We start from the raw sequence: 71,912 nt of genomic DNA on the forward strand, positions 1-71,912 counted from the left end.
ACCACACTTTCCTTGGATTTATTTTAACATCGACAAATGGAACAGCGGCATGGTCCTAATCGACTTGTCACATACACCACAGCACATATGGTCGGACATTAATACATCGACATAGGTCAACAGCTAACATAGGTCAACAGTTACTATACTGACCATAGTGGAGGTGCCTGCACCCCCACCCCGCAAACAGCCTATGCTCCACGATAGCTGTATACATGTAGGATACCCTGCCACTACTCCCTACTATGGTAGCACTACAACCCCCATCACACCCCCACGCTAGCCTGCCCTAGCGGGTGGCCGTATGACTGTCCCTAGTCACCCCAATCTACATGTAGACGCACACTAAATTTTTGTAGTGGTTTTCCGTACTATATTGTTTCTGTCTAATTCCGGACACCACCTGTCTACTTGTAAGCCAGCTACACCATTCTTCAGAGCGGTTTGCCGGACATAATTTTTTTACGTGGCACTACAAGTACCAGAATGACCTAGCACTGCACTATGCTATGCTAGTGCTGCAACCCCAATCAGCCACCTAAACCTCATGTTCAGCAACCTTGGGAACCTTCCTTAACCCCTGGGGTGCACTATGAAATCTGCATTCCCAATGCACCAGCTGTCTGCATGTAGACGTGCACCTCATCTTTATAGCGGGTTGCCGTACTATATTGTTTCTGTTTAACCCTGGACACCACCTGTCTACATGTATGCCAGCTACACCATTCTTCACCCCCATCCATGATGGTCAACACCCCTGCTGCACACTGCCTCCTACGCACCCCCATAGCGGTCTAAATCTGGAGTCTGCCCTAGTCACCTTGACACCTGTTGATATGTAGATGCGCACCCCATCCTTACAGCGGGTGGCTGTATGCCTGTCCCTAGTCAACCTACGTGCCACTACAAGTACCAGGTTGCCCTGGCACTACTCCCTACTATGGTAGCACTACAACCCCCATCACACCCCCATCCATGATTATGGTTAACACCCCTGCTGCACATTGCCTCCTGCGCACCACCATAGCGGTCTAATCCCGGACACCGCACGCCTGCCCTAGTCAACCCGCCACCTGTCGATATGTAGACACCCACCCCATCTTTATAGTGGGTTGCCACACTCTATTGTTTCCACCATACAAAAAAAGGGGGGTTGTTTGATCACAATGGAAGTGTTTACAGTAACTAGGGTAACCTCAATATTAATAATTTCAGCAGACTTTGTCTCTATTAAGTTGAGGTGTGCTACCGCAAGACATTAGATAGGTTCAATTATAGGGGAAACAAAAGAATGTCTGTTGTGTGGTGCACAAGAGATGAACATATAAAATATAATCTTTATTAGTACATCATTTTAAAATGTTTTAGCGAAAATAAATTAATAAAAACTAAACATACAATATGTAAGGACTGATTAGACAATATAAAAAGGAAATTACATTCCTGTTGTTGCAGGGGTTAGCAAATAATCTTTTGGTGTGTACGGTGTTTTAATTGTGAGATAATTGATGCAATCGCAATTTTAGCAAACAGTGATTCTGTGAACTGACACAGTATTCGTTCGCAACTTTTTCTCAAGGCAATGTGCCCAGACAGCATGGGAACCATGTCCCTATATGTGACAAATTATATCAAACAATTTCAAATGATTTCTATATTTGCAGGAATTCGGATGCGGGCAGCAGCCGCTCCTTTTCACCCCGCTAATTAGTTAGTCACACAAGGCTCGGCTTCTAGATTCAACTTCTAAATTGGCCCTGGGGAGTATTGATACTCATATTCTAGGTGCCCAGAGAGATCCTAGTGTTGCTAAGTTTTATGCAGCACCACGGTCAGTGGGGGTTATTCTACTTCAGTTGTGCAGAGAGAATTCGATTTGGGTGGGGTTTTACTTCAAAGTGAGATCTATATTGCAGTGTAAAAATAAAACAGACAGTATTTACCCTGCACAGAAACAAAATAACTCACCCAAATCTAATTCTCTCTGCACATTTTACATCTGCCCGCCTGCAGTGCACATAGTTTTGTCCATCTAAGAAGGATTTTGTCAGAGAGTGAACTAGAATAAGGCCCAGTGTCCGAGTGGCTAACTGATGCAGCGTGTAACGCCACTAGAAAGTACGCGGCAGACTGCTGCTGCCAGCAACACTCGTACACACACTTTTAAGTAAATCAAGGTAGTGAAATATAAATCACTAGGTGATTCATCGCGTCCTACGGGCGCTCTTCACACCGTTGTAATTTGTGAACGTTTGTATTGTGAGATTTAGACATCAAATGCTAGTTAAAAGCTCATCAACACGACGGCTTATGCCCCATACACATGGTTTGATGTGGTCTATTTTTCTATTCGATTTTGCTTATATAAGCAAAATCGAATGCATTTGATTTCAATTTGATCCTGATGCGTGGCCCTGGCACTAAAGACTGTATGTGCAAGAAAATGATTGCTTGGCATTCAAATTCAGTAACTGAGATAGTACACAAACCTTGTTTTAGGCACAAATAAAATATATGTGTGTGTATTTCATGTGTTTGTACAACATAAATGCAAGATACATAATTGAAATATATATATTTTTTTCTGAAATCCGAAACAATCCGTTGTCCAAAATTCTTCTGGACCCGAGCATTTTGGATAAGGGATACTCAACCTGTATGCGATCAACCAGAAGGATTTAAGGCCCCCCATACATTAGTCTGACTTGTCCTAAGGACAAGTCGGACCTGATTGTCCTGGCAGTTCCCCAGGAGGGGTCACACGCAATTAGGCACTTCATGTGCCAAGTTTGGGGGTGCAGATTTCATAATGTGCCCCAGGGGTTAAGGAAGGTTCCCAAGGTTGCTCAACATGAGGTCTAGGTGGCTGCTGGGGGTTGCAGCGCTAGCATAGCATAGCGCAGTGCCAGGTCATTCTGGTACTTGTAGTGCCACGTTAAAAAAAAATTACATCCGGCACACCGCTCTGAAGAACGGTGTAGCTGGCTTACATGTAGACCAGTGTTTTTCAACCAGTGTGCCGTGGCACACTAGTGTGCCTTGAGCTGTTCTCAAGTGTGCCCCCACATCTAGAAATGCCCAAACCCATTTACAGCCGTCACCAGTTCAAATGTTATTTACTGGTCTCTTCTTTTCATGTAAAGGGCCAATGTATTTTATTTTTGTTACCTGTGGGGACCAGTGTGATTGTTTTTAATGTGGGGGCCAATAGGTTTTTTTTTCCCTGTGGTGGCCAATGTGTTTTGCCCTGTGGGGATCTCATGGTGTGCCTTGGCAATTTTAAAGTCTTATTTAGTGTGCCGCAAGGTAAAAAAGGTTGAAAATCACAGATGTAGACTATCCTTTGATCCATACCCGCTGTGGTGGGGATCCATTCAGCATCTGACACTGGTGAGAAGACCGGCTCCAGAACTCGGACACCGCTCACAATGTTGGCGACAGAATCTCGACTGGCAGCATCTCGAACATAAGTATGCTGGGGATGGCTAGGGTCAGGCCCTGGGGGGAGAGTTAGGTTTAGTCAGTATAGGTGAGGTTAGTGTTAGGCTGCAGAGGGGGGGTTAAGGATTAGGTTGGGAGTGCACTAAAAAGGGACAGTCAGGATTAGGTAATAAGGGGGTACAGTTAGGCTGTGGGGCGGAGGGGGTTTGGCATTAAACGGAAGGGTTAACAAGCTGCGGGTGGTTAGGCACTAATGGGGAACAGTCAGGGATAAGCAGCGGGGCTTTCTGACCGCCACATACCACGTCAATCCCGTTGTGTTTTGTTGTGGGTCAGAGTAACTTGCTATCCTGTGTTGTGCACATACATTTCGGGAGTGAAACTTATATGGTCCTCCTGCACCACTGTAGCACTGTAACATGTGGTAGCATAGGTCTAAGTGCCTATGATCATAACGACAGCTACTCTCACAGATTGAAGTGTGATGAGGTGCAGTCGTATACATATACAGTACATACGCCTCTGAATGTGTAACTAAATTACTGGTTCTCAATCCAATCGCATTCCATCTGCAGTGGGCATCCAGAATGGCATTTGCATTATGTGCAACTCAGAATAAGGCCTAAATGGTTAATGCAGTATCTGCTCTAGTTGCAGTTTGTCGTTGTAGCTATAAATGGATCAATAGCAGTAATCTTGCCAGTGTGACTTGTAGCAGGACAGAGAGAGATAAGTAACCGCTCCACACATAATTATAAGCTGTATACTTCTGGTCTCCACTCTCCGCCCTGTTGTCCTTATATGATCCCACCCACACAACATGTCACTAGAGGGAAGGAAGGAAACAAAATAAATGCAGCTTCCAGACTACTAGAGGACAGAAGTCCAGGAAGAATAGAAGAAGGGAAACACCTGGGATATAAAGAGAGAAAGAAAGACTACAACCACCAAGGAAGCTAAAATGTATTTGCTCCCGGATTTCTCTAAGGAAACATGGATTCTGCTAGCCCTGTTACTGGCACTATTCACTTAGTAAGTGCACCTGGCACCTAATCCACTATTGCACGTCTGACTTATGTCTACCACTGATTTATGACTTTATACTTTTTCTATACAGATTGCAGACATTTACCTCAGTACAGTAACAGTTGTATTTTCCACTGTAGTAGCACAGTAATTACATATTCACATGTCACCTGGGATGGGAGTTTACCTAGCTGTGGATTGTGCTTGGGCTGGGAACACATAGGGAACACTGGCAGAATGCTGACACAGATACAGTATGTGATACATTCATTGTTTGCACGTAATTGCACATCATTGTGGCTGAGGTGAGCTTTTCCCTCAGTTTTCTGAAACAGAATTCTAGTGGCTTCTGTACTTGTTACGTAAAATATCTTATAAGTGGCAGAATAAGAACAGTTCCTGAATACTCATAGAGAACAGGGCTAGTGTGACTGCACAGTATAGTAAAACAAATGACTTAACTATAAATTAGGGAACATTTTCTTGGGCAAACATTTACTGGCATTTGCCAGCACAGCCACAGTTTGTGGTAGGGATGGGGAACCTTCAGCCCTCCAGCTGTTGTTGAACTTGCCATTCCAGGATTCCCTGCTACAGTTTTACTATTTGGCTAAAACTGTTGCAGGGCATGCTGGGATATGTAGTTCAACAACAGCTGGAGGGCTGAAGGTTCCCCATCCCTGGTCTATGGGGATGACCGACATCTGTTCCTTGCAAGTGAATAATGCACTGACACTCAAGTCCTGTACACAATTTTGTGTAACTCTCCATTGGATTTAGTCAAAATCCAATCGATCTATATTCAATCCCGATCGAATCAGTATTGAATAGAAAATCTATCGCACGGAGTGTACTGTAGGGGCTTTAGATGTATCAAGCTCCAAAAAAAGATTAAATGGAGAGTGATAAACAACCAGCCAATCAGCTCCTACATGTTATTTTTCAAACCAAGCCTGTAACATGACAGGTAGGAGCTGATTGGCTGCTTATTTATCACTCTCCATTTTATCACTTTTTGAAGCTTGATACATCTGGCCCTGTATCTGTAACCTGGGCAAAAGGTGTATATCCTGTACCTGTTCTTCTATGGTTACTGCCACAGCCCTATACTGTGTTTCTGCTTCCCGGCAATAGAGAGGCAATGCCAACTTGCTGCAGCTGCTGTTTTGATCCTTTAGTAAACATACAGTATTGTGTAATTTAGCAATAAGAACAGATTCTCCAGGGTGTGGTTCAATAGATCCGCAGTAAAAAGACAGTTAATAGGTCAACAGAGTCAAAAGTGTAAGGCACCGGAGCGCCCCAGGTGAGGGGGGGGGGGGTGGCGCCCCAGTGCCCACCAGGGAATCTCAGCCAATCAGTGTGCGGCAAGTGTTTTCAAACCCAGCAACGCTTCGGCGCCGTCGGATATCGCTAGTTATTTGCTAATCACTGCAGGGACCCTGCCGACACTGCCGCCTAATACACAGCGCCGCAGGTAGTGGTACCCCCACGGCACGGACACCCCTGCCCGCTCCTGCTAGCTCCAGTCTCTGCTCCTCCGCTCACCTCCATGCGGGGGGCGAGGGGCAAACTGCCGCCCTCCAGTGGCCGGCGCCCTAGGCAAATGCCTAGAGCTGCCTAGTGGTGGCGCCGGCCCTGTCAACAAGTACAAAAGGTCGACATGGTCTAAAGGTCAACATGGTTGACACATTTGGAAAGTTTCACCATATCTGAGGTATTACTGTTCCTAAACGTAGTGCATATACACATACATGGTAAATGATGATAAAGTTCAAAAAAAAATTGGAAAATGTAAAAACTTGCATCGGTCATATGTGTGTTGACCAGTGGCGGCTCTTTTGACCTTTTGAATCTGTCTGCCTTTCACTTGTCAACCATTTGAGCCTTTGTATGTCAATCTTTTGAGGTCGAAATATATTGACTGAGTTTTTACAGTTGCTCTACCAAATAGATACCAATCCGACTAGGTAATCCTTTCTCTACACCATGAGTCAGTGCAGCAACAGCAGCTCAAATTCAGGGTGAAACCAGGCCATGAGTGGTGTGAGTTAAGGCCCCCATACACTATGAGATTTATCTGACCTGTAGGTTACTGCTCCTGATGTTGAATACCACTCCCCTTATCATTTAACTGGATTGACCCCATTGTTTATCTATAAGTAAATGTGTCATAGTAATTGCTTTATATACAGACGCTAGAATATGTTTGCTTAACATTAAGAAGTGCCAGCTTTGTACGAGACACTCCTTAATCATGTTCAGTAGTAATAAGAGCAAGGTAATAAACACACTGACTATATAAAAAGATACATATATGGCTATTTTAGTTAGAGAAGATGAACAATTGACAACAATATAGCTTTATTTGGGAACAAGAGAGGCTTTTGCAACCCATGTATGTCTGTATGTTGCTATGTATTCTTACTGATATAGCAGATAAATGGACAGTTTGACATTGAGGGTTAAGTAGGTGCGGAATCGGTACATCTTTCAGAATGAACTTAGGTCTACAGTCATTAGGTGGACCCCACTAGGTCGACTGGCAGGAAGGTCGACATGACTTAAGGTCGACATGGGCCAAGGTCGACGTGACTTAAGGTCGAATTTGCATAAAGGTCGACATGAGGAAGGTCGACTGGTCATAAGGTCGACATGGGTTTTTCACTGTTTTTTTTATCCGAATGTCGACACAGTCGACATGGACACAGTTGGCAATGAAAATCGGACCCTCGCAACGCTCGCGATGCTTCGGGCACGTTGGCTCGCTTCACTCGCCACAGCTTTAATAATCTCCTACACGCCCTAGTGGATGGTAGGGCATGAAATACCGCCTGTCGGCACATGTCGGCTCAAAAAACAGTGAAAAACCCCATGTCGACCTTATGACCAGTCGACCTTCCTCATGTCGACCTTTATGCAAATTCGACCTTAAGTCATGTCGACCTTGGCCCATGTCGACCTTCCTGCCAGTCGACCTAGTGGGGTCGACCTAATGACTGTAGACCTAAGTTAATTCTAATAGATGACCGCATCCCGTAGGTGCAAGGTGGCTGGTGCCAGACATTTTCACTGTTAACTTGAATTTTTGTATTTTTTGCACACCCCCTGAGCAGATAAAAAGGCAGGAAAAATCAGTATTTTAGGGGGAAAATGTTGGGACTGCTTCAGAACCCTTTGGACTCTTTGCTATTAATTAGGCATTTTGAAATTTTTAATTAGCTTAACTAGGCCAATCATTAAAGATTATTATTGAGGCTTAAAAATGGTCTTTTATACCCCTTTCCCACTGCAGCTCTAGTGGGAATGCTCCATTAGCTTTACCCGTTTAACAAATACTGGTATTTGATAAACGGGTAAAAAAAGGGGTATTCATTGTACCCGTAAAAAAAAAAACGGCATCCCCCCCCCCCCCCCCCCCCCTTCAACTGCCCTAACCAGCACCAGTCAGCCTGGCCAGGGGTCCTGGGGGAGTGGGGACCCCCCCAATAAAGGGGTCCCCCTCTCCAGGACTTACCTGACCTGGTGCTGTCCCCGGTGACCCTGTAGCGGTGGTCACCGGGATGAAAAAAAAAGAATAAACTATTGTCTTATACTGTGGAACTATGAGTCCCAGCAAGCCTCCCCCACATGCTGGGACTTGGAGAACCACAAGTCCCAGCATGTGGGGCATTACAGGGCCTGCTGGCACTTGTAGTTCTACAGTTCAAGAAATAGTTAAATAAACACACTGACAACCCAGAAAAATAAAAGTTTAATACATACATTACACAAACACACTGATACTTACCTATCTTGAGCCCGTAGGTACAGATGGAGCGGGTCTTATTGTTGCTGGCGAATCGCATCTCCATCTGACTGAGACGCACGCGCGTCTCAGTATCCGGGCGGCGAGGCGGACGCAATCCTGTCCGCCTCCCGCTTCAGGGGGCTGCGGTGGGCTTCAGGGGTCTGCAGGGGGGTGCGGGGACCCGGTGTAGACACCGAGCGACCGCCGGCAGCACCGTCGGAAGGGGACGCGCGCGCACCCCGTGCGCGCGCGTCCCCTTCCGGCATACAGATGCCGCGGGGCAGGGGATGGCGGCTGGCGTCGCCATCGCCATCCCCTGGATAGATAAGTCCCGCTCCATCTGTAGGTCCCGGGATCCTGGGTCCTGGGTTCCAGGGCTGCAGAGTCCGGGGTCCGAGGCTCCAGGATCCGAAGAAATCCATATGGGGACCTGTGGAAGGAAATCCTACTTACCAGGTCCTCTGGCGAAGATCCCGTCCTCTTCTCTCCGCTGTAGTCCAAGTCGCGCATCACCCGGCTGGTACCCGCTCGGACTGAGGAGAGACGCTGATGTTTCACCTTCAGCGTCTCTCCTCCGAAAGATTCTATTGGCCGCCTAGCGGCCAATCAGGAGCCGAGAAATTCATCAGATGGTGATGAAGTGGCTTCTGATGAAGCCGCTGGCGAGGATAGAGGCGGGGAAATGCGTCATCGAGTGACTTCCTGTTTGCTTTCATTCACCACCGGATCCTGGGAGACCAAATAGCCAGAGCAGAGCGTTCTAGAGAAGGCTGCATAAACTGGAGATACCACCGGCCGGGAACCCGCTCCAGGCGTGCAAGGTGCAAATGTTTGACACAACTACGGAGCATAAGTAATACATTTTTACTCTACATATACACAGCGCTGTATTGGATATTCATGCTGGGTCTGATTAGAGCGCATTGTGTGTGTTTGAAATTTGACTCTAAAGCCATAATAAGAGTCTTGCAATAAGGCTTAGATGAGCGTGAAATTTGAAATTTGTGAGTGACTAACACACTGCTGTTTAACAATTAACTCACTCTTTGCCAGCCTAACCTTACTAAAAATTCCAACTGAAAGTGCATTTGTTGCTGGGACTAGCACAAAAGCTGCTGAGAAAGTGTGTGGTTGTATTAACCTATTACTGACTGAACCAAAGTTATTAACTACTATGTGCAATCAGAATGGATGTCTAAAGGACAAGTCGGACCTGATTTCCCCCTGCAGCTCCCCGGGAGGGGGACACACGATTAGGCACTGATGTGCCAAGTTTTGCAAATGATACATCGCATGCAAGGTATCATTTGCAACTCCCGGGGAGCTACAAGGTGGAGGGAGCAGGGGGGCAAGGGACATCCAGGTGGCGGGTGGAGGACGCTGCGAGGTGGCTGGGGGGCGCTGCTAGTAGCCCAGAGGCAGCGGATGCTGCGGGGGACACAGGCAGCAGTAACGTAGAGGCAGGCGGGGGGAGCGGGAGCTGTCAAAAAAAAAGCCCATACAATGAATGGGTGGCCTGTGATTGGCTGAGCGCTCTCTCAGCCAATTGCTGACTGGCTGAGAGAGCGCTCAGCCAATCACAGTCTGCCCATTCATTGTATGGGCTTTTTTATTTTTTCAGCGCTGACAGCTCCCGGCTCCCCCTGCCTGCCTCTACGTTACTGCCGCCTGTGTCCCCCGCAGCGTCAGCTGCCTCTGCACTACTAGTAGCGTCCCCGCCCCCCCTGCTCCCTCCACCGGACGGAGCATTGACAGCTCCCTGCTCCGGTTCCCCCACCCATCTCCCTCGCCAGCATCCGCCGCCTCTGTGTCCCCTGCCCGGCTGCACATAAGATTTAGCAAATCTTATGTGCAGCCGGTCCGACCTCCAGACTCTGACCCGATGCGCACCGGACCGCGCATTGGGTCGGACCGGGTGTCTATACCTGCGATTTGGCACGATTTCACTGCCCGGTCTGGCCTTAACTCAGCCTATGCCCCCACCCAGTTTTCTTTTATAACTATGCTGTATGCTTGAGGCAAATAGAGTTTTTAATTATTTACCAAAGCTTTAATGCACAATGTTATATTAAGCTAATGCTGTATTAATTTGTCTCACCGGCCGGTGGTAATATAAATACATTTTTAATTGTCTAAATAAATTTTTTTTTTTATTAAAATACACGTGTTATAGTCCTTCAGCGCCGTTTACTTTGTGTTCTCTAATTATTATATTGGACATTTGGTAAATGAAAGTTGCACAGTGTGTGGGCAGTATTGGACTGAGTCTATATACCTCAGAAACAAATATTAGCTATAAACACAAATACACATTTAAACTACTATGTGAAATTACTAATAATTGAACGTGTTAATATTTCATTTTATGCTTTATGTACATTAAATATAATAGTGAGAGCTTCCTGTTTACTGGTAACATTGCTATGTAAAATAATGTCACACATCTTTAACAGTTATGTGTAAATATAAAACATACAGAGCTCAATGGTTTTCTGCTCTTTCCCAGCTATGCTGTGATCCCTTACAGAGTGTTCCTAAAGCATGGAATACCCGGTCCTAAGCCGCTGCCATTTATTGGGACCTTCCTGGAAAACAGGAATGTGAGTAAACAGAACATCATCATTATGTTAAAATGTTGAACACGTCGTATTTATAACATTGTCAACATTACGAATGTCCACATTGAGACGCTATTGCAATTCTAAATATCAACATTCAGACCATGTTGATATTCATATATCGACATTCTGTAAGCTGATATCCTAAACGTCGCTTAATAAACCTTACTGTACCTTTATATTTTAAGCACCAGACTTGTCGTTATTATTACTAATGAGCAGGGCTTTCTTTTCGTATGGGCTTAATGGGCACTTGCCCAGGAGCCCCAGGTGTATAAGGGCCATATGCTGATAGCTGAGGATCCCCTTTTTCCAGGGATACCAGAATTTTGAAAATCGGCCCTGGGGAACAGGAGATATCCAAATTCAAAACAGCAGTCCACATCCAACCTGTTAATTGAAATTCCCGGTCATATTTCTCAGGTTCTCTCTGACTTTCTGAGAGTATATTCCAAAAGCTGGGACTCTCCCCTTTCTGTCGACACTAGCGGCTTGTCTCTATCATGCCCAGAACCAGAGATAGCCTTCCAGTAGCCGGTCCCTGCTCCAGCTCCAAACGTCTGGTGTACAGTATTATATTTTTGACAATGGATTGCTCTGGCTCAATCCTGATTTCTGATCCCCAAGTCCCCTGCACCTCCTGAAAGTTGGGACTGTAAGCTTTAATACTATTGAAGGCTAAGAAATCTATTTCCAGATAATGGCGATATCTGCAGTCAAACAAGCTGCACTTCCACCGGAAAATGATGAATATTAAGCCCACTCCATTGTCCAACCCTCTATTGCATATAAAACACCCCCTACCTCCCTGGAAGTCATTTACAAGAGACCCTTTATTCAGCTCAGTGCCCCCTTCCACACGTTAGTGTTCACCCTCCCACCACCTGTGCAGTAAAGGAGTAATTAGCAGAAGTTACTGCTCCAGGTCCTACATGTTAAATAGAAGATAGAGAACCCCCTGCCACCCATGGGACATCAAAGCTGCTGCTGATAGCACCCCCCACCCCTAGGAGAAGAGAATGGGTAAGGGCCCCAGTGCATTGCTTTACCCAGGGGCCCACACTGCTGTTAAGACGGCCCTGCTAATGAGTATTTGAAAAGCAACACCCTACCCTGTAGCCCACATTATAATGAAATGAAAAATAACAAATATCACAATACAACAATAAACATATAATGACACATATTTGGTCAGGGCCATTACATCCTTTTTTTTGCTTCTCCCTGACGTTTTTTCAGCATTTTTTTTTGTTACCTGTGGGGACCAGTGTGATTGGTTTTTATATGGGGGCCAATAAGTTTTTTTTTTCCTTGTGGGGGCCAATGTGTTTTGCCCTGTGGGGATCTCATGGTGTGCCTTGGCAATTTTAAAATCTTATTTAGTGTGCCACAATGTAAAAAGGTTGAAAATCACTGTGTTATTGGAATGAGTTGTCTCTGTATATTCCAAGAGAGGGGTTAACATTTAAGGGCACTACACTGAACGAACGCAGGGGGCCCGAATAAATTAGACTAACCCCCAATATATTGGGCAACATCCCATCTTCAATAAAACTCCCATCTTAGTAAATGTATACCTCTGATTCAATTAATATAGGTTAGGGTCCCATAGGACCAACTCCCTTTATATGAGGACAACATTTCTCAATCTTGCACCAGAACAATGTTTACAATGTGGTAAGGCCACACCCCTAAATGTCAAGGCCACACCCCCATATTTTGTATGTTATGTTTTCAATAATAGAGGAAGATTAAAGAAATTAATTTGTGTCTCTTCAAACTCTTTGACAATGTGCAGGAGTAAAAAGGTTTGAATATAAAAGCTGATACAAGAAACCATTTAAACAAAACAGTATATACCGGAGATAATGCTCTAAATATGTATTTACCTTAATAATGTGCCCAAAAATTTTGTTTTCTTCAGGGTATCTTTGAATTTGACATGGAATGTTTCAAAAAATATGGAAAAGTTTGGGGGTAAGCTCCTTTTTTGTTTAGTGGTTTACCAATTTAAGAGTAACTGTCAAAGGTAAAAGAGTAATGTGATGTAATGTGTTGTCTGTTTTCTTTCATCTTACCTGATGGTCACCACTCTTGATATGTTGTATGTTAATGAAGTGTAATGTTCTATCTATCTATCTATCTATCTATCTATCTATCTATCTATCTAACTAATGCAGGGGAGAAACTTATGTTTTTAATCAAATGCTCCATCCAGTGCCCTCACGGGGCAATTTCTTCTAGCCTGCATGCTAAGTGATGCAGGCTGGGGAAATCGCCCCTGTGCTTCCTGGCAGCTAGATCGCCCATACGCACATTGTAGTCAATATTGTACGTTGTAGTCAAGATCTAGTCAGACGATGACGCCACACGGGACCTCATCTCGAAATCGCTCGGGGGCATACGTACTGAGTGATCCATTCATATTTCTAAGCGATCTACTGTAGAAAGAACGCTTAGAAATAGGGCTAAAAATAACCCCGTATGTATGCCCCAAAGAGTTCTTTTGACAATAATGAAAAGAGACACATACATGACAATTACCCCATCCCACCCATTTACCATCCTTTCTTCCACTGTCTCTATTATCTTCTCTCCTACGATCATCAAATATATTAAAATTGTATTCCTTTTGTACAGTAAAATGTAATTATGACTCATAGCTGCAACATAAATGTTAAGTATGCAGAAAAAAGCTATATGTTGAGATGCAATCTCTACGTAATGGTATTTAGCAATGGTATATCATTTATTTGATTAGGTTACATAGAAAATGTAAAGGTGGATGTTTGCTGACTTCACTATGTGCGACTGAAATAAGTTGAAGAAATTTGGCGTTTGAAATACATTACATATTTATTAATGTCTATATAAAGTGAGGGACTGATATTAGGCCCATACACACTGGGCGAATTTGAGCTGAAAGCCGCTCAAAACATCCAGTTTGAGCGGCTTTCATCTCAAAGCCGCCCAGTGTGTATGCCCCGGCGGTGAGCGCTGCTGCGCGCTCCCGCATCACCGCCGGGAAAGTCGTTCATCTGCTGGTTATACCAGCAGATGAGCGGCTTTAAGGATGGCTTCCCCAGCTGTCAGCGCCGGGCAGGGGTAAAGCCACTCAGTGTGTATGCACTGAGCGGCTTTCCCCCTGGTGATGAATGCGATCATCGCTGTCCATACATGCTGGGCACAGTCAGTACAATTAAAGAATGAAAGCAAAGTTGGTGTTAATGGATTAATATGTTACATTGTAAGGTTCTAATTGTGCCCCACTTTTATATACAGATGATTCTTTGTAACTTTTAATGCATAGTCTTTAGTCTTCAAACATACTGTATTGAAACTTGCACTGTAAGAATAAAAGCATGCAGTGAATTGGTAGATTGTTGTGAAGGTGATACAGGCGATACATCATGGTTAAGTTGGTTGCTGCCGTTGGATGCCTGGAGCTGCAGAAGGACTACTGTACCCAGTGGTGTAACTAGAAATTTTGCCGCCCCCCCCCCCCCAACTAGACAAACTGTCGAGGCCCAGGACTGTGTGTACAGTAGGTGATGAATGCCCTTAAAATCAGTTCAGTGCTGTACAGATATAGGGCCAGATTCTCTAAGCTTCAAAATTGATAAAATGGAGAGTGATAAACAGACAGCCAATCAGCTCCTACCTGCCATATCACAGACTGTGTTTGAAAAATGTCAGACATGAGCTGATTGGCTGGCTGTTTATCACTCTCCATTTTATTACTTTTGATGCTTAGAGAATATGGCCTATAATGCAGTGCCATAACGAAATCTGAATGTCCTTACTGAGCAATGTGTGTAGATAAATGATTGTATTACTTAGTAACATCTTACATTTCAATTTACTGTACATGTTGTGCATTTTGCTATGTGAAATAAAAGCAGTTTATATGTTTTTGACTTACAGTAGGTCATATGTGCCCCAATAGTGGTGTTACCTGTAATATGATTTTTATTTTCTTCTTTAGGTTCTATGATGGTAGACAGCCAGTTCTTGCCATTATGGATCCAGTTATTATTAAAGCCATTCTAGTTAAAGAATGCTACAGCTTATTCACAAACAGAAGGGTAAGTGACAGGACCTCAGCCCAACCCCGCAATGTTTAGATTAGGGAGGACAATCTTGAGCCCAGGATTTAGGATTGAAATCTCTCAATCCTGGAATTCCTGGTATTGACACTCCAGGCTCTATCGTCACTCGGCTGGGTACTGCTGTCCTGCGGGCAGGAGCAGCTGAAGGGTGGTGGGGGCAATGGCTTTGCAGTGCAGCGTATGGAAGCCGGAGAGTGTTCTCAGCACTGTCTGGCATAAATAACTAAACAGCGAATCTGTAAATGAATCCAAAAATGCCTAGATTGAAGGCTTCAATCCCGGAAATTTTGGGCCAAAATCACATCCTGGGATTCAGAGACGGCCCTAGGCATAGGCAATTTAGGCAAATGCATAGGGCAGGGCTAGTATAGGAGGGACACTAGCTGGCTTCTGCAATTGTTTTTAATCCCCCCCCCCCCCCCCCCCACACACACACACACGTTCCAATGGACAACTGCAGAGCTAGGATGGGGAACCTTCTGCCCTCCAGCTGTTGTTGAACTATATATCCCAGCATTCCATGCAACAGTTTTAGCAGGCCCAAATAGCAAAACTGTAGCAGGGCATGCTGGAATGTGTAGTTCAACAACATCCCTGTCCTAGAGAGAGTGAAAGCCAGGTTTTCTTACCGCTGTGCTGGCTGACAGCACCGGGAGCTAGCTGCAGAGGCAGCATGCAGCTCCTCCCAGGTGGTGCTCCATGTGGCCGGGGGATGCAGGGAGGTTCCACAGAAGCAGAAAAGGTGAGTGTTACATGCACTTACAAGTTGCAGATCTTCCAAGCCCTGTTAAGGTGTGTACAGATGGTGTGAGGGCAGGCCGATTTTGATTAAGCCAACTTTGGCTCAGCCCATGGGCATTTTTGACCAAGGCCGATTTGGCCAAGAAGCCAAATACACTTCTTAGATAAAATTGCCTTGCCTGCACAGTCTATCTTGGCGGGCGATATGGATGCGGTGGGGCCATGCATCGCTATCATCCGCAGGGGAAAGGCCTGTACACATGCATCCTGGCTAATTTGTTAGGTCATTTTGACTGTCTAGTACAGTGCACCGTGTGCCCACAGCTTTAGCCTTTACCAAACATAATGTAGTGTAGACTGAAACTGTAAATCTGCACAGAAAGCTCTGCAAACAGTGCACAGAAATATTTCATAGGTCGACAAGAAGGTTCCTGACTCCACACTATTTACATAGTTAACATTCCCTCTCACTAAATCCTTATGCACACAGTGGAGGAGCCGGTGCTGAGCGACATGCTTAAGCATGGATCGCTCAGCACTCATTGCTGCACACCCGCAATGCAGCCGCAATGTGTGCTGAGCAATCCGTGTGGAGCAGCATTTTTCCTATGTTAATAGGAAAAACGCAGCGATCTTAGCAGGGATGGCAGCTCATGCATACGGGGCTGCGCTTCACCATCCCTGGGGGCGTACACACTGAGCGATCTGGGGCTGAATTTCCCCCCCTTGTGTATGCCCCTTAACAGCAATCTCTTTCCCTGCTGAATTGTTGCAATCACCTCACCCCACACTTTGGACAAGGCGGATTATTGACTCACGGAATAGAATTGTGTAAAGCTGGTAACTGGCAGTCAGGATGGCAGCAGCCAGAATACAGATCTCGGCATCCCAAAGGATGTAATCCCAACAGGGTCAGGTAGGTATACTTATACCACCTGCCCCCCCCCCCCCAACCCTCCCTTCTAGCAGTCTGACCCTAACCCTCTCCCCCAACCAGTCTGACCCTAAATCTCACAGCTGGTTCCTAAACCTAACCCACCTGCCCTGCAGCCTAACCCCACCATTGTAGGTGCCTAAACCTACCTAACCCCCCTCCCTTCATAATCATAATCTTACATACACCCTGCCGCAGTCTATCCCTACATTGTCCCAGTAGTGCCTAAACCTACCCCCCCCCCCCCCTCTTCTTCCCCGGATGCATGATAACTTTATATAACTTTAACATTATATTTATATTTACCAAATTGGGAGGCTAGCTGTTGGGATTCCAACATTTACATCATGATTTTGTCGAGGTTGCAGTTCTGGCAGTCGGGATGCTGTCATCCTGAACACCTGGATACTAACTGCATCCCAATAATAATTGTCCAGTGATTAGAAGGCTTACTCAAATGGCTATTTGCAGGAAACATCATTACTTTCATCCCAGGCTGCAACCTTAGCCACAGCACTGGGGTTGCACATGCAGTGAGGAGGTGTTTGACACCTCTTTCTGTATTTGCATTTTGTTTTGATGGATTTGCTGTTTTGCAAATCCATCTACTGCTAATGGGTGTGGTATGAGGATCCGACAGTGGGGATCCTGACAGTCAGTCAGGGATCCCGACTGCCAGTGTTCAGACAGGGGTGTGAACACAAAGAAGCCCCTTGCGGGATCACTGCGTGATCTACGCTCACCACGGGTTATATTCACCCTCTTTGTGGGTTGTGGACCCCCACAAGGGAGAATAGCCCCTGTGAGTCGGGATCTCCACTGTCGGTGAGTCTCCCGGCACCCCTTCTAATCAGCCCCTACTTTTTTTATGAATACTAATGTGCTGAGGTACAGTATGTGCATTATGTTCTGTTGCACATAGACATAGAGAATTAAAACTGTATTCTCCTTTGAAAGTGTTATGAGACAAAAATAGAATGTAACAATGGATTCAGTATTGAATCCCGGCGGTCGGGATCCCGGCGTTCAGAATCCCGACGCCGGAATCCCGACAGCCAAAATCCCGACAAGGGGGGACGTGGATCGCCCCCCCTTGCGGGCTCGCTGCGCTCGCCACGCAGCGGGCCCGGTGTCCACACTAATTTATTCTCCCTCCAGGGGTGTCGTGGACACCCACGGAGGGAGAATGTGTCGGGATTTCGGCGGTCGGGATTCCAGCGTCGGGATTCTGAATGCCGGGATCCCGACCGCCGGGATTTTAACTGCATCCCGTTACAATGTGTTCATATACTATGTTGCAGGAGTGTTACTGTGCTTGTTACATTGGAAAATGCTTTAAGTATTTATTTAAACAGTCTTCACAAAGTTCTAGTACAATTATACCCCTTTCACACTGCACTTTTTAAACAGTATATTGCCATTTTTTTCCATTTCAAAATGTTTAAGGCTGCAGTGGGAAAGCGCCAGAGTGTATTTACCGGTTAAAGATAACCGGTATTTCAACCCGTTTAAAAAGCAGAGTCCTACACGTTTCAGAGCCGTTTTTCATGCAGTGAGAATGGCTCTGAAACGGTATTTAGTAAAAACAACAGATTACAGACCTGTGATAGGCTGTCCCCTGCATTCTGCCTTGAAACGTGTTCAGGGGATTAAACGGGTTGACTGATGGTACTTAAATGGTATTTAAAACGGTAATCTACTGCAATTTGAAGGCTTAGACCCGTTTTAAATACCGTTTAAAAATACCAGATTTTAAAACGTTTTGGCAGTGTGAAAGCGGTTTGTATTGTGATACTGTTGTCAACATGTTTTGATTGTATTGTTATTGAAATGGCAAAACTGTTTTAAACACCATAGCTATAGTTCTTTACAGCCAGAGAGTTGAGGTGTAATAATGTGTGGCACATGTGTATTATATGTATAAAGGCATTACTAATGTATGCAATAATGTTTAGGGTTTTTTACTGTATGGCATTATATGTAAAAAGTGCACTGCTATTTAGCGCAACCTGTAGAAAGGGCACTACTGTGTGGTGTAATGTATAGAAAGAGCAATATGATGTGGAGTAATGGTAATGACAGACACTGCTGTGTGATGTAATGTGAGTATGGCACACTATGGTGTAATGCAAAGGTCCTCAAACTATTTTGCTCTGGGACCCCATAACACAATAAAAATAATGACCCCAGCAAGTTGATGCAGAAGGTTATCACGTCACATATGTAGACAGCACATGCATGGCAGCATTGTGGAGGCACAGAATGATGTGAGGAGTTTAAAATAACAGACAACTCAACAGATCTTTCAGACTCCTTGAATCCCTGACTGAGATTAGAAAAGTCATCAGCCTGATGGTCAGCAACATGGAGTCGCGACCCCGTGCTGAGAAGGTCAGGGCTCACTTTGGGGTCAGGACCCGCAGTTTGAGAACCGCTGGTGTAATGTAATGTGTATAAGGTAGCCACTCCACTTCCAAGCAACACAACTTCCCTATTTAAAATATGGGGAATGGGGGTGCCGATGCCCTTGATGTCTAGCTAAAGGTCTCTGGCTGAGGATAACTATGGGTGAGTGGTGATTGGTGTTCGATGCTTTGATCTGTGCTGCTGGTTGATGGGTGCGCTGTTGGGAGATGGGTGCTGGGGCAGAAGCGGAACTAGTTGCGGTGGACATCAAATTGGTTCGGGCCAGCTCTGCCGGGATTGGCCTTCCTAGTTATGTTATACATTCTATAAGGAAAGTGCTGCAATACTTTGTTGTGCTCCTCACTTCCGCCCTTTTTCTGGTTGGTGCGGATATGTCCGCGTGCGTTCGTTCTGCCGATGTTTTGTGTTTGCGCATGTGCAGAGGCATATCTGCGCATGTGCGAAAGGGACATACGTCCAAATTCCGCATGAATTGTTTACACTACGAACAGGGGGAGGAGAGGGGCGTGAAGGGCTGTTTGGCCTCATTAACATATGCATACGCCCCGCGTTTCATGGGCGTTCCCATGAAAACGCTGGGCGTACGTATGGTAATGCGGCCGTGACGCACGTGTAGGGGGCGGACATATGACATTGCCGGATGTCAGCTGCCCGCCCAGATCCCTGCTTTTGCACGGAGAAATGCCCGAGTGGTCTGAGCTCGCGGGAGCTGCCTGACCACTCGGTCCTGCATTCGATGGTCTGCGACCATCGAATGATGGGGGAGGTTCCCAGAGATGGAGAAGGTGTATACATGAGAAATCCACTCGTGCTCCGTGCGGTCAGCGGCTTACCGCATTCGGACGGAGTGAGCGATCCATACGGAAGGCGGGGTTTAGGACGCACGGTCCTGGCCGCATATTCGGCTCCAGCCGCAAAGACCAGAATAAGGCCCTTTATCTGCTGGATTTTAATCCATTTTAAGGGTTATTTATTATTACTATGTATAATCACTTTTAACATTTTAATAGAACAGGACATAAGCTCCTATAACAGGCAATACCTTTTGAAAGCTTTGCAATGAAGTGATCACTATCACTTTCACAGCTTTCTCTGACAATGGGGTAAATTTACTAAGATGGGTGTTATTTATCAGATGGGATGTTGCTATGGGCAGCCAACCAGAATCTACTTCTTATTTATTTAGTAACTTCTAGAAGATAATATATAGGGGGAAATTTACTAAAGGAAATTTGTAAAAAAAAAACAGGTGTATTTGTATCCAGAAATACACTTATTTTTTACATTTACTATCCCGAAAATACGACAATTCGTATTGATGTGCTATCAATACGAATATGAATTGCCGTATTTTCGTGATAGTAAATGTCAAAAATAAGTGTATTTCTGGATACAAATACACCTGTTTTTTTTTACAAATTTCCTTTAGTAAATTTCCCCCAAAGAATCTGATCCCATCTGAAATAGAACTACCATCTTACTAAATTTCCCCCCATATTTCTGGACAGCGATGCTATTAAACAAAATTATCCAGAGGAGCATAGAGGCTGCCAGAGATCCCTCTTCTGTGATAATGACTTCATTGTTACAAAGTGGCTAACACCATCTAAAAATGGAGTAAGCATTAGCTAATGATTGCACTGATACTGCCAATCCCACATGGTTTTAAGATAAAAGGGGCCTGATCAGACATATATTTAGTATTTACAAATTGCCTGTGCAGCCTAGATTCAGTCTTTGCTGATTTGTACTTTTGGCTTTTATTAGGATTTTGGCCTAAATGGACCTCTCAACTTTGCTGTGTCAATTGCTAAGGATGAGCAGTGGAAGAGGATACGAACAGTCCTGTCCCCCACATTCACCAGTGGAAAATTAAAGCAGGTAAAATATATATATATTACTATTGTAAAGCGCAACGGAATCTGCTGCGCTATATAAGAAACTGTAAATAAATAAATATCACATATATGTGGGACAGGCGTTGTAAGAAAACTGTAAAACATAAATACGTAAATTACCTAGCCAGCAAATAAACACTGGCTAGGTAATTTACGTAAGTGGCTCTGGAGCCCTGAAAATACATAATGCTTAATATCCCCACTATCCACGTCATACCCCCAATGTGGAGTTGACTTTATAAAGCATGGGGAGCACAGCGAGCCCCGCGAGGGGACGCGTCCCCTCGCAGGGCTCACTGCGCTCGCCACGCTTTGGGCTTGGTGGCTCGCCACACTTTATAACATCGACTCCACGCCGACGTGGATACTGGGGATATGATGTGGATAGTAGGGGTAGTGAGGGTGAAATGGCAGGTCTATACTTACCCTCCTCCGTCGATCCCCGCTGACTCCAGGCTGTAATCCACGGGCACTGCATCCCTGCTGAATCCTACTGTAATCCACCGTCACTCCCCGGCGGCAGAGTTCAGTCCCCCTCCTGCGGCATTTGCGGCGGATGCTGTAAGCAATTAGCGTAGTGCTGCTGGGGGAGCAGGGAAACCATGTGATGCGCCACCAGCGGCACTGCATACATCATCCGCCGTGAATGACGGAGGAGGGGCACTGAACGCTGCCATCGGGGAGTGAACGTCGCTGCTGCCAGGGAGTAATCGGGGATTGCTGCCAGGAGGAGGGTAAGTATAAACCACAACACCCACCACCCTGCTCCCAGTGCTGCCTCCTGTAGTTTCACAGCGCCGGCTACGCTAACAACGTAGCATAGCCGGTCGCCGTGAAACTACACAAGTACCAATATTGTTGTATTTTGTTTATGTAGTATTGCACAATGTTCATTCATTTCATGGAATGTGACAAAAAATTCAGCAAGAAGTGTGTTCCTCATCTGTGCGGGCACCGCTTACGCTACGACCCTGGGTCCACGCCACCCTCCTGTGTCCACGCCACCATGTATTACCTTCAGTAAAGTTGGGTCGAGCGAGCCACCGAGCCCGAAGCATAGAGAGTGAAACAAGCCCGCAAGGGTACAATGGTGCTGCTAAGCATCCTTACGTAGCGGTTAAGTAGCGGTTAATGTAAATGGCGTAGCGGTGGCCGCAAAGATGAGGATGCGCCAATTTTTTTAATATTTATTAAGTAAGTTAATCTTATATGAATATGGAATTCTAGTTTTGTTCCATATTTCAGCTAAAAGACTTAGGACCTCGTAATTTAATGCACTTATTCTTACAGATGTTCCCAATAATACAAAATTATGGACAACTTTTAGTGAAGAATCTGTTTAAGAAAGTGGGTAACAAAGAGTCTATAGACATGAAGCAGTAAGTATGCGGCCTATACACATTTTCTATTGACCTTATTCAGATTGTAGTGTAGTTACACTGGGGGCCTATTTCTGATTGGTTTGCAAAGCAGTGGTAGTTCGCTGCTTTGCGTGCCATGTAACGCCACCCACCAGGCGTTGTGAATGCCCGCCCCCGCAAAACGCTGAATGTCCCTGCAGCACTGCAAATGGATGTTTTGCATAAACATCCATACGCAGGCCAGCGTGCGGGCCTGAAATCATTCGATGGTCACCCACCAGTAAATGATTTCTGTAGCACTCGCTTACCTAAGTCAGTCTCTGGTGACTTAGATTAGCGACATCCTGCACCGAGAACATGAATGGCCCCATTTGCATGGGGACGCCCAGCATTTTTGGAAATTATGACGTTTGCATGTGAAAGCCCCTTGGCCGCCTACTCCACCCTCCCCCACCCCACTCGCCGGGTTCAGCGCCTCGGAAACTATGCAAGTCTCCAAAGGCTCTGGCAGAGAAGACCATCACATGCTTATATTCGCTTATGTGCATGCGCAGATCTTCAACATCGAACTCTCCATACAAGGGAGTTCGCAAATCAGAATCACCCCTGAATGTAAATAAACATGATCACAGCGATGCTTAAGGTGCATATACACAGCATGCATGCAGTGATGATTTCCATAGCAGGATACTATGGAACGCCATCCACTTCATCACTCATCTGCTGGTAATACCAGTAGATGAACGGCGGCGCCTGGCGATGATGCGGGAGCATGCATCAGCGCTCACTGCTCATCGCCGGCCGTACACACTGGGCGGCTTTTGAGCTGAAAGCAACTGAAATTGCAATACTGATGGCCAACTTCATATGTGTAGACCTATAGGGGATCTGAGTGCATGCTTGAACACAGACGAGACTTTGGGGCAGATTTAACAAGAGATAAATCCAAGGGTGATAAGGAGAGATAAACGTCCAGCCAATCACCTGCTAACTGCCATGTTACAGGCTGTGTTTGATAAAAGTCAGTAAAGAGCTGATTGGCTGGACGTTATCTCTCCTTATCACCCTTGCATTTATCTCTTGTTAAGGCTTAATACATCTGCCCCAATGTCTGATGAGAGGGAGGGATTGAGGAAACAGGCAGGAGGAGAGAGGTAGTGGAGGAGGTGGCAGGGGAGGTGGATGAACAGGGTGAATGAAGTGTATAGCATGGACCTCAGTAGAGAATGTGAGGGATGATTTTGGGGCATGAATTGATAGAAGTAGCTAGCGGGTAAAAGGACCCCCAAACCACCCCTATGCCATCCATCCGGTCAGGGCGAGTGTGAGAATGTGAGGCCACCATCAGAGAGAGCAGCAGGAGAAGTGATGTCAGAGGGGGGGGGGGGGGGGGGTAACCCAGGTTTCAGTAATGGCTAGGAGGTGCAGGGACTTGGAGATGAAATGGCCATGGGCGGGGACTAGTTTGTTTCAAACAGATCTGATGTTCCTTAGGGCACAGGATAGCGGGTGTGAGTTTGTGACTGAGATTATCACTATTAACGTATACACAAATGTATTAGCATTTCTATGGAATTATAAAGGTCTAAAAAATAACTTCAAATAAATCTGAATAAACATATGTCACCCGTGCGCTATTCTTATGCAATCCGAGTGCACAATCGCTCTGCACCCATAGTAGACTGTGTTTTGAACATCCTTATGGATGAATAAACAAATCGTTTCTTTAATATTCACACTAAATTATGTATATTTGGGAAACTGGGTTGTTAGTAATCATAGTACGCACTGTATCAGCAAGATTCCATTAAATTGAGCTTTTGATTGGCTGAGGGAATTTGTTTGACATCACCACTATAAACCGAAGCCAATGTTGATGGAAAGGATGTTGAAAAGGATCAGTGATTTTCTATGAGCCGTTTTGGATGTTTCAATTTATTTATTGCTATTTTTCTATTTTATCTTCTCAGCATCTTTGGCAGCTACAGCATGGACATTGTTCTGAGCACTTCGTTCAGTGTAAATGTGGATTCACTGAACAATCCTAACGATCCATTTGTGACCAATGCCAGGAACCTTTTCACCTTCTCGTTTTTCAATCCTCTGTTCTTATTGACACGTAGGTTACTGACTGAGCTACTCACACATGTTTCTCTACTGGGATCTGCATTCGGAGTTTACAATTTCACAGTAGAAGATGATTTTTTACTTGTTCACTACAATTCTGAATGTTTTTCTTGCAGTCCTGTGTCCGTTCCTTGTTCCCCTCCTGAACAGACTGAATTTGAGTTTTCTTCCTGCGGGTGTTCTCAACTTTTTCCAAGATGCCATAAAACGCATTAAGGAAAGCCGGCGGAAAGGAATTCACACAGTAAGTGACCGCTTATTGGGAAATATTTGGTTTGAAGATGGCTGGTGGTGGAACGAGACATGCAAGGTCCCCAATGCTGCAATACTTTGTCAGCCCCATCCTACAACAATTTAAAAAAATGGATACAATACAAAAGCTTAAGAGCTGAAACTAGAGACACTTATACTCAAACAAATGTATGGGACTATACAACCTATGTCCATCGCAGCAATCTTGAAATGTTGAGACCTAAATTACCATATTTACTACAGTATATAGGGGAAACACATCTGGCTATCTGCCATTGGTGTAAAATACACTTTTATCATATATTTTAATTATGAAGCAAATAAATTACCTCAGGCGCCTAAGGGGCCTACACACACAGGGGGTTATTCTGATTGACTCGGAAAGGCACAATCACTCTCTAATGGACAAAACAATGTGCACTGCAGGTGGGGCTGATGTAACGTGCAGAGAGTTAGATTTGGGTGTTTTATTGTTTCTGTGCAGGGTAAATACTGGCTGCTTTATTTTTAAACTGCAATATACATATCAGTTTGAAGTACACCCCCCACCCAAATCTTACTCTCTTTGCACATGTTACATCAGCCCCACCTGCAGTGCATATGGTTTTGTCCATTAGAGTGATTGTGCCTTTCCGAGTGAATCAGAATAATCCCCACAGCGACAATACATAGTGTGCTGAGCGATCTGTCGGGGCCTCCGCTGAGAACACTGGCCCTGCCCGGCAATTAGAGATTAATATCCAGCATGCTGGATATTAATCACCGGAGTGATGTAGGGGCATTTTCTGAGCGATGTAGTTAAATTAAGTAACATCGCTCAGGAAATGGCCTGACATCGCTACGTGTGTAGGCTTCATTAGGTTTTTCAGTCTTTAGACTGGTAAGTTGTGAAGGTTTCTTGCATCCACTGTGGCCACAGTACTTGTTGGCCTTCCGAAGTAACACCACAGTCTTTCTGTATACTGTATCTCTGCTCACCTCACCAATTTGCCACTTTAGGACCGGGTAGATTTCCTACAACTTATGGTGGATTCTCAAACCAAAGACCAAGATCCATCATCAGGGGAGGAGACTCATAACTATAAAGGTATAAAGGTTGATTCTACATTCTGTTCAGGGCAATAGTGGTATTCCAGCTATTGTACACATGTATAAAACAATCTTTAGGGAAAGTAACTAGAAACACAGCATAAGCTTTGTAACCTGCTTTCACATTTATTACCCGGCGAGGTCTGGCCCTTACTCTCACCTGAGGATCCGCCGTGAAGCTAATATTCCAAAACGATGACTGTAATAATATTAATTATTTTGTAGTCAAAGAATAAAATAAAGAGATTAAACATAGAAACGGTTTCTCCAATACATTGGCTGGGGGCACTGGTGTCTTCAACCAGCGACCATTAGGGCTAAACACGGGAGCGTGCACCCGGTGAATTATCGCCCACAGCACATATAAATCACTGGCAATATGGTCGCTCAGTGACCATATTGCCAGCGATATGTGCTTAAAATTGCCCCGTGTACACAGCTTGAGAAATATGATTACTGAGCAATATATTGCTGAGCAATTTTAAGCCAATATTTCTCAGCAATCATATTGCTCTGTGTTTATGGAGCTTAAGGACTTGTTTGTCCTTGAACCTTCTTTGACTAAAAAGAGTTTCAATGTACAACTTAGTTTTTACTTGTTTTTACCATTGTGCCCCTTGGTCTGATCCCTATATTACTACACATTACAAATGCTGGCATATTGATGTCTTTGCAATGCCATTTTTTTTAAATAAAGCATTCATGTTACTTTGAATCACATACAAATAGGGAGATATTTGCTCTGTTTCACAGCGCTGACAGACACGGAGATTATGGCTCAGGGACTTATCTTCATCATGGCTGGCTACGAGACAACCAGCACTACACTGATGTTCCTGTCTTATCATCTGGCCACTCACCCTGATGTACAAACTAAACTGCAGGAGGAAATTGATACAGTTCTCCCAAACAAGGTAAATAGAATATGAATATGTACAGGAGAAGGAGTGTCACTGTGTGGTGCACCAAGAGAATTTACAGTAAAATATAACCTTTATTGTTTAATTGGTAAAAAGCATTAGCGAGATAAAAAGACAAAATACATACAAATACAAACATTGAACATGTGAAAATAAAAGGGATATTACTATCCTCACAACGTGGGGCTCCACTATTCCACTTTAGGAGATTTTCAATTATCACTATAATAGTGTCAATTTAAATGTGTATATTTTGTTGCAGTTTATTAGTCAGTATGAGAGTGGTGGTATCTGATAAGGTTCATTGGTAACTAATCGTCCGTTCAATAGCTCAGACTGCTATGTGTCAGCTAAGTCTGAAATAGACCCACGGTCCTCTATTTCAACAGAAGAGTGTTATATTGGGGAGTGATATTACACACCAAGCAACCACTGCACCATGCTGCGTGGTGTGCTGCGTCTGATGTGGTCAGTACGCAATCACAGGCCGGGCGAACCGCCAGAGGCCAGCCGGTTTGTCAGCTTCGTGGCTGACCGAGATAGTCGGCAGTGAACGCCGCTCGGTCTGTCACCGTGTCTCTGCTAAGGATCGCGGTGCAGATGTCAGACACGGTGTCTGACATCTGCACCGCGATCCTTAGCACAGACACGGTGACAGACCGAGCACCCGCACGCGATGGTACGGCTGACCAAGTCCGGACAGGTACCACTACGTATTACAGTATTTCACAACAATTTTAAATACACATTATTAAAGTGGGGGAAGGGAAAGTGGAGTCAAAACCACGAAGTGTGCGGTCGGCGCACGCTTTGCTTTGGAGCTTCGTCAGGACCAGAAAATAGAATATGTCCTATCATGTAGGTCTCTTCTACTGTAATGGTGCCCACACACGGCGAGATGTGTGCTAGGTGCAATTTTAGCTATACAATGTAAGGCCCCCATACACTATGTGCCGATAATCGGGTGAAATCGGCCCAAAATCGCAGGTGTGTGATATCTGATACGATGCGCGGTCCTGTGCGCATCGGACCGGATCAGGGAGGTCGGACGGTCAGTACATACAATCACGTCCGACCTCCCTGTATGCATATGCATGCAGACACCGGGGGAGCAGTGGGGCGGGCAGCGGGTCCCTGAGTGCTAAGCTGGTGGCGCCGGGGAGTGCTGACCTGGCCGGGCGGTGATGATCATAGATATCCGCACAGCAGCGCTGCGGGACGGGCAGTGGCGGGTATTAGATTTAATTATCTCCCGGGGAGCTCACAGGAGAATTGGGTCTGACTTGTCCTAAGGACAAGTCGGCCTAATGTATGGGGGCCTTTAGACCTCACACTGGGTGTGATTTATACTATATGCGAATTGAACTACACTCGATTTTTGAATACACTACAATAGTCAATTAGAGGGTACATGCGATCTAGTTAAAAAATACCTGCCTGCGCATACTTTATTGTCTTGCAATATGGACTACACAGTAGTAGTACTACATGCGCATCGCATGGCAAAATAAACACGGTGCAATTTAAACTAGATGTGATGCGATTTAAACTTAAAAAGTTCAAATCGCACGCGATAAATCTCGCCATATGCCGGCACCTTAAAACTTGCGGCCTATAGTAAGGGTGTTGGCTCCTGCCTTCTCGCCTGCTGAGCTCATAACAAAGGACATAACAGGATCTTCATTTCTTGTGGGAAAATAAACTGTAAAACAAGCAATAGCTTGGCCCCATACACACTAGAACATAAAGTGAAAGATATCTTTCAGAAAGCCCGTTCAAAAAGATATATATTACTTTATCTTCTAGTGTGTACGCTTAATATCATTAACGATGCACGCCCCCAAGCATCGTTAACAACCCCTCACTCATCCAGCATGTCTGGATGAGGGAGGTCCACGTAAACAACAGTCATGCTGCCGTGGCAGTGCGGTCATCACTTACATGTACCAGTGTGTGTAAAACTGGGCATACACTTGGAGATTTATTGCGCAATCTGGTTGATTGGAACAAAAATCTGTTAATATTTGAATGACAGTTTTTTTCAGTTTTCCAGCATTTCAAAGCAAAGGGTCCACTGTCATTTGCTCCCATAAATTACCAGATTTTTGTTCCAACCAGCCAGATTGCGCAATAAATCTCCAAGTGTATGGCCATCTTAACATGTTCTATGTACCTGAAATTGTGCTCTTTGTCCACAGGCTTCTCCAACTTACGAGGCTCTGATGCAGATGGAATACCTTGATATGGTGATATCTGAAACCCTGCGCCTCTACCCTGCAGCTGGGAGAATTGAGCGGGTTTGTAAGAAAACAAATGAGATCAATGGAGTAACGATCCCAGCAGGGGTAGTGGCAGTGATCCCAGTATTTGTGCTGCACCGTGATCCGGAGATATGGTCAGATCCAGACGAATTCAGACCTGAAAGGTATCACAGTTTGAAGGACATTTATTTCAGAGTACTGACTTTAAAGATAATACTGTAGGTTAGCTGTAATTCTTCTTAAAAGTATAAATGCATAAAAGCACCATATTAATGCAAGAACTGATAGATTGATCTTAACTCTGTGTATATTACCTGTTGAGTAGGAATGCCAAGCTAAATATTATTTTTAAACCCCTAACTAACCAGTCCCACACAGGTGATAACAATCCTAAATTATGAGGGAAGTACAGGAACAGAGCATTGTGTCCCTCCTGGAGAGGGTCATGTTGGGAGGTATGACATAGTGATGTGAATATGAGCTGTGCTCTGATTTATTCTTTATGCACATGCAGGAGATCTACAGTATCTAGATCAGGGATAGCCAACTCCAGTCCTTGAGAGCTACCAACAGTTAAAATTTTCCAGGTCTCCTCACAGAATCACAAGTTAAGTAATTAGCTCCCCCTGTGGATCTTTTGTAATGTGTCAGTCAGTAAAGAGTGCACCTGATAGGTGGTCTGGAAAACATGAACTGTTGGTAGCTCTCGAGGACTGGAGTTGGCTACCCCTGACCTAGATCATGACTGCAAGTGCTTAATATCTGAGCGGGCGATGGTGACACACGGGACCGTGCATTGCAATGGGGCACACCCACAAGGCGATGTGCGCTTGATTTCTAAACGATCTAAAGAGATTGCTAAGTTGCTCGTTTATAGGCCTTAATAGAGTGCCCTGCCTAGGCTTCTGCTGGTCATTTGTGAGATGTTATCCTCATTAAGGTGCATACACACGGGGGAGATATATTGCTAGCAATATATGGCTGAGCAATATATTGCTGTTTCTCCTTTTCATCAGTGACCAGAGATGATCGCTGATGAAAGGGAACCTCTGCCGGCGGTGCCGCAGAGGTAATCAGCTGGTCGCAGACCAGAGATGATCGCTGATGAAAGGGAACCTCTGCCGGCGGTGCCGCAGAGGTAATCAGCTGGTCGCAGGAGCAAGCTCCTGCGACCAGCGATTAGAACGGGGCTGAAAACGGGAGCGCGCACCCGGCAATTTATTGCCGGGGCAAACTCCCATCACTGGCAATATGGTCGCCAGCGACCATATTCCAAGCGATTTCAGCCCCTATCGCAGCCGTGTGTACGCTGCTTAAGTGTATAAATCGTCAAGTTTCTTACATGCAGTATAAAAATAACTCGGCAGAAAATCGTGAGCAAAAAAACTGATTGAACAGATCTACAGTATGGCTTACCACACTGCATCTGTCTGATAATGTAGCAATGTTTGCAATACAAGTGTGACAGAGTGTCAAGGCTCTAGAACAGCGGTGCCCAACCTTTTTTCTCTCCCGTACCCCTTGATTAGGCTTTTCATTTATGAGTACCCCCTCTCAGTTTGAAATATCCACAGTACTTAGGAGTAGAAGTGAGCGGTATGCATGTCCTTATAATAAGGAGTAGTGTGTGGTCAGGATTCGGGTACATCTTTGTCTGGCCGCTGGCTGTGTACTGTCTCCGGGGTTCCTGCTACGTCTGTAGGATTAATGAACAAATATATGTAAGTACAGAGGTGCTGTAAGTGCAGCATATAGCATAGACTCACTGGGGCCAGGTAAGGAGCAGATTCAATTAAATGCAAGGTTCCAAATGATTGCCCACTTCCAGATAATACAGTACTGCATCCGGATACCACTCTCCGTGACTATGCAAAACACTGTTCTCGGAGTTGACAAGTTATTAGTTGAATTAGGAAAAGTTCATTGTTTTCTCTTATGCACACAGATTCAGTAAGGAGCATGGAGATGTACAAGACTCCTATACCTTCCTTCCTTTTGGAGTTGGACCACGGAACTGCATAGGGATGAGATTTGCTTTGATCAACATGAAATCAGCCATCGCACTAATACTGCAGAACTTCTCTTTCCGCACTTGTAAGGACACTCCGGTAAGAAATCACAGCAGCTCATTTTCTGCATTTACCACTGTTGTTTGTTGGTCTGGTCACAACTTCGAAAATCGGTTGTACATGGATGTCCCGGAGAGGTCACAGGATGTATTTGAAAAATGACAGGAGCTGATTGGCTGGTAGTTTCTCACTCTCCGGTTTATCACTTTTTAAACTTAGGACAGTTGGCCCAGGCGAAAATGTAAGAACACCTAAAATGGGGACGTTGTCTATAGCAACCGAACAGCTTGTCAGTTTTATAGACGGTGCTAGATAAATGATATCTAGAAGCTTATTGGTTGCTATGGGCAACTTCTCCACTTTATCGCTCTTCAAGGTTTTATCAATCTCCCCAAAAATCAGTAAATGGTAAAAGGTTATGCAGAGACATTAGTAACTTACCCCCATGTTTAGTGAGGCAAATACAGAAAAGAACACACATCTCAGACAATATCTACTTCTACACCTGAAGTATGGGTACCGCTGCCAAATTACTTTCAGTAGCAAACACAATGCTCAAGGTGATGAAACAAGAGGTACAGACGTGCAGCACTCCTTTCATGCATAGGGCCTGATTCGTAGAAGTTGTAGCTTTGTGATTATTCGCAGCACAGGACAAGGCCGCCCCGCATGCTGGGTCCCACCCAGTGATGCAATCACAAAATGTTGGAATTGCATCGCTTATATGCGATCGCTTCCCTATATATGAAGCACTTGTATAACACAGCCGCCCCAACCGAAACGGTTTGGACACGGCTGCATCGTTTCTCATAAGCGCAACGGAATATGCTGCGCTATATAAGAAACTGTTAATAAATAAATAATAAATAAGCTCCTTTAACCACCAGCATTTCCTGTACATGCCCTTCTGCCCATTAGCTCTTCACCCCCATGCCCCTGCCCATTAACAATTCCGTTTTTTTCTTACCTGCTGCCTAAAAGTCCCATTACCCATTCTAGAAAGATTTAGATAAGTTATTTAGATACAGTTATCTATTGGAGGCGCAGTGGTTAGAGTTGCTGTGTCAAGCTGCAGTACAGTAACTGGGGGTGTCGCTCCCCAAAATATACAGAGAAAAAAAAGGGAAATGACTGCGCTAGTATACTGAAAAAGAAATAAACATTGCCAGTACCTATTAAGGATAATTTAATATTGATAATTAATATATATTAAAAAGAAACACATGTAAACTCCACATTAATGAAGGCCAATAATATGGCCACTAAAAATACCTTAAAAAAGGGAAAAGGGGGAAGGTAAAAACTTGTGTTGGTGGCTGAGAAAGTAAGTCCATACGGTACCGTATTGAGTGAACCAGCTGGTTTTTGAGTTTTGTAGTGAAAAAAGGTTTGTCTCTTGTTGACCTCACTGATAGTGGTGCTGTAGTGACAAAGGCAGAGTACCCCAATGGCAGCTTTTTAGGGAGGATGTAGAGCCCCCTGCAGTGTTGTAGCCAAATGCATATTAAGGGCTACCTCTGGGCGGAAGGAAGTCCCAGGAACAGAGTCCTGCACAGGTGATCTTCAGAGGTTCAAATAGTTGTCCTGTAGTATGAAGGGTAACCGGATGGATTTTGTAAAGTCCGCCACTAACTGTACAAAAAAGGTGGTTTACCAGTGGCTGACTGTACAAACTCCATCCGGTTACCCTTCATACTACAGGACAACTATTTGAACCTCTGAAGATCACCTGTGCTGGACTGGGGTAGGGTGAAAATTTAAATAAAAAACCCCAAAGCCCTAGAGCTTCTTATAAGTTATAGATAATGCGACACTGAAAATAACTGTTGGATATTAGTATTGGTAGAGAGGGAGGGACATAATCCAGACCACTTGAAAAGGACTGTAGGAAATACATTACCACCCTGTAAGAATGCTGTGGTACTACATGCTTTAGTCACCTGTGTAAAACTAGAAACAATCAATTATCAGTGCTCTCAGAACAGGGCATAATAATAAAATAATAATTTAGACGTTCGGGAGAACTTTTCTACAGATTGAAAAATGGTTATGGTGAAGAATCTATTTAAACAAAGCTTTAAAACCCAACACACAAAATGACTGGTTTTAGTAGTTGAACCCAATTTATGTGAAATATTACTTCTTATTTTACAGATCCCACTGGAAATTGACACAACAGGTTTCCTAAAGACAACAAAACCTGTCATACTCAATCTAGTGCCTAGAGAGACCCAGAAGACAGATGAGTAGACGGGAAGTCACCAGTGGCCGGACATCATGTGACTGAAGCATCTCTGATATCTGCAGTATGGAATAGAATTAGGATTATTTTTGAATCCTTAGGGCTGTTTCACACAGTACGGTTCCTGCCGCACGGTGAAATCCCGTACGGCCAGGGAGCCGTGCCGCACTCAGCAGTTGTGAATGGACACTATTGTGTCCATTCACACGGGACGGCCACGGCCCGGCCGCACGGCTGCAGCCGGATCCCCCCACTGGAAGGGACGGCTGCCGGGCTGTGGCCATCCCTGCCATTATAAAATTCTGAGTGCGGCGCGGCTCCCTGACCGTACGGGATTTCACCGTGCGGCAGGAACCGTACTGTGTGAAACAGCCCTTAGGGAAACCACATAAATTGCAGTTGATGATATAATTTATGATCCAAAAGTAATAGTAGCAGTTGTTACTTGTTACATAAACCTGAAAACTGCTTTGTAAGTGTCAAATAATCCTATGAAAAAGCTATTTTTGGATTATAAAGAATTTGAAAAAATAAAATTTCAGTAAGTTTCAAATTAATTACTATTGATATTCCTGAGATAATAAATGTGGTTAATTCAATTGCTTTACCTGTCTGATATGTTGGGTAATAATTTTACATAATGCCAGTAAAAAGTAAGAAAAAGTGTAGTGTGTAGGCTCCTCACCCTCTATACCCCTCCCCAAGCCAGTCTTAGGAAACCATGTCCAAGGAGAGCTGAAGGAACCAAAGGAGAAGGAAAGAGACAGAGAAACACAGACACAGGGACGTTTCTAGAGGCAGACAAGCCGTGCAGCCACGGGGGGTGGTGCACGGATTGTCTGCCACTGTTAAAACTACCAGGGTGCCAGCTCCCTCTGCCGGCTGCTTCCCTTCAGAGGGGAGAAGAGCGCATCTCTCCTTCCCCTCAACTTGTCCCTGTGACTGGACTTTCAGCCAATCAGAGCTTGCGTGCTGGCTCTTGATTGGCTGCCGGCCTGCGAGCCAATCAGGGGCCAAGAGGTTTGAGTGACTGACGGCCCAGGGACAGTGGACACAGTGAGGGGAAGGAGATACCTACGATGCACTGAGCGCTCCCCTCGAAAGCGGCGGCGGAGACAGACAGCAGGGGGATATCGAACTGGGGTGAGGGCAGGAGATCCACAAGTGGAGCTAATTACATCACCTGTGATCCTGTGTGGAGACCTGGAAAACGTGCACTGTTGGGGGTACTTGAGGACCAGGGTTGGGAACCACTGACCTAGAGGGAGCGTCATGATCTGTAGGTCATGCCACCTTACCACCAGGCCATGCCCCCAAATTCTGGCCACACACCTACAGCGCCCAGAGGTCCAACAGCCAACCAAATGTTGGGAGGTATGAGAATATAAGAGGCTATTTACCAGGAAGGCTGGAGAGGGGACAGAGGGAGAAAGCAATACCATACTTAACCTTATGAACGATATATTAGCAGAGCTAAAATGTTAGGCACACAAAGAAATGTGCAATCACTCAGCATGCCGCTGGACTTCTCTGAAGCAACGGGCTGCTGGGAGCCTAGGGGGAGAACCGACCCACTGCTTGCTGGTCGGTTCTGTCAGTGGCGTGGCTGGGGTACCGCGATGCATGCTGCATACACTGATGTCTGGTATAACCTTGACACAGTGGACTCAATGCCAGAGATCCCTGTTCAAATCACAAACATTGGCAGATGGGTCCCCCATGGCAGCTTTCATGGCGTGGAAAGGCAGTGCAGCAACTGCCTGTCTTCTTCTTGCTGCTAGAAGATGCCTAGCTAATGTTCACAAAAGAAGCCAAAGACGGTGGGCCAGGGGTCAAGCAGCGCAGCAGCATTATGTGCCCCTCCCTCCCACCAGCAACAGTGCGGAGCTGGCCTACAGCTTTCACAGGAAGCAGTTTCCTCTGCCACCAGCACTTGTGTCTATCCACCCCACTGCCAGCGGCTCCTTACGCAGGGAGATGGTGTAACCTCCAGCAGTGCTCCTCACTCCTCCTCCACCGCCTACTCACCAGGAGCACCATGGATCAGCAGCAGCGTAACCCTGGGCCAGCAGTAAGATACATAATAATTGTCAGGGTTTTGGGTGTCCATAGAAGTGGCTGTCTGGTGTGTGCACTAGTGTGAGGGAGTAGTGGGATGAATGGGAACATATGCGTATGAATGCATGTATGTATGTATGAGAGTGGCGGTGTTGTATATAAGACACTGGTGTATGTATGAGATTGGTGTATGTATGAGAGTGGCGGTGTATGTATTAGAACGGTGTATGTATGTATGTATGTATGAGAGTGGCGGAGTGTGTATGAGAGCGATGTATGTTTTAATACAGGATTACGGTGTGTGCAGTAGCCTGAGGGAGGGGTGGGATGAATGGGAACAGTGAATGCATGCATATGAGAGTGGCGGTGTTGTATGTAAGACAGTGTTGTATGTATGAGATAGGTGTATGTATGAGAGTGGCAGTGTATGTACGTATGTATGAGAGCGATGTATGTTTTAATACAGGATTACGGTGTGATTACGGTGTCAGCAGTAGCCTGAGGGAGGGATGGGATGAATGGGAACAGTGTATGCATGTACGTATGTATGTATGTATGTATGACAGTGGTGGTGTTGTATGTAAGACAGCGGTCTATGTATGAAAGTGGCGGTGTATGTATTAGAATGGTGTATATATATGTATGTATGTATGAGAGTGGCGGTGTTGTATATAAGACACTGGTGTATGTATGGGATAGGTGTATGTATGAGAGTGGCGGAGTATGTATGAGAGCGATGTATGTTTTAATACAGGATTACGGTGTGTGTAGTAGCCTGAGGGAGGGGTGGGATGAATGGGAACAGTGTATGCATGCATGTATGTATGACAGTGGCATACCCTCCAACATGACCCATTCCATTAGGTACAAAATGCTCTGTTCCTGGACTTCCCTGCCAGTGGCAGTTACAGAGGTTGGACTTCAGCACAGTCAAAAATTCAAAGAGGGGGGTCACATAAACTGCGAGTGAGTCCAGGACAGTGATGTTTGGAGTGGCATTAGGTGTGGCTCCCCTTTTTGAATATTGGACTGTGCTGCAGGCTCACATCTGTAACTGCCACTGGCAGGGAAGTCCAGGAACAGAGCATTTTGTACCTAATGGAATAGGTCATGTTGGAGGGTATGCAGTGGCGGTGCTATATGGAAGCCCGGGAGGCAAATAGGGGGGGGGGGGGGGGGGGGGGGCAGGGCCGTCTTAACATTAGGAAGGGCCCCTGGGCAACCTAGTTCACTGGACCCCCCCCCCAAATTAGTTTGCCCAGGAGCCCACAGTCACCTCCCCAACCCTCACCTCTCTGGCTCCGTGCGGCAGCCAGTCAGCTTCCGGCGGCCGGGGATCTGATCATCTTCGCTGGGGGATCCGGGCAGCGGGATCAGGGCAGCGGCGGTAGCTAGGAGCCTGCCCTGAAGTGGCAAAGCGCTATTAACTGGCGGGGCGGGAAGCGCTGTTGCATTTGAAAAGACTGGCCAGACGCTGATTGGCTGAATTCAGCCAATCAGCGTTCGGCCAGTCTTTTCAAATGCAGCAGCGCTTCCCGCCCCACCGGCAAATAGCGCTAATGGGAAAGATGGTGGCCGGGTGGCGGGGATCCGACCATCCTCGCTGGGGAAGGGGATCAGGGTGGCGGTGGCGGTAGCTAGGATCCCGAAGCGGCGAAGCACTATTTGTCGGCGGGGGCGGGAAGCGCTGTTGAATTTGAAAAGACTGGCCGGATGCTGATTGGCTGAATTCAGCCAATCAGCATTCAGCCAGTCATTTTAAATGCAGCAGCGCTTCTCGCCCCCCCTGCCGGCAAATAGCGCTTCGCCGCTTCGGGCTCCTAGCTACCGCCACCGATGCCCTGATCCCCTTGCCGGATCACCCAGTGAGGGTGATCAGAACCCCGGCACACGGACCCCCCAAATTAAATTCACTGCTAGCTAGGAGGTGAAGCGCTATTTGCCGGCGGGGTGGGAAGCGCTGTTGCCTTTTCAAAGACTGGCCGGATGCTGATTTTCTGAATTCAGCCAATCAGCGTCCGGCCAGTCTATTCAAATGCAACAGCGCTTCCCGCCCCGCCGGCAAATAGAGCTTCGCCGAATCAGGCTTCTAGCTACCGCCACCGCCCTGATCCCCCTGCCCGGATCCCCCAGCGAGGGTGAGCGGATTCCCGGACCCCGGCCACCATCTTTCCCATTGGGCTGGGCCGGGGGCCCCTAGGTCCTAGGGCCCCCGGGCAACAGCCCATCGTGCCCAATGGGAAAGACGGCACTGGGGGGGGGTACAGTTGGGAGCATCTCTCCTTCCCTGCGAGTTTGAATTGGTTAATTGAATGCCGTCGATATTGTTTCTGTGACTGATTCCCCCTCCAAATGTAATTTTTACAAGTGTCACACCATGTATTAGAATCACGTCTTACTGAAGATAGACCTTTTACTGATTGAGCTATTTGGGGGGGCACCAATGTTTATCTTGCCTCTGGGCAACTGGGATAAACTTACGCCACTGCCCGACGCGCCGCTGATAATAATAATGTTTTTTCTGCGCATGGTGGGAACCATCGATGGTTCTGAACTTCCTGCATAAACTGCCATGCGTGCCATGGGATGTCCATCCCTAGATCCAGCTGCCCCTCTCCGTTTTCCACCAACCTCACTTCCTCCCTTAAAGATTACTTCCGCCTGTCAGGTGAAACGCAAACTCCGGAAATACACAATAAAATGAGCATTCTGAGAATGAGCCCCGTTGTGTTGGCGTGGCCGGCGCCGCGCTACCTGCGTATCTGTGGGTACTGACGAAGGGTCCCGCCCTCACCCGGGCCGCTCGGCTCTGAGAGCTTCTCGGCGGACGTAATACGGGTGGTGGGGCCGGAGTATTGCGCGCTGCGAGAGCGCGCGGCACTTTCTACCCGAGGTCCGGGGACTTTCCCCTAGGCTAATGACGAGAAACTACGTCCTCTGTGAGTGGCCTAGACGTCAGGTCTTCAGAATGCCTACCAATCACGTCCCAGCTCGCCTCCTTTTATGTCTCGGTAAATATGCGTACTTTTAGGTGATGGCGACCTGTCACTGGAAATTCTTCTGGAAATTCTTCTGCCGGAATTGTGTCGCGCTATGTACTGTAGTGCGCTCTCACTGACCCAAACGCATGCGATTGCAATAAATGAGGCATGTTATCTCAGCCAGAAAGCGTATGCTAATTTATTAAAATGTATACTTTAACCCCGCCTTCAGGAGGAGTATGCGAATGAATAACTTCCCAGCATCCTACACACAGGGGGCGGGGTCAGGACTGGCATTAAGGCCTCGTTCTGTATGATAGCGCTGCCCAATCACTGTATTATAGTGCTGCTGTTATAGTGTATTTATTATAAGCAGATACAATAGTGCCCTCTGTCTGCAGGGCCTACATTGTGTATGTTATATAGGAGAAATCACACAGCACGTTATGTTGCATGCCATGCACTGCTTTATGGAGGAGGCACTGATTTGTTTTCAGGTCATTTGTGTAGTAGGCACCTGCTTCTATGAATGGGCATTACAGTTTGTGGCAGCTTTGTGTCTGTCTGTATTTATTAAATATTCATAAATGTCGTGTATATGATGTGCCCTGTTGTATCCCATTAAAGTGTAAACTTTTGTAATTAGGTGAACTATTTCCGAATGTGCAGCAAATGAAAAGTTCGCCTTTCCCTGCAATATATCATCTATCACTGCAGATTGACAAGATCTGTGACATCACAGCGATCCTCATCCCCACCGGCGATACTGGCCAGCAGCAATGAGAAGAGGCCCTGCCTGCTCTGGCCAGAAGGATGATGTCACATGACATCAGCGTCCACTGCCAATTCGGCCAAAAGTGTCCAGAAAGTCCTGGCTTCATAACGATTAGGGGAAAAATCATTAGTGCCAGCGGATGTGTAAGCGTACACATCCACTTGCAGAATAGCGCAAGCTCTGAATTGGGTCCTTTATGCTGCTTCAGATTAGCATTTATGTAAGGGTTTCACCTCATTCAAGTCACTTGTCATATATATTTCAATACATTTTTATGGTACTTACAGGTGTGCTACGCCCGAACACTATTATATTTTCCTCAATGCTGACATGGATGGTGAAGTATGAAAAAGTCGAAACATTTTTGGAAAAATCATGTCAACCTTTACTAAATCGACCTTTTAACCCAGTCAACATTTTGACCCTGTCGACCATTTGATTGTCAACATGTTGACCTTGTCGACATATATTGCATGTCAAACTTTCAAAAATCAACCTTTTGACCCTGTCGACCTATTGCATGTCAACATTTTGCTGTCGACCTACCGACTATCTAGACCAGGGCTGGGCAACACTGGCCCTCCAGATGTTAATGAACTACACATCCCAGGATGCTTTGCATTAGTTTTGCTATGTGGCCTTGCTGAAACTGATGCAAGGCATGCTGGGATGTGTAGTTCATCAACATCTAGAGGGCCGGTGTTGCCCAGCCCTGATCTAGACACTAGATCTATCAACCAGATCATAGCTGCCTACCCTCCTGCATTCTGCAGGAGACTCCCTGATATAGCAGCAATCTCCCTCTCTCCTCATTAGTCTAGCAATCTCCCTAATTTCACCCAGCCCACATTAAACTGTTACATTTTTTGTGAAAAAAGGAAAGCGAGACAGATACATTTACATTAAATCATCATCACAATTTCCCAGCACTTTACCAAGTATAGTATCTCTTACTAACTACTTTGGGGTCATCTACATTTGTATATAAGTCATTTTAAAATATTCCTCTCAGATGTAGCAGTGCACACCCACACTTCTAGGTGCCACATTCACAATTTCTTTTCACAATCTCTCCATATATGGAACCAGACACGCCCATTGGGAGGAGCATGACACGCTACCTCACGGGGCCCTTTGCAAAATTCTATTACCAACTATAATCTCCCTGAAACTAGTTTTCAAAAATAGCAAGTATGAACCAGATACAGACTGCATTATGCATCCACAGGAGGGGGGTTTGGGCCTCCCCTTTCACCTGAATAGTCATTTAAAATAAAACAAAATGACTGGGCAAGTAGAGCTAAGGGATTTCTCAATGGAAAGTGAAGGGCAAAAAATTGGAAAACTTTTTTATTTAATGAATTCATTAATTAAAAATAAATAAAAATCCAGCTGGATATTGCCTAATACAGTAAATGGCTGCTGATTCATCTGTTAAAGCCGTTAATCCCTGAAAGTGTATTTGCCTTCCGCGTCATGCTGGCCGTAATTGTCACTTTGGACAGTTTAGTCATTGTGTGTAAAACCAACCTGTAATTAATATGATTGAATACAATGAGAACAGAATGTAAAATACGTGTGGCCTATGAGTGCATTAAGATGTATGTACCACTAGAGAGGATAGATGCCATAATAAGCGGTCAGAATACCGACGCCAGCATTCCGAAAGAGGGAATACTGACAGGGGTCAGATAAGTGTTCTTACCCTTCCACTGCACCCCACTAACCCTCCCTTCCTGCAGCCTGACCCTAACCCCATGCTAGTGCCTTAACCTAATTAACCCGGCCCTGCCCCGCAGCCTAACTCTAACCTACCCCCTGAAGCCTACATCTAACCCCCTTCCCTCAACGCATGCTAGTGCCACCCACATACTGTACTTACCATTTTGCATCATGGCAGTCAATATTCCAGCACTGGCATCCTAATTGATGTCAGGACTCCTGGCAGTATTCAAAATGCCGGTGTTGATATACTGAACGCTAGCATCCTGATCGCATCGCCTACTGGAGTATCTAGTCATCAGAACTTGGCTAGGTACAGATTGCATAACACTGGTAATTGAAGCTTAATTAAACAAAAAAAACTAAATAAAATATAATTTAAAAAAGCTACATAATTGAGAAATAAACGACTTACAGTACACAGCAATTTACTACATGTTCATGGTAAATAAAGATGATTGCATCAGGGAACAGGGAACTGAAATAATTATTACAGTGGCAGAGGGTTAGGAGCCATTGAATGGAGTAAGGAGTAAAAAAGAAAATATATATATATTGTAAGAAAAGCACATGAGGAGAGAGGGCCCTGCTCGTGGGAGCTTACTTTCTAAAGGGGAGGGGCAGACTGTCAGGGGTGACACTGAAGGGGTAGAAGTGAGCATAAAGGTTACGATGAGAGTTTGCTGGGTTTAAGGAAGAGGTGGGTCTTGAGAGCTGGTTTGAAGTTTTGTAGGGAGGTGGAGAGTCTGGGGAAGGCTAGAGAATTCCAGAGATAAGGAGCACAGCGGCCAAAATCTTGGATTCAGGAATTGGAGAAAGGGTTATGGTATAGTGAGAAGATCTGTAGATCAACCGTCACTAAGTTGACCACTAAAAGTCGACACCAGAAAATAGTTGACATACCATACGTTGACATTGCCAGAAGGTCGACACAAGTTTTGTTGTTTATGTTGACATATGTCAACATGGACACCGCATAGGTGTACCGTATCCGCTCACCATGATTCCGGCGCGGTGCCTTGCTGTGCTTGGCACGCAATTATATTGTCACTCTATGCCCACTTGGAAAGTAAAGTATAAACAAGTCAGTCTGGAATCGGTACATCTGTCAGACCAGACTTAGGTCTACAGTCATTAGGTCGACCCCGGAAGGTCGACAGGGTTAAAGGTCGACATGGGTCAATGTCGACATGACTTAAGCTCGAAATGGGCCAAGTTCGACATGGGTTTAGGTTGACAGTCATTAGGTCGACATGAGTTTTTCATTGTTTTTTGACCCGAATGTCGACACAGTTGACATGGACACAGTTGGAGTTGAACCGCAGCCCCTTGCATCGCTAGCTTCGCTTGCGATGCTTCGGGCACGGTGCCTCGCTACACTCGGCACACTGTTTTATTCTCCCACCATGCCCTAATGGATGGTAGGGCATGAAATACCGCCTGTTGGCACATGTAGGCTCAAAAAACAGTGAAAAACTCATGTCGACCTAATGACTGTCGACCTAAACCCATGTCGACTTTGGCCCATGTCGACCTTAAGTCATGTCGAACTTTAACCCTGTCGACCTTGGGGCCAGTCGACCTTCCGGGGTCGACCTAAGTGTGGTCTGACAGATGACCGTTTCCCGTCGGTCTACACCCAAAAAACTTGAAATACTTTTGTCGACCTTTTGAGTGTCAACCATGTCCATGTCGACATTAAGCTTATAGTATGTTGACCATTTCCAGGTGTCGACCATGTAACAGTATTTAGAGATTGTCGACCTAGGGGCGACATACCGGAGGAAGTATTCAGTTGGCAGGCAAGGTGGCATACATTTGAGGAACAAAGAAGGCAGGTGGGAGCGTAAAGAGAGATAAGGTAAGGTCAGAAATGTAGGTGGGAGAGGAATGGGTGAGGGCTTTGTACATTAAGTTGTAAGTTAATTGGATTCTGACGGCAAAGGGGAACCAGTGTAGGGCTAGTAGGAGAAGGGAGGTGGACATGGGGGTTATTCAGTCCTGATCTCAAAGCTTATTTTTCTCTCAAACTGTTGACCAAACTTTGTTGCATTGTATGTGAGGCAGATGTACCATGTGCAGAGAGAGTTAGATTTGGGAGGGATGTGTTAAAACTGAAATTTAAATTGCAGTGTAAAAATAAAGCCAGTATTTACCCTGCACCGAATCAAAAAAACTCAACTAAATCTAAAGGTGTGTACACACTGGCTGATATATCGTTGGCCAGTGTGTACGAGCGATATATCTGTAAATGGCGTCATTCACAGATATATCGCCTCAGCTCTGCAACACAGTCGATGCCCGATATATCTAGAGATAAATCAGCACTTCATACAGTGTGTACGAGCAAACCGCCGATCGACCGTACAGCCATGCCGGGCGCCGATGAGGATTGACTGCTCAGTTGGTGATGTCATTTCCGATGGATCGTGCAGCATGAATGGAGAACAAGCTGCACGATCCGTCTGTAGATATAATTTCAATTGATCTGCAGATATATCTACTAGTGCATGTCCAAACTATGGCCCTCCAGCTGTTGTGAAACTACAAGTCCCATCATGCCTTGCCACAGTTTTGCTATTAGGAAATGTTAAAACTATGGCAAGGCATGCTGGGATGTGTAGTTTTACAACAGTTGGAGGGCCATAGTTTGGACATGCCTGTAAAACTAGTGTGTACCCAGGTTAACTCTCTGCACGTTACATCTGCCCCACCTGCAGTGAACAAGGTTTTGTCCATTTGAGAAAAAGCAGCTTTGTGATCAGATTTTAATAACTTCCATAGTACATTTGGATAGGAAGATGAGCCGGGCAGCAGCATTGAGGATAGACTGGAGTGGAGAGAGGCATTTGTCAGGGAGGCCAGGAAGGAGATTACATAGTCTAATCTGGAAATGACTAGTGAATGGATGAGGGTCTTTGTAGGGATCCAATATGTAATGCCGGCGGTCGGAATCCCGACACTGGAATCCCGACCGCCGAAATCCCGACATGGGGGGGACGTGGAGTGCCCCCCCTTGCGGGCTCGCTGCGCTCGCCACGCAGCGGGCCCGGTGCCTCGCTACGCTCGGCACACTATTTTATTCTCCCTCTATGGGTGTCGTGGACACCCACGGAGGGAGAAAGTTTCGGGATTTCGGCGGTCGGGATTCCAGTGTCGGGATCCCGACCGCCGGCAAATTGACTGCATCCCCTTTGTAGCATCCTAGTTGGGAAAGGGTCTGATCCTGGAAATATTTTTAGGTGGAAATGGCAGGACTGTGAGAGGTGCTGAATGTGTGGTTTAAAGGAGAGAGAGTAATCAAGAATAACGCCAAGGCAGCGTACAGAGGGTCTAGAGAAGATTGGGTACTTATGTATTATCTGGACTCCCATGTTAAATGCACCCCATTTATTCATACCCCTACTACCCAACTACGCATGGAGTTGATTTTATATAGTGTGGCGAGCGCAGCGAGCCACCGTGCCCAAAGAGTGGCGAGCCCCGCAAGGGGACGCGGTCTCATAAGAAAAACGGGAGCCCAGATATTACATAAGTACCGAAGATTGTTGTTCCATCAATTTAGGGAGGTGAGGTTATACAGGAGGGTGGGAAGATGATCAGCTCAATCTTATGGGCCCTTCACACATAGCGATGTGTGGAGGGCGATTTAGCTATGTTAGGTCAGGCACTGCTATCGCTCAGCACACAGAGCTGACAGCCCACACACAGAGCGAGCTGTCAACTCTGTGTGCTGAGCGAGCGGACAGCGCCAGTGTTCTCCGGTAAGAGAACCCTACCGATGCTGAGATTGATGGACACTGCTCATCAATCTAGGCAAGCAACAGTGACGCGCATTGCTGTCCCTATAGCCCCTACACACACACTGATGTAGGGGCATTTGCTAAGTGACTTTGACAAACTAAGCAAAGTCGCTTAGAAAATGCATTAATATCGGCATGTGTGTAGGCCGTATTAGACATGTTAAGTTTAAGAAAACACTGGGACATCCAAGAAGAGATAGCAGAGAGACAGATGGAAATATGAGTGAGGAGAGAGATCAGGAGAGGAGCAGTAGATTTGGGTATCACCAGCATAGAGATTATATATTGACAATCTTTTTACTATCTACTTTACTACACCATACCTCCCAACTGTTCTGATTACAGCGAGACAGTCCTGTTAATTGGATACGGCGCCGCTGTCCCTCCCATGGGTGGCAGCATCCTGCGGGCGGGGCAGTTTGGAAGAGACGGAGATCACAGCTCTCTGCTTTGTTGAGCCAGTGATCGTTGAAGAGATCCGGGGGCTGCCGAGCTGTTTGGAGTGTACTGGGCATGCCCCTGAAATTGTCAAAAAATGGGGGTTGCTGTGTTAGGCTATGGCCCCTATACCCTAGGCCACTTGTGGCGTGTACCTCTGCCCAGTGGCGTAGCTTGGTTTGGGGCGCCCCCCTGCCGTTAATGGGGGGGGGCACCCCCCCCTCGCCGCAGGCTTACCTGTCTGCGCGTCCCGGCTTCAATTAATAATTCTATGCAGACAGACCACGATAAAATGGCCGCCCCATACCGCAGACAGTTTCAGAGAACTGTCTGCTTTATGGGGCGGCCATTTTATCGTGATCCATCTCCATAGAATTTATTGAAGCCAGGAGGGAAGCCGGGACGCGCAGACAGGTAAGCCTGCGGGGGATGGGGGCCGGGGGCATTACAATAGCACCGCAGCCCCCCCGGCGCCCCCACATGCACAGTGCCACCCCCGCGACCTTGGGGGCTGCAGTGCTAGTTACGCCCCTGCCTCTTTCTGGGCAAGCCTTGCCTTTGACATGGCAGGTCTGATTTTCATGGCACAGATGTTGGGAGGTATGTTAAGATGTTGGGAGGTATCCTACACAACAGACATACAGTATTGCAAATAAATTACCTTCTTTGGATATAGCCAAGGAACCAATATGTGAGGTGTAGTTTAATTCCAAGCTTACATGAAAATCTAAGGTCACTTGTTCACAACACATTTATCATCCTGCAGCACCAGTGTTTCTAATGGTTTACACACTTAGGCCCTTATTCAGACCTGATCGCAGTACAAATTTGTTCTCAAAATGGACAAACCCATGTGCACTGCAGGTGGGGCAGATGTAACATGCATATATGTACTGAATAAGGGCCTTAGAGAAGAGACCCAAACACAGCTCTGCCACTAGATGCTGTTGGAAGATCATAAGAGCTGGCCACTATAGAACACCAGTTATCTTGCTGCTGGTTCCATATAGCCAATAAATAATCTTCTTTAGTTAGTTATGGAAACACTGGGGGTTAATCTGGTTCACAAATTCCTTCTTAGATGGACAAAACCATGTGCAGTGCAGGTGGGGCAGATGTTAATTGTGCAGAGAGAGTTAGACTTGGGTGGGGTTTTACAACAAAGTGAGATCTATATTGCAGTGCAAAAATAAAGCAGTCAGTATTTATCCTGCACAGAAACAAAATAACTCACACAAATCTTATTCTCTCTGCACAAGTTACGTCTGCCCCCCTGCAGTGCACATGGTTTTTTCCATTTAAGAAGGAAATTGTCAGGAGTGAACCAGAATAACCCCCAATATGTGATGTGTAGTTTACCCAGGAACTCATAAAATTTAAACTCTAATATTATACGTATCACTGAGCCTTAGCATCAGGTATGGCTATCTTAAGTTTACAACCATAGAATGCAGGCCAATGTCCAACTTAAAGTTCCAAATAATAATGTAGTACGCAGCATGATTAATAAACTTATACAAATAGATGTGCCCATTACAGTTGTTCTATGACATTATTCTGTCAATTTGACAATCTGCAATGTGCACAGCTTTTCAACCTGTTTATTTAACCATTTATCGATATATATGTTGCCAAAGGGCTACAACTATAACTTTAGGTCATCTCGCTGTAAATCTGTTGAAATTCAGTGCTGAGTGCTGTAACATATATACAGAACTTTGGGCTGGATAATCATCTTTAAGAAGTTCACTTGACCTGTCAAGGTTAGGGGTAACCTTCCCTATGATCCTATTTTAGATTTGATATAATCAAGTTGGGGTGTTCCATATCCAAACTGTGGCCCTCTAGCTGTGGTGAAACGACACATCCCAACATGCCTTGCCATAGTTTTAGCATTCCCTAATAGCAAAACTGTAGCAAGGCATGATGGGACTTGAAGTTTTTCAACAGCTGGAGGGCCATCGTTTGGACATGCCTGCATTAAGGTGTTCAAATCTTGAAATATCCCTTGTAACCCATATTCCTAAATACAGGATTTGCTCCAGTTAATTTTTAATTCTTATGGTGCCCATACACGTTACAATTGTATACAATATCGCATCTCATTTTAGGTTTTGCGATGAGATCTAGTACAAAAAGTATGTGCAGCACATACCTTTTTGTACTAGATCTCATAGGGCAGTATTCAATGAGAAAAGTTCTCCGTGTTTTGTGGAGAATTTGTGCTTTTTTCGCCGTGGAGAGAGGTTTTTTTTCTCCAAAGGCGAGCCACCCTATTCAATGTGAAATATTCTCCGTCTTTCTAAGTGATTCTCGCCGTCTCTCTCCGTGAAGAAATTCTCCATCTTTTGATGGAGAGCAGGAATGTGAACTTTTAAACTAAAAGGGTGTTTTTTTTAATTTTGGTGTCAAAAAATCAGGTTTTTTTTACTGTGAAGGGCCATGTTATTTTTATTCATGTGCCTATAGCACATGAATATATATTTAATTTTTAAAAAAATATTTTTTTACATTTTTTTTTTTTTTTTTTTTTACACAGTGCAGCCAGCAGGGGGCCGGAGCGCTCGAGCCGCTCATTAGATATTCATATATTCACTGCACCCGAAGCACGTTCGGGTACAGTGAATACTGGGTCCCCCGCTGGCTATAGGGGGGGCAGCCTGTGCTGCCTGGGTCCAGGGGAGCCCTGCTCCCCACCCCATATCCCCTGCAGCAGCCAAGAGAGACTTTAATCTCTCTTGGCTGCTACGTCCCCCGGCTCCCTGACAGCTCCCTGCCGCGGACGCTCGTCCGCTGCAGGGGTTAAGACTCGCCGCGAGTGGCGGCGAGTCTTAAAAACGTTGAATAGGGGGAGCAGGAGTGGCAGCGAGCCCTCCGGAACACGGAGAGTGCACGGCGAGCAAAAAAAAATGCTCGCCGTGCACGGAGAATATTTGCATTGAATACTGCCCATAATCAAGATGCGATATTGTATACAATAATTGTAACGTGTATAGGCACATTTACTACACCATTCATATACACACTGCTATCAGAAATATAAAACATGCTCCTTTCATTTAAAAAACAAACAGCCCAGGGGGTTGGATTTACTAAATTGTGGGTTTATAGTAACAGATGTTGCCCATAGCTACCAGATTCTACATATCAGTTATCGAACACTTTCTAGACACTAGCTACAATCTGATTGGTTGCTGTACCTGTGTTGGTCACTATGGTGGGGGGTTTGTTTGCGTTCGTACTATCAGGCAGGCTCCTCCTCCAACTGCATAAGAGCGACTGCTTTACCGTTGCCCAGGATGGAGGAAGCATAGCACAGCAAATATAGTGCTCTTCAATGTGAGCAAGTCTCCATGGGATTACAAGGCATTGATGTAAATAAAAAGGAAACTACATCTAAAGCTGGGATTTCAGTATACAATTATGTGGCCAATACCCCCGATATCAGCCGAGTACGCCAATTTTACAGTGTATACAAGTCACCGACCTTAAAGCATTGATTTCTTGATAATGCCAGATTATCCAGCATGTATATTCAATGCTAGATTTTCTATGTTGAAAGTAGGCCGAATCAGGTACTATGGGCAAGATGTATCAAGCTTCAAAAGTGATAAAATAGAGAGTGATAAACAGCCAGCCAAACAGCTCCTACCTGCCATGTCACAGACTGTGTTTGAAAAATATCAGGCAGGAGCTGATTGGCTGGCTGTTTATCACTCTCCATTTTATCACTTTTGACGCTTGATACATCTGGCCCTATATGCACTGCCGCAGTGGACTGACATTTCCCCTCCTAAAGTAGGAGTGGAAAACAATCCTACCCAGAGGAGGAACGCTGTGTACGGCAATGATATCTGTCCATGTATGCCCAGTTTTAGGAACTTAAGCCTGGTACACACACACAAAGTTTTATCTGTCCGACCTGTCTGGTGGGAACAAAAATCTGGAAATGTATGGGAGAAAATGACAATCGCTAAATTGCTCCCAGACACTGGAAAATGTATAAAAATGATTGTTCTGTTTATTTTGATAAAATCGGTACTTATGTATTATCTGGGCTCCCATGTTAAATGCACCCCATTTTTTCATACCCCTACTATCCAACTACGCATGGAGTTGATTTGATATAGTGTGGCGAGCGCACGCGGTTTCATAAGAAAAACGGGAGCCCAGATATTACATAAGTACCGATAAATCAAACTACTTTAAATCAGTTTATCTGAATTACCATTGTTTGTTTTCCAGCATTTGGTATCAAATGGTTGAATCTCATCCGCTCCCATACAGTGCCAGATTTTGTTCCCACCAGATAGATTGGACAGATAAATCTGTAGGTGGTGTACCCAGCATTAGTGGCAGGTGTGCTTTAAATAGGTTTGGTCACAGAAAAGGGATGTAAATAGTGATTCCTTACAGCAGGCAGAAAATGTAAGAGTAGCATCACCTGTATGAGTATTCTGATTAATGGTTCATTAGCATAATTTAAAGAAACGATGAAGAATACAACTCTGCAACAAGTCACTATGAATAACAAAAGCACATTTAATTATGTCAATTAAGCTGGGAAAAAAAAATAATTAAAAAATAAATAAATAATGTATTTCAGATCACAACATGAAACTATGTCTGGAATCCTCCAACCATGAAATTTGGCTAAAAATACCTATATCAAAACACAAACTCTTGCCTATAACCTTGTCTAACGCTGATGGATTCTTAAAAAATGTAGCTTGTTTAGAATAGACAAATGGTGTGAAAGGGATACAAAAAAAAATAAAATAAAAAAAAAAAAAAGATTAAAACTAAAGAAAACCACACATTAAACTAAAATAAGTAGAATACAAAAATAAGCAGTTTTCTGATGCAAAGAATTCCTCAGCTAGTATGGTGACCTTTTTCCTATTGAAACTGAATGAAAGATTCCAACTTTTCAAAAATAAAAAAAATAAAACACAAAAAAACAAAATCAATATTTTAATAAAGTATTAGGCTTCTATATCATTTTCTAGGGTTTAAAACATGAAAGTTTCTTATATTAGATCCAAGGGGTTTTTCAATGCAGGTGGCAAGTTTGGAGAGCGCGAGTCCTCATCTAATAGAACCAAGTCTTCCACTTCCCGGCCACAGTATTTCCTCTTGCATATTCTCACCACTACCTTCTTTTTCAGAAATAGTTTTATTGCCTCTCTCGAAGCCACAGCTTTAGCGTTTTCCTTTGTTTTTCCACAGCCCATGGCCAAATACACAGCCTGGCACCTTAATTCACACACTATGCTTTCCTGAGACGTTTTACTTTGAGGCAAATCTGCCAGTTCCTTTAGAGGTACAAAATCAATGTCCAACGTAGATTTTAAAGACTCGATACAACTGCCCAAAAGTTCTGAATGGTTGAGGTTTGGCCCAAATCCTCCTGCAGAAACCAGCTTCCAAGCTACCGTCTTGTAGAGTCTGTTAAAGAATGACTGGCGCTCCTTAGTGTGTTCAGAAGTCAGTCTGCGAGGAGCTTTCACAGTAGTCACACCGGACTGTAACTGAACTTTCCCCATCTGTGGATGACATTCATGGTTATTACTTCTTTGTGGAGGAGCAGGTTGGTAAGACTCTGTCCTTTGTGCCTGAGTTTGCTGTGAACTCCTATCATTATGCTGGCTTACCGATTCCGTATATGCGCGGTCAGCAGATTTTTGCTTCTTCAGAGGTTCTTCCTCTAACCCTTCTGTAAACAAAAAAATAGATACTATAAATATCCCATTGTGATTAAGAGCATCTGCAGGTTTTAAGGAGACAATAATTTTTATATAGGTCACCATCGCTTCACTGATGGGAAAGAAGTTTATTTGTGGCAAAACAGACTATTTATGGGAGAACCTGGCACAATACTTCTCCCCAAAATAGAAGAATAATTCATAATTGTAACAACAATTTCTCCCAAATACACAGATAATGAATTTACTTGGCACCGATAGTCCACTAATTTGATCCAGCAAAGATTTGGAAACAAACATCATAATTAACCAAAGCCAGGTCAAACGAGGAAAGACCTTAGGTTTGGTAGATCTAATCTAGGGGTCCTCAAACTGTTCTGCTCTGGGACCCCATCAGACAATAAAAATAATGACAGGACCCCAGCAAGTTACTGCAGAAGGCCATCAGATGTGTAGTCAGCATATACATGGCAGCATTGTGGAGGCACAGAGTGATGGGAGGAGTCTAACACAACAGACAATTCAACAGATTTTTTAGACTCCTTGAATCACTAATACCCCTTTCACACCAGAAAATGCAGGGACCCACCCTGGAATATAGCCCAGTAATCATGCTGGGCCATTCCCGAGTTGGCCTCTTTCACACCAGAAAAGTCCCTGCATTTTGTGGTGTGTGAAGGGGACGGGAAGGAGGCCGGCAGGAGGTGGGGAGGAGGTGGTGAGAATACTCACCCCGGTTGCTTGTCCTCTGTGCAGGCCGGGCATCCACACAGGCAGCGCAAATGATGGGACAGGCGGCGGATGAAGATGACGCAGCTCTCCGGCGCCCTCACTGTCACCAGAGAGCTGTGTCATCATCATCATCCACTGCCTGTCCCATCATTTGCACCCGCCGCCTGCATGGTTCCCGGCCGGACACCGAGGACCGTCAACCCGGGTAAATATACCCTACCCCATTCACACCAGCCAGGTCCCTGGGTTGAACCCAGGAATAACCCTGCTACCTAGCAGGGTTGGATTGCCGGCAAATTAGTCTGGTAATTTGTCCCAGGAACCGTTCACACCAGCGCTGGTACCGGGTTGTTCCCGGACTCAACCCGGGAATTTAGGCTGGTGTGAAAGGGGTATCAGATTAGAAAAATCATCAGCCTGATGGTCAGCAACCTGGAGTCGTGACCCCATGCGGAGAAGGTCGGGACCCACAGTTTGAGAACCGCTGATCTAATCTATAGTATGTTTACCATACTGAGTTGTTCTCCCAGAAACAGACCTACAATACATTCCTAGGCTTAAAAGTCTATAATAGCATACATGCAGGGAGGAAAAAAGAAAAATAATTTCCATGTTCCAGTTGTTGTATATGTCACCAAATCCAATACAAAACCTGTCAAAATACAGTTTAGAATATACACTTGGCATAGAGAGAGGGGTGAATTAGTTGAGCCCCATTAATTTAACAGAGGTGAAAAAGAAAGCTAGCCTCCAGTTTTAACATGCTTATTCAATTAAAGCACCTCTTTGTTGCCTATTAATTGAATCTGTCTTCAGACATTAACCCATAGAACCTGAGATAAGTTCCTGTACCTATAAGTTAACAAGTAAAACATGCTATTTAGCAGGGATTTTTTGGGGGGTCTATTCAGATCTGAAAATAAATCCCTATTAAGTGCATCCTGCCTTTGGGGACTGACTGAATAGCCCCAGGGGGATCAAACAGCTGCTGTAAATTGTGGTGGCAAGTTAAATCCCCCCCACAGTTTTTCTAATTTAAACATACATAGATGCATTGAAACTTCTATAAAAGCCCTTATCGTTCATATCTATGTTCTGCTAACCATTGCTACTTGAAATCCCTCTTTTCTTCACCTTGGAAACCAGTTCATCGCGTGTTGTGTGGACTGGAGCATCCGTCACCTTTATAGTTTCTGCCATTTTAAGGACTTTTTCCATAACAGGATGAGGATAACTGAAAGAAAATAAAACATTTGAAAAATCATGTAACACTGAAAATTAAAGTATAGTGAAATATAAATATACATACACACAAACAAACACACTCCTCACCTCTGGTTCCACCAGCAGGCACAGGACAGATAGTCACACACACCCCTATTTACACTGCACCTCCATCATATACCCCTCCAAATAGTGTCCCCTTTATACAAGGCACCCCTCTCTTCCATAAATTGCCTGCTGCAGCCCTAGTTTACTTGCCCTGCTGGGACTTAGCAACAAGTAACAGGAAACACCAGTCGGTCCTGCAGCCCTCAGAGCGGAAGCCCTTGGGACAAATGCGGCCACATAATGGTGTGAGTGTGTGTGGGAGAAGGTGAATCAGTCCAATTCCAAGACCCTGTGTGGGGTAAGCAGTCCAGTGACTAGGAGGTTGGTGCTGTGGCTGCAGATGATGCAGGTACGGACACAGCTCAGCTGCTTATATTTAGTGCGTGCCAGTGGCGTACACACACCTGCTCAGCATGACAGAGCCCCAGCTCTGCAGCAGCTCCTGTGTGAGCGAGTCAGGCTGGTTGAATACTGTACATATTTCTTTATTATGGTATAAAGTGTATTACAGAAAGGCAGGCTACATGCCTAGCACAATTGTGCCCTACTGGGTAAGAAATGCTTTTGTGCCCACAATGACAATGGTAAAATCAGGAAGGTGTCGCAACATCACTTCTAACACTTGTGGCTGTACAGTTCCTAGTTGTCATAACACAAGGGGTAACAAAGCTGTGACAGCACTGACTGGCATACCTGCCCCACTTTGTGGCAGGTATGGGGAGAATATACAAACTTCACACTGTTAGGGTTGCTAAGAGGGGAATTCTCTTTCGCGGGGGTGAGGATAAGTTTAGGTGGTTCTAGAAAAAAAAAAAAAAAAGTTTAGCACGGTCACATGTTGCAGGCTGATGTGCAAGGCCAGGATGGCACAACAAGTGGCATATAGTTATACAACACAACAGGCTGCGGGCACAGCAACCCCTGACTGCCTGCCAGCTGCCAAACACAGAACTATTTACAGGAGGGATACCCACAGGACCAGCCAGGGTTCCCCCGCCGCACCGTGTGAGACCGGACCGGGCACTTACCGGCAGCCAGAGAAGACATGGTTACACCACGCCATTGAATAGGCGATCAGCCGGTCCAGGCCTTTGTGGTTAGACTCGGGGAGCTCCCCAGCCCCGCAGAAGTCGCTCATGTTCCGCAGAATGAACTCTTTCCGGTACTGCCACAGCTTGTCAGACTCGCACTCCCCCCGCAAGCTCTCCACCCAGGCGGCGGTCTCCCGGTTCTGGCTGAGGAACTCGGACACTTCGTCCGCCGCCATGCCCTTATTGCTGGGATCAGTGAGTGACGAGGCGGCGCCAGCTCCGGCAGCGCTAAGGGGAAAGCTTCAAAACTCCCATCAGCAGGCGCACGTCCCCGCCTACCACGTGACGTCACAGGCATCCGCCGCACGCCCGAGGCCTACGCCGCCATATTTTAAATGGGAAAAAAAATGGGCATGTGCCGTTTATAGTGCAACATGCACGCCTCAGTTCTTTGATAGCTGAAGAGGATGCGCAGTAGTGTGTGTGTGTGTGTGTGTGTGTGTGTGTGTGTGTGTGTGTGTGTGTGTGTGTGTGTGTGTGTGTGTGTGTGTGTGTGTGTGTGTGTGTGTGTGTGTGTGTGTGTGTGTGTGTGTGTGTGTTATACTCTGTGAAATAGTGAGGAGTAAATTTACTTAAGGTGCCCATACACGTTGCAATTATTGTATACAATTCAATATCGCATCTCATCGCATCTCTGTTTTGTAATGAGATGAGATCTAGTGCAAAAAAGTATGTGCTGTGCATACTTTTTGTACTATATCTCATCTGATCTTGGGCGGGATGCTCTTACATCTGAGACCCCCCCCCCCCCCATCCCCGTCACATCGCCAGCTACCGCTGACATAATTATCGTATCCCAGCTAGTCCCGGCAGGCAGCTCCCCCCTCCCTCCCTTACCCATCTATTTTGCTGCTGCTGCTGCTGCGGGCGGGCTCTACTCCTCCTCCCTGCACCCAGAAGATGATTTTCAGTGCAGGGATGAGGAGGTCACAGGTCCAGGCAGCACAGTGCTGTGCTACCCGGACACAGGTGAGGGGGGTCGGCGCGAGGCGGCGGGGGTCTGTTCGGGGCGGCGTGGGTGCGTTAAGAAGCCCATAGGCTTCTAAGGGGTATCACCAACCTTTGCTGGCGATACCCCCACGCTGGTTTTGCTGCATATCAAAATCGAAAACAGGGTTTTTACAGCATATTTAGATTAGAGAATCCCACCCATCATCTCATCGCAAAACCAAGATGCGATGAGATGCGATATTGTATACAATATTGTATACAATAATTGTAAAGTGTATGGGCACCTTTAGAACTAAGATGGGAGTTCTATTGAAGATGGGATTTTGCCCATAGCAACCAATCAGATTCTATAATTTCTCGATTCAAAGATGATAAATAACTTGAATAAGTAGAATTTGATTCAGGTTGCTATGGGCAAAATCCCATCTTCAATAGAACTCCCATCTTAGTAAATTTCCCCCTGAGTCTGTACGCAACCCATACCTCATAATTGTGATACATTTGGAGTTGGGACCCGGGAAGGTGCATGCCTGAAACTTATGGTCTCATGATAAAGGGCATGCCCTAAAAATTATGCCACTCCCGTGAGGCCTCACCCGCTCTGTGGGCTGCTGGCCATGCCCCCAGCCCCTCTGTCTCCCTGAATATAGCACAGCGTACAGATGCTATTTGACTCCCAATGCCCCCCACCCCTCCATTTTTTGGGAAGCAGGGCTGCCCCCCCCTTCCAAATATGGGACCATCCCGTGAAAATCAGGACAGTTGGGATGTTTGAACAACTTGCAATATGTTCACAAGGTCAGCACCGAATGTGTGAAGGTTTGCATTACACCTTCAGTGCACGGAGGTCCTGGGTTCTATTTCTACCATGGCCACAACTGTGTGGAGTTTGTTTATTCTCCCCATGCTTGCGTGGGGCTCCTCTAAGTGCTTATATTTACTCCCACAATCCAAAAATATACTGGTAGGTTAATTACATACCTCCCAACACGACCCTCTCCAGGAGGGACACAATGCTCTGCTCCTGTACTTCCCTCTTAATATATGGTTTCCATCACCTGCTTTAAACAGGTTAATGGATAAGGAAGGTGCGTCAACACAGGTGATATTAATCAAAAAATGAAGGTGAAGTCCAGGAATAGAGCATTCTGTCCCTCTTGGAGAGGGTCATGTTGGGAGGTATATAATTAGCCCTAATAAAAGTAACAATAATGTGCATGTGTGTGTATTTGTGGTTGCCAGAAAAATGGGTTTTGGCTTTATTAAATGGGGAAATGGCTTCACAGGGATTATGCTTCTACTAAACCCCCCATTATCCATCACTGTAGGGGTGTGGCCATACCCCTGGCCCCTCTATTTCCATGAATAGACACTGTGTGAGTGATGGGGACTCACAACAGCCTACAGGTGGGACAGCGGGACAGTCCCCCCCGCTTATCGTGGAACATTCTCGCATCCTTGCCACGGCAGGCAGTGTCCCGTGGCAGGGGGGGAGTTTGGAGTCCCCCCCTGTCAGCCTAAATAGACGCTGTGTGCAGCCAGAGGGGCTGGGGGCATAGCCTGCAGCTCACAGAGCTGCTGGGCATTCCTTTGCAGATGCAAAAATGGGGGGCGTGGCCTCGTGAGAAGCCCTTTCCTGGTTCACATCTTACCTATCTGAACTTTCTTTCAGTGTTCACTTCTCTGACTCTACTTCCTCTTCACTACCTCTGGCAGTTGGAGTTCCGCAAGGCTCAGTCTTAGGTCCTCTGCTTTTCTCAATCTATACTTCCTCTCTTGGCAAACTAATCAACTTTCGGATTTCAGTATCACTTATATGCGGATGATACTCAAATCTATCTATCAACCCCAGAGTTGTCACCAGTGGTTTTGAGCCGAGTCTCTGAATGTCTATCTGCCATCTCATCTTGGATGGCTTCTCGCCAACTCAAACTTAATATTTCCAAAACGGAATTACTTATATTCCTGCCAACTAAGAACAGTTACCATCCTGACATCTCCATCGCTGTTGACAACTCGACAAGCCACCCTACCCCACAAGCTCATTGCTTAGGGGTCATCCTCGACTCTGAACTGTCCTTTCTTCCCCACATTCAATCTGTCTCCAAATCATGTTACATGCATCTAAAAAGCATATCCAAAATACGACCGTATCTCACACAAGACACTACCAAATCTCTTATCCATGCACTTATTATATCCCGCATTGATTATTGCCATAGTCTCCTAACTGGTCTTCCCAAGAACAGACTCTCGTCACTGCAACCCCTTTTTAAATGCTGCTGCTAGGCTGATCTTCCTTGCAAAACGCTCATCGTCTGCTGATCCGCTCTGCCAATCCCTTCATTGGTTGCGTGTATCTTACCGTATTCAATATAAAACACTTCTACTCGCATATAAAGCTATTAACCATTGTGCACCAGCATATATCTCCTTACTTATCACAAAATATCTCCCATCTCGACCACTCCGCTCTGCACATTATCTGCGTCTCTCTTCTGCATGGATCACTAACTCCCATTCACTATTACAGGACATTCATTGGGCTGCTCCCACCCTATGGAATACCCTTCCACGCACAATAAGACTCTTCACTAGCCTCCAAACTTTCAAGTATTCGCTGAAAACTCTCCTCTTCAGGCAAGCCTATCATATTTAAGTTCTACACGCATAACCCTCTGAGGCACTTATGTATTATATAGCTTCCCTTCTGGAATTGTAACTTGATGGGACTGCTATGTAATTACTGGTGCCTGTTCTTGTGTTTCTGTGATATGTCGGCAGTGTGGGGTGTGGTGGGGTTACCTTGAGTCGCTGGATGCTCGGTTCCGCACAGATTCTTCACCGCGTCGGCCGTAGAGAAAACACCCCCACAAGGAACCAAACAAGGGGCTCAGCAGTACAACTACTTACGTTTTATTAAGTGTAAAGAAAACAATTGTCATACACGTTAACGGCTGTATCCAGCCCGAAATAGCTTAAGGTGGCCATACACACGCAGATTTATCTGCAGATCTGTCTGGTTGGAAAAAAACATGGTTATGGATTAGAGCAAATGACAGTTGACCATTTGCTTGGAAATGCTGGAAAACTGACACACTGACAAACTGACACTCATCCATAGCCATGTTTTTGTTCCAACCAGCCAGATCTGAAAATAAATCTTACTAGTGTATGGGCACCTTCAGCGCTACAATGCTAACCTTACATTCAAATACGCTGCGGACTTCCCGCGTCACTGGAGAGTAGGAACATACCTCCCGCAGGCCGTTAGACAGGCTCGGGGAAGATGATGCTCTCACTCGACAATATTAGCAACCAGGTGTGGGTCTAGCCACCTAAGCACAATAAGTATGACCTACATGAAATAAAATACATACCGCATATAAACATTACGGGACATGCACTATGACCTTAAAGCAGACCTTATTAACACTGTACTAAACACGTCCCTCCCAGGTATGGGCCTCAGGATAATGTCCATGGATGAGGGGTGAATGCTGTAGTCCTAAGCAAGGGTAGAACTGGACTCCTGGCAATATTCAGCCACAGGATGGCAGTGTGATCCTTCTCTTGTGCCAATTCAGAACAGCAGGGTCCATTTAACTTAAGAGAAACTTCCAGATCCGGATACACTTAATTAGAGGGCTAACTCCCCTCGCTTAGTGGGGCGGGCGTGTAATAGGGTCCCACGCTGGTCGGAAGAGGGCAGTTCTGAACGGGCCCAAATAGAGTCAGGGCTACGCAGGTGTTGGAGGTGGCAATGTGCCCAAGACATTGGGCACAGCGGGGTCTGCCTGGGTGTTGGGCACAGCAGGGTTTTGGCTGGGTGCTGGGCACAGTGGGGGTTTGTCTGGGTGCTGGGCACAGCAGGAGTTTGTCTGGGTGCTGGGCACAGTGGGGGTCTGCCTGCTTAGTGTCCCCTGACTTTGGTGACAGGGAGTAGGTACTGGGAGGCAGGACCTGGGTTCACCAGCAAGTGGGGTACCTGGCGTCAGCTACTGGATGTAGGCTTCTGCCCGTCACGATCGGGTCTCCGGGCATCTGGAACGGCTGCTGCTGGTCCTCTTCTTCAGGAGAGCACGCTAGTGGGGGCGCTGCTACTGCAGCGTTGCCTCACTCAGCCACGCTGCTCCTGCTCCGCGTCGAGGTCTCTCCCCGCCGGCTGCTCAAACCCCCCGCGTCTTCTTCTTGCTGCGGCGTCAGCTGGTCCTCGGCCGGTGTTTAGGCTCTGTCCTGGACCCGCCGCTGATCTTCACCAGTCCCGCTCTTTCACTCCAAGCGGTTCACTCCTCTCTCCACTCTGCTTTGCTTCCGGGCCCTCTGACCTCCAGGTACCTCCCTCTCCCTTCCTATTGGTCCCCCGTTGGCTGTCAATCAGCCTGGGGACAGGTTTTCGCGCTCTGCGGCGCCTCCAGTATTAACCCCTTAGGTCCTGGACAGGGTTTTCACTCGTGCTGCGGTTGCCTAGCAACCCAGCGTGTATTGTCCCTGTTCCTGGGAACATTCCAGGTTGGGGTGCCACATATACACACTTTAAGGATGCTGGTCCTCGGGCATCGAACTAGGTAACGGACATGTGCTGGAAAAAGTCTTCTGGGTTTGGGTTCAAATATTCACTGCCCTCGGGGAGGGGGCCACATACATAAGTAACATTTACTGTTCTTTACACAAAATGTACATTACACAACATTGGGACATTATGTACAGCATATCTATTCCCTGTACCGCAGGGGTAGCACGCCTCTCCTAACTGAACGCCTCGCTCCCGTCCCAGTGGGTGCGATCTCAACGGCCTTAGGAGCAGATTCAACGATCCTCGGACTGGTCTGTGGCAGTATATTTGGAAGGAGTGGCATCAGTTCCAATGGGTCCTGAGACCACCTTGTGATGGGATCTTCCTTTTCGAGGCTTTCTTCACTACTTGACCTGGAATCTACTGGAGTTTGACTCGGATACATTCGGCATCAGTTCCAATGGGTCCTGAGACCACCTTGTGATGGGATCTTCCTTTTCGAGGCTTTCTTCACTACTTGACCTGGAATCTACTGGAGTTTGACTCGGATATGGCTTGCTCTGACTTTGATGGATCCATTGGGGGTGGGTGCTGCGGTAGGCTGCTACAGTATCCCGTGGTTCTTCCGCTACCACGTAGGCGTTCGCTTCCCACTTTGCATTGAGCTTGCGCATGGGGCGATTGTTTCTTTTGAACCCTGGGGTACCAACAGGTATGCGTTCAGCTGGGGCGATCTGTTCATAGTTGACCTTCTGGCGGTCCCTACTCTTCCCTGATTTCTGGTCGACCAAGACTCTTGTGTCAGCCAATTTGGACTGGTGTTCTTGCACCCAGGATGCGCACGATTCCCAGCGGGATGTTACTGGACTGGTGAACGTCGGCATCTCGTTTTGCTCCCTGCTATCCTCCACCTCTCCCTCCGGGTGTAGAGGCTTGCGGAAGAGGGCAACGGTGTTGGCGTGGCAGCGTCCACTTCGACACCGGTAAAAACGCCTGCGGGAATGACGCCTGTCGGGATCAAACCGGCTTCCTTTTACCGGTACCCTACGTACCGGTACCGGTACTTCCTTTACCGGCTTCCTTTTAGCACCCTTTTCTCCTTCTACCACATCGAATTCCACCGTCTCGCCATCTTCGACACTGTGCCGGAACTTCTGCGGGTGGTTTCTCTTTATGGCCGTCCGATGGACAAAAACATCATCTTTCGTGTCATTTCGGTTAATGAAGCCATATCCCCTTCGGACATTAAACCACTTGACAGTTCCTTGTACTCGTGTGGCCAGCACTTTTTTCACCACCTGACTCCTCTGGATGCAGATGATGTGTTGCAGGGTTACCTTCTCAGCCTGATCTTGGTCAACCAGTGCCTGCTTTAGTGCCGAAATCAGCTCTTCAGGGCAATTTCTTAGGATGTTCATGCCCAGGATGATGGGGGAGACCTTTCCTTCTCCAAAGGTGATCACCAAATACCCGTTTGGGTAAGTGCGTTCGTCCGATTATCAGGTCGGCCTCCCAGTACCTGGTGCAGGTGATCTCCCGGCCATTGCCAGCGACTACTTTCACCTGCGTGGGGTGCGGTCCAAGTGGTATTTCTTTTCCCCAGTATTTTTAGAGAGTGGGTAATTGTATCATGGATACTTGCGACCCGGTGTCTATCATGGCCACTGTCTCTATCCCATTGATCAGCACTTTGATCCTCAGGCATTGTCCTACGTACAGGGCCCACCATTCCTCCGTGTCTGGGTCTACTCCCGGTGTTCTGGGTCACTGGCGTATTTCCCTCTGCATATCTGTCATGTCGACGGTGAGGTTCTCAATTTGCTTTTGTAGAACCTTGAACTGGTCGTCCGGTAGGTTCTGTGCGGCCCGTATGGCTGTGTCTCTGTTCTTCCTTGCCCCATCTGGGCTGGTAGAGAAGGCTCTCCGTGAGTATGGCTGTTCGTGAAACCTTAGTAATTCAGGGTACTCCTCTTCTGCTTCATCCTGTGTCCCAACCACCCCAATGGCAGCGTCTTTGAAGTCGGCGAAGGTCACAACCGACATCTGCCTTCGCAACAGCCTCAGTTGCGCCCGTATGCTCTCTCGTCCGGCCCCTTCGATCAGCTGAACTATTAGTGTCTCATCCGCATTCCTCATTTCTTCCGGGTCGAGGGATTGTATCGCCTTACACCTTTCTAGTAGGCTGAGAGCATAGTCTCGCAACGTCTCGCCCGCTCGTTGCTTTCTTCCATACAACTTCAATTTTAGTTGTGGGAGGCTTCGCGTTTCGAAGGTGACGGATAGCTTCTTTAGTATCTGTGCTACCGTCGTCTTGTGTTCGGGTGCCCATGACATAACTTCACGGAGAGCAGATCCTGTCAGTTGTCCTACTAGGATCTGAACCTTCTGTTGTTCTTGTAGGTTGTACAACAGGCATGTTGACTCTATTCCTCTCTTGAACTCCTCGAACAAGGCTCCCGGCGCCTTCTTCTTGTCTCCGCTGTAGCTGGGCAACCATGACGCCCCGAAGTAGTAAGGGAGCGTGATTTGGGTGGTTGGTGCAGCGGCGGCTTGTCCTTGTTGTTCACCCCCGGGTGCTGGTATCTCTCCGCCTTGCGCTGGCGCAGCTGGTTGCGCCGGTGCTTGTACCGCCGGTTGTGCAGCTTGTTGCTCCATCTTCCCTGCTTGGTTGTTCTCTCAGCCGACTCGTATCCTGTTCGGTCTGACGCCAAGTGTGATATGTCGGCAGTGTGGGGTGTGGTGGGGTTACCTTGAGTCGCTGGATGCTCGTTTCCGCACAGATTCTTCACCGCGTTGGCCATAGAGAACAACTACAACAACTACAACAACTACTTACGTTTTATTAAGTGTAAAGAAAACAATTGTCATACACGTTAACGGCTGTATCCAGCCCAAAATAGCTCAGCGCTACAATGCTAACCTTACATTCAAATACGCTGCGGACTTCCCGTGTCACTGGAGAGTAGGAACATACCTCCCGCAGGCCGTTAGACAGGCTCGGGGAAGATGATGCTCTCACTCGACAATATTAGCAACCAGGTGTGGGTCTAGCCACCTAAGCACAGATAAGTATGACCTACATGAAATAAAATGCATACCGCATATAAACATTACGGGACATGCACTATGACCTTAAAGCAGACCTTATTAACACTGTCCTAAACACGTCCCTCCCAGGTATGGGCCTCAGGATAATGTCCATGGATGAGGGGTGAATGCTGTAGTCCTAGGCAAGGGTAGAACTGGACTCCTGGCAATATTAACTTCAGCCACAGGATGGCAGTGTGATCCTTCTCTTGTGCCAATTCAGAACAGCAGGGTCCATTTAACTTAAGAGAAACTTCCAGATCCGGATACACTTAATTAGAGGGCTAACTCCCCTCGCTTAGTGGGGCGGCGGTGTAATAGGGTCCCACGCTGGTCTGAAGAGGGCAGTTCTGAACGGGCCCAAATAGAGTCAGGGCTACCCAGGTGTTGGAGGTGGCAATGTGCCCAAGACATTGGGCACAGCGGGGTCTGCCTGGGTGTTGGGCACAGCGGGGTTTTGGCTGGGTGCTAGGCACAGTGGGGGTTTGTCTGGGTGCTGGGCACAGCTGGTGTTTGTCTGGGTGCTGGGCACAGTGGGGGTCTGCCTGCTTAGTGTCCCCTGACGTTGGTGACAGGGAGTGGGTACTGGGAGGCAGGACCTGGGGTCACCAGCAAATGGGGTACCTGGCGTCAGCTACTGGATGCAGGCTCCCCGATCGGGTCTCCGGGCATCTGGAATGGCTGCTGCTGGTCCTCTTCTTCAGGAGAGCACGCTAGTGGGGGCGCTGCTACTGCAGTTGCCTCACTCAGCCATGCGTCGAGGTCTCTCCCCGCCGGCTGCTCAAATCCCCGGCGTCTTCTTCTTGCTGCGGTATCAGCTGGTCCTCAGCCGGTGTTCAGGCTCTGTCCTGGACCCTCCGCTGATCTTCAGCAGTCCCGCTCTTCTCCTCACTCCACGCGGTTCACTCCTCTCTCCACTCCGCTTTGCTTCCGGGCCCTCTGACCTCCAGGTACCTCCCACTCCCTTCCTATTGGTCCCCCGTTGGCTGTCAATCAGCCTGGGGACAGGTTTTCGCGCCCTGCGGCGCCTCCAGTATTAACCCCTTAGGTTCTGGACTGGGTTTTCACTCGTGCTACGGTTGCCTAGCAACCCAGCGTGTATTGTCCCTGTTCCTGGGAACATTCCAGGTTGGGGTGCCACAATTCCCTCCTATATCCCTATAGACAGGGCTGGTGTAAGGCTTCTTATCGCAACGGAATCTGTTGCGCTATATAAGAAACTGTAAATAAATAAGCCACGGGTATAGGCCATGCCCCCTTTCTTTAGTGTCTATTCCTGCAGCCGGAGGGGCTGGGAGCATAGCCAGCCGCTTGCGGAGGGATGAAAGTTGGGAGATATGCACTTGGGAGGTACACTGTGGTGCATGTGTGCGTGTACATGTGCTAAGTAATATAGAGTGTAAGCTCCACGGAGCAGGGACTGATGTGGGGTGTGGATCGTATTGTCGACCCGACTTAGGTCGACAGTCATTAGGTCGACACTGTTGGGTCAACAGGCAACTAGGTCGACAGGGTTCTAGGTCGTCATGGGTGAATTTCGACAGGTGTCTAGGTCGACATGGGACAAGGTCGACATGGGACAAGATCGACAAATGCGTTAGGTCGACATGGGTTAGGTCGACAGGTCGACATGGGGTTTTTTCACTGTTTTTTTTACCCGAATGTCGTCCCAATCGACATGGACACAGTTGGAAGTCAACCGCAACCCCTTGCATCGTTCACTTCGCTTGCAATGCTTCGGGCACGGTGCCTCGCTGCACTCGGCACACTATTTTATTCTCCCACCATGCCCTAATGGATGGTAGGGCATGAAATACTGCCTGTCGGCTCATGTCGGCTCAAAAAACAGTGAAAATCCCACACAGCAATCAGCGATCATTGAATGATTTCTTCAGCGCTCGCAGATCTGAGACACCTTTATGTGCCTGAAAGAGTCAGGCAGGGTGCAAGGGGCTATTGTCAGCTGCCCAACCCTCGCACCCGTGTCATCGGGGAATTACCATGGGAAAGCCCAGTGTTATCATGGGGCGTTCCCATATGCAAATTCCCCGGCCCACTGCCCAACGCCCCCGTCCGGACTTTTATGTGCGAGCTGCTGCACATGCGCATAAAAACCTATGCGCATGTGCAGTTATGAACAATCGGTCCTCCGTGCAATTGCGCAGGGGACTGATTGCATTGGAATAACCCCCTAGGGGTGAGATGTAATAGGGTGCGATATATTAATTCGCAAAAAAATCGCACCATATCACACATATCAAATGTGCGATTTTATCTGGCCTGGAGCTGACGTCACACACCCTCCCCTAAAAATGCTTAGGGACGCCTGCGTTTTCCCAGACACTCTCAGCATTTTCCTAGGCATGCCTGCATTTTTCTTAGCACCCCCAGTTAACAGGCGGTTTCCACCCCCAGATGCAACCAGAATACTTTGCAGCCCAACCGGCGAACAGGGTGCACGTGGGATCATCCCCACAATTGTTTTTCCCTCTATTTGGGGAACCAGGACTAGCTCAATGCACCCGGGGCTGGTTATGCTCGGGGGTGGGAGGGGTGAGATTTTTTTAACTGCAGAACGCTGCCCTAATGATATTGCCAGCCCTGAATAATGATCCCTGAAAGGCTAATTACTGTATGTGACTAGGTGATTCATCGCGCCCTACGGGCGCTCTTCACACCGTCGTAAGGGGCTGCGCCCCCTTAATTTGTGAACGTTTGTATATGAGAAATATGGTTAGAATTGTATGAAAGATGCCCTGTATTGCAACTTAGGTGTCCGCGAATCGCGGGAGGGGGGGTCGCGGAGGGTGCCGCGAATTGCAGGAGGGAGGGTCGCGGGGGGTGCCGCGAATTGCAGGAGGGGGGGTTGTGGGGGGGTGGATGCTGCGAATCGCGGGAGGGGAGGGATTGCAGAGAATCGCGGGAGGGGGGTCGCGGGTTGGGTTGCCGCAAATCGCGGGAGGGGGGTTACGGGGGCGGGGGTTGCGGCGAATCATGGTAGGGGGGGTCGCGGGGGGTGTGCCGTGAATCACGGGAGGGGGGGTCACGGGGTGGGGTGCCGAGAATCGCGGGGGGGTGTGTGTGTGCCGTGAATCGCGGGAGTGGGGGTTGCAAGGGGGGTGGGGGGGGGTGTGACGCGAATCGCCACAAGAAAAAATCAACACAGAAAGGTCAACACATGTAAATGTTGACATAAGTGTGGCACTTCATTGGTGTCCATGTCGACACATGAAAATGAATATGAAAACATTCAAAAAATGAAAAAAAAAACTTCAAAAACTCATGTCAACCTTTTTCATTGTCGACCATAGCCATGTCAGTGTTTTCCATGTGCAATTTAATTCTGGAGCTGCCGCGAATCGCGGGGGGGTGCCGCGAATTGCGGGAGGGGGGGTTACGGGGCGGGGGTTGCGGCGAATCATGGGAGGGGGGGGTCGCGGGGTGGGGTGCAGAGAATCGCGGGGGAGGTGTGTGTGTGTGTGTGCCGTGAATCGCGGGAGTGGGGGTTGTGGGGGGGGGTGTGACGCAAATCGGCACAAGAAAAAATCAACACAGAAAGGTCAACACATGTAAATGTTGACATAAGTGTGGCACTTCATTGGTGTCCATGTCGACACATGAGAATGAATATGAAAACATTCAAAAAATGAAAAAAAAAACCTTCAAAAAATCATGTCAATCTTTTTCATTGTCGACCATAGCCATGTCAGTGTTTTCCATGTGCAATTTAATTCTGGAACTGCCGCGAATCACGGGGGGTGCCGCGAATTGCGGGAGGGGGGGGGGGGGTCGCGGGGTTGGGTGCCGCGAATCGCGGGAGGGCGGGGTTCACGTGTGTTCCGGTGGGGGGTTGCCGCGAATTGCGGGAGGTGGGGGGTCACGGGGGGTGCCGCGAATCGCGGGAGGGGGGGTTGCGGGGGGGGGGGGGTGTGACGCGAATCGCCACAAGAAAAAATCAACACAGAAAGGTCAACACATGTAAATGTTGACATAAGTGTGCCACTTCATTGGTGTCCATGTTGACACATGACAATGAATATGAAAACATTCAAAAAATGAAATAAATCTTCAAAAACTCATGTCAACCTTTTTCATTGTCGACCATAGCCGTGCCAGTGTTTTGCATGTGCCATTTAATCCTGGGGCTGCCGCGAATCGCGGGGGGTGCCGCGATTTGCGGGAGGGGGGGGGGTTGCGGGGGGTGGGTGCCGCGAATCGCAGGAGAGCGGGGTTCATGGGGGTCCCGGTGGGGGGTTGCCGCGAATTGCGGGAGGGGGGGGGGGGGGGGAGGTCGCGGGGGGGTGCCGCGAATCGCCGGAGGGGGGGTTGCGGGGGGTGTGATGCAAATCGCCACAAGAAAAAAATCAACACAGAAAGGTCAACTCATGTAAATGTTGACATAAGTGTGGCACTTCATTGGTGTCCATGTCGACACATGAGAATGAATATGAAAATATTCAAAAAATGACAAAAATACTTCAAAAACTCATGTCAACCTTTTTCATTGTCGACCATAGCCATGTCAGTGTTTTCCATGTGCAATTTAATTCTGGAGCTGCCGCGAATCACGGGGGGGTGCCGCGAATTGCGGGAGGGGGGGTCGCGGGGGTGGGTGCCGCGAATCGCGGGAGGGCGGGGTTCACAGGGGTTCCGGTGGGGGGTTGCCGCGAATTGCGGGAGGTGGGGGTCACGGGGGGTGCCGCGAATCGCGGGAGGGGGGGTTGCGGGGGGTGTGTGACGCGAATCGCCACAAGAAAAAATCAACACAGAAAGGTCAACACATGTAAATGTTGACATAAGTGTGCCACTTCATTGGTGTCCATGTCGACACATGACAATGAATATGAAAAAATTAAAAAAATTAAAAATAAATCTTCAAAAACTCATGTCAACCTTTTTCATTGTCGACCATAGCCATGTCAGTGTTTTGCATGTGCCATTTAATCCTGGGGCTGCTGCGAATTGCGGGGGGGGGTGCCGCGAATCGCGGGAGGGGGGTCGCAGGGGGGGTGCCGCCAATCGTGCAAGGGGGGGTCGCGGGGGGGGGTCTTTTTGCCGCGAATCGCGGGAGGGAGGTCGCGGGGGGGGGTGTTTTTTCCGCGAATCGGGGGGGGTCACGGGGGAGGGTTTGCCGCGATTCGCGGGAGGGGGGTCACGGGGTGGTGGTTATGCCGCGAATTGCGGGAGGGGTCGTGGGGGGGTTCTTTTTGCAGCGAATCGCGGGAGGGGGGGTCGCGGGGGTGTTTTTGCGGCGAATCGCGGTAGGGTGGGTCGCGGGGGAGCGGGTGTTTTTGCCGCAAATCGCGGGAGGGGGGCGCTCACCTGGTGGCTGTGGAGTAGCAGTGCTGGGCAACATGGGAAGGCAGTGGGTGTCTGGCACTGTCTGTGGGCTGGTTCTCGGTCACATACTGTACCTCCCAACATGACCCTCTCCAAGAGGGACACAATGCTCTGTTTCTAGACTTCCCCTTAATGTATGATTGCCATCACCTGTTTTAAACAGGTTAATTTCTCAGAAAGGTGTTCAGCACAGATGAAGGCAATCACACATTAAGAGGAAAGTCCAGGAACAGAGCGTTATAGACACAGACACCCACTTTGAGTGACAGATGTAGCCAAATATATAGGAGATGACATTTTTCCAGAAATGAGTTGGGAGAGTGGAGCCGGATCCTCTGCGACCACAGCAGTGGAAGGCAGTCTCCTCCTCATGACATCGACCACCCAGGCTCAGCCACCCTCCTAACCCCAACACCAGTCCCTGGAATGATGCATTTAACCAGCAAGTTACATTGTGGAAAAAAAATGGCACATGAAGTGTCAAATTGGTATGTAGCCTTCCGGGAAGCTGCCGGTCAGGGTGAAGGGAAATCAGATCCTATAAAACTTAAATTTATATACAAATGTATGGGGTTCCAGTAATTTTTTTACCAGTGGGATAAAATTATAGTGTTTTCTGCATAACACATAGATGTATAGTGTGAGGCCCTGAGGTGATTTTCACAGATCTTATTTTTGTAGCAGAAATACAAACAGACCTTGAAGATAAAACAATAAGGGGTCACTGACAGTCTGCAGCCATAGTGCATCCAACAACACAGGACCCAAACATTGGCAGTTTGTGCTATGTGCCGTAGATTCAACGCGGTCTGAATTAGGCCCACAGTACAGAGGCTTGTTGCCTACTGGGATCTTTCAGTGACTAGCACTAATAACACCACTGCTGCATCTTTAAAAGTTACGAGGTGTGGGTCTGGTGGGTCTGTGTAATGCAGCCTGACTCTTGTATTTGTTCTGTGTGCAGTTCACCTGTTACATAATTAGCCAATTAGCAGTCTGCCTTGTGTGTCAGGCTGTTCACCAGCAGTGACTTTCCGTCATGCCCCTCATCAAGCATGAAGCCCCTTGGCATCGAGAATAAAGCAATTCAAGAGGAAAGAGAAAGAATGTCACTGTGTGGTGTGCCCTGTCTTTGTTTTGCATCAAGCATGAAGCCCCTAGCAATGAGCATGTAGGTAAGTGACACTTATGTGTCAAATATATAATGGGCATCATAATGTGTGGCACAATGTGTAATGGGCATTATAGATTGTTATATAGTATGTAATGGGCATCATGTGGAGCCTTATGTGTAATTGGCATTACGGCATGTGATTTCTGCAGCCTTCAGCTTCAAAAGTAAGTCAATACTTACTGTTCAGATGGCTGCTGCAGTCTGAATTTGGGGTGCAGGCATTGAAATGCCTGCATTCCCTGGGGAACGCCCAGCATGTTTATGGGGAAGCCCCTGCTGCCGCCCTGGCCCTCCCCTTAGTGTGCGAATGGAGTGGGATACTCGTGAAAGGTGTTCGCTCATATGCAGACCCCCCCACCATCGAATTCGGCCCTGTTGTTTTATCCCTTATATTTTGAAAGACTGCTGCTACTCAGCAATGGGTCTGGACCCAGTGGCCTAACTAAAAAATGGGCGCCCTCCCTCCCAAGGAAAGTTAAGGTACCCTAACCCTACCTTACACCTGCACTTGCTGCCGCCGCGTCTGTAGCCGGTTCCCGCAGATCTACCTGTCTGTGGTCCCAGTGCTGCTCCTGGCTCCTGCAAATGAAAAATCTCCCTCACAAAATGTCTGCCTCCTTACAGCAGACAGTTTTTGAGGAGGCTAGAGGATGCCACCACCTCCTCTAGCCTGCTTAAAAACGGTCTGCTGTAAGGGGGCGTACATTTTGTGAGGGAGATTTTTAATTTGCAGGAGTCAGGAGGAGTGCCGGGACCGCAGACCGGTAGATCTGTGGGTCCCGGCCACAGACGCAGAGGCAAGTGGAGGTTAAGGCAGGTCAGCGCATCAATAGCCCCTACAGACCCCCGGCGCCCACGCTTACTCTGTGCCTCCCCGCCACTGCGGATTCTGCGGGGCTATTATTATGCCACTGTCTGGACCCCTGGGAGCACTCCAAACAATCAGACTTGAGCCTTGAGAAGAATAGCCCAATGCTGTGTAGAAATGGTAACAATACTTTACTGGCAGCAAATGTTCTTTCCTTCGGTCATCCGTAGCGCGGTTACCAGGTCAGAGGTGATGGAAGCCCTGAAGCTCCCCTGCTAGCGCTGTACAGTGTGGACGTGGGTACAATGTGGACAATTTAATAAAATGCCTCCTCAAATCTGATTCCTGGGACACTTGCCTCCTTAGCACCCCCTAGTTGCGGCCCTGTCCTCCACTGGTATGAAGTGTGGTTTTACACACCCATACCTCCCAACTGTCACGATTACAGCGGGACAGTCCCGATTTTCGGGTCCTGTCCCGCTGTCCCACCCGCGGCAGACATTGTCCCGCTGCGGGGGGTGGCAGTTGGGAGACCCCCCAATCTAATAGAATAGACGCTGTGCGCATACGCACACGTCTGTTCTCGTATGAAAATAAGGTTGCGGCTAATTAGCATAATCAGTGCCCTCATTTGCATACAACACGCCCCTTTTCGGGCGCTTCGCCGCGCGAGTGTCCCTATTTCTTCAACAGTGAAGTTGGGAGGTATGCACACCTCAGCTTAATACAGTAAATCACAGTTTATTTACTGGCCTTTTTATAACATTGGGATGATGGTTATAAACTGTATTGTTTTAATACATATAAGATATCATTTTATGTGCTCTATGTAAATTAAACATGTGCCAACAGGCGGTATTTCATGCCCTACCATGCATTACGGCACATGGCTAGCGGAATCGGTGCACTGATACCACCATGTCAACATTAGGGACAAAAAAAGTGAAAAACTAATTTCGACCAATTGACTGTCCACCTTCCCATTGTCAACATAATGCTTGTGTCAACCTTTTGACCCTGTCAACCTTAGCCATGTCAACCCTTTTTATGTGTCAACCGAAGCCCTGTCGACCTTCTCTGGTCGACCCAATGCGTGTTGACTTTAATTTGGTTAATTAGGCAAGATGTGTCGGAGATAATATTAATTTAGGTAAATATGTATCACAGACGAATCAAAGTTGTTTATACCAGAAATGTATGTTTATTTCTTAAATCAGTAAACATGGATTTGATGGAAAAAATGGGTTTCACTACATTTCCACAAGAGGGCACCAAAGCACATGGTTACACTGGCATTAACTGAAATGGAGTTTCTTAAATTGATTCTGAATAGAGATGTGCAGGTACCGTTGTACTCAGATTTACTCGGTTAAGTTTTTATTCAAAAAAGGTCTATCGACTTGTGTTCTGGATAGCAAATAAGATACATTTGGATACTATGCACTCATTTTTGCAAAACAGAACTCAGTAAAAAGAACCTATTAAGGGCCCGATTCAGAGTTGACACAATGTTATGGTCGACCACCCTTAGTCAAACTCGTCTAGCACCAATAAAACATGAAAAACTCATATCAACCGTGTGACCGTCGACCACGCGGGATGCAGTTTAAATCCCGGCGGTCAGGATCCCGGCGTTCAGAATCCCAACACCGGAATACCGACACTTTCACCCTCCGGGGGTGTCCACGACACCCCCGGAGGGAGAATAAATTAGCGTGCCGAGCGTAGCGAGGCACCGGGCCCGCTGCGTGGCGAGCACAGCGAGCCCGCAAGGGGGGGGTGATCCACGCCCCCCCCCCCTTGTCGGGATTTTGGCGGTCAGGATTCCGGCATTGGGATTTTGAACGCCGGGATCCCGACCGCCGGGATTTCATACTGAATCCGACCACGCTCCCGTCGCTCTAAAGCTGGCTTCTAAACTCGGTTACTGTTGATTTAGACACGGCCAACAGAGGCGTAACTATAGCACTGCAGCCCCCGTGGTCGCGGGGGGGCACTGTGCATGTGGGGGCGCCGGGGGGCTGTGATGCTATAGTTAGCCCACTCCCGTCCACCCATCCTCCGCCCGCCCATTTGCCGCCCGCAGCCTTACCT

The 71,912-nt window shown here is 46.9% G+C and overlaps 2 protein-coding genes and 1 long non-coding RNA gene across 7 annotated transcripts; 1 reads left to right on the plus strand and 2 right to left on the minus strand.

Annotated features, from left to right (window-relative positions):
- Positions 1-4,241: 4,241 nt before the first annotated feature.
- Positions 4,242-33,904, plus strand: LOC146058398 (cytochrome P450 3A29-like). Of its 2 annotated transcripts, XR_014469857.1 has the most exons (14): positions 4,242-4,473; positions 10,764-10,857; positions 12,800-12,852; positions 14,861-14,960; positions 20,854-20,967; positions 22,275-22,363; positions 24,316-24,464; positions 24,589-24,716; positions 25,724-25,811; positions 26,567-26,727; positions 28,932-29,158; positions 30,940-31,102; positions 33,218-33,400; positions 33,679-33,904. XR_014469857.1 is itself a non-coding variant. In XM_083170680.1 (13 exons), exons 1-13 carry the CDS (start codon positions 4,403-4,405, stop codon positions 33,311-33,313), a joined length of 1,533 nt encoding a protein of 510 aa, XP_083026806.1. In that variant the 5' UTR covers positions 4,242-4,402; the 3' UTR covers positions 33,314-33,904. The 2 variants fall into 2 exon arrangements, 1 of the variants encoding a protein (XP_083026806.1); XM_083170680.1 differs by having other exon boundaries at positions 33,218-33,904.
- Positions 24,246-38,334, minus strand: LOC146058401 (uncharacterized). Its single transcript, XR_014469858.1, has 3 exons — positions 38,118-38,334; positions 28,907-29,151; positions 24,246-24,816 (listed from the first exon to the last, which is right to left on the minus strand). It is a non-coding gene; the product is annotated as an uncharacterized LOC146058401 (long non-coding RNA).
- An 11,708-nt stretch (positions 38,335-50,042) lies between these two features.
- Positions 50,043-54,235, minus strand: CDKN2AIP (CDKN2A interacting protein). 4 transcript variants are annotated; one of them, XM_083170694.1, is made up of 4 exons: positions 53,880-54,231; positions 52,623-52,753; positions 50,737-50,798; positions 50,043-50,628 (listed from the first exon to the last, which is right to left on the minus strand). In XM_083170694.1, exons 1-4 carry the CDS (start codon positions 54,116-54,118, stop codon positions 50,113-50,115), a joined length of 948 nt encoding a protein of 315 aa, XP_083026820.1. In that variant the 5' UTR covers positions 54,119-54,231; the 3' UTR covers positions 50,043-50,112. The 4 variants fall into 4 exon arrangements, 3 of the variants coding, with proteins under 3 accessions (XP_083026820.1, XP_083026817.1, XP_083026824.1); XR_014469859.1 differs by having other exon boundaries at positions 50,553-50,628; positions 52,654-52,753; positions 53,880-54,235; XM_083170691.1 differs by having other exon boundaries at positions 50,043-50,798; positions 53,880-54,232.
- Positions 54,236-71,912: the final 17,677 nt, after the last annotated feature.

This window comes from Crinia signifera, chromosome 1 (genome assembly GCF_055691185.1).
Source record: "Crinia signifera chromosome 1, ASM5569118v1, whole genome shotgun sequence".
Taxonomy (NCBI): Eukaryota; Metazoa; Chordata; class Amphibia; order Anura; family Myobatrachidae; genus Crinia; species Crinia signifera.

What these genes read in the sequence shown, in the direction of transcription:
- LOC146058398 (XM_083170680.1), top strand. Translation starts at nt 4,403, where the DNA reads ATGTATTTGCTCCCGGATTTCTCTAAGGAAACATGGATTCTGCTAGCC. An exon ending in GCTTATTCACAAACAGAAGG is followed by an intron (nt 14,961 to 20,853) that starts GTAAGTGACAGG and finishes GGCTTTTATTAG; the next exon opens with GATTTTGGCCTAAATGGACC. An exon ending in GAGTCTATAGACATGAAGCA is followed by an intron (nt 22,364 to 24,315) that starts GTAAGTATGCGG and finishes TTATCTTCTCAG; the next exon opens with CATCTTTGGCAGCTACAGCA.
- CDKN2AIP (XM_083170691.1), bottom strand. Translation starts at nt 54,118, where the DNA reads ATGGCGGCGGACGAAGTGTCCGAGTTCCTCAGCCAGAACCGGGAGACC. An exon ending in CATGTCTTCTCTGGCTGCCG is followed by an intron (nt 52,754 to 53,879) that starts GTAAGTGCCCGG and finishes ATTTTCTTTCAG; the next exon opens with TTATCCTCATCCTGTTATGG. An exon ending in AGGGATTTCAAGTAGCAATG is followed by an intron (nt 50,799 to 52,622) that starts GTTAGCAGAACA and finishes TTTTGTTTACAG; the next exon opens with AAGGGTTAGAGGAAGAACCT.